The sequence below is a fragment of the Jatropha curcas genome, chromosome 6, assembly GCF_041381405.1.
Source record: "Jatropha curcas cultivar XTBG-Jc1 chromosome 6, XTBG_Jcur_1.0, whole genome shotgun sequence".
In the NCBI taxonomy this organism is placed as follows: Eukaryota; Viridiplantae; Streptophyta; class Magnoliopsida; order Malpighiales; family Euphorbiaceae; genus Jatropha; species Jatropha curcas.
Window position 1 is genome coordinate 823,821 of NC_143156.1, and position 72,089 is coordinate 895,909.

Sequence of the window (72,089 nt, forward strand, 5' to 3'; positions counted from 1 at the left end):
ATATATTTTCATTTTTCTTATATCTCTTTTAATTAAAATTTCTAAACTATAATCAAATAATAAATATAAAATTAAATTATTAGTTGTCCATTTAGAATCTTTTAAATTATAATGAAACAATAAAAAAGAGGGAAAGAAAAACAACCATCTCGTAGAAAGCTAATAAATAACGTGCTAGATAATATAAAATATAAACATAAATATAAATAAATTTGTAGTTGGCCATGTAGATCTCGCAATGTTCATTCATTATTTTCATTAATTGATAGATAATATAAATGTTTAAGCAGAGACAGGCGATTCTCTCTTATTTGACTCTGCCTATTTTATTAATGGCTACTTTTAAACATGTGACTGTACATAGACATGTGCTTTCACCTCTTGAACCGCTGAGCACATAAATTCATTTTTAAACATTGAAATTTTAAATTTACAGCACTTTAAATTTTGTGGATGATTAATCGTAAACTTGAATTTGTAAATTTTGGTAATATATTAATCGTCTTTCGACACTAATATCAATAATTTTTAGGCTTTTGACTTTTATCTGTAAAATATCGACTTAATATGTAGTTATTATAATTTTTAAAGTAATAATTTCATAAATTTCAACTTTTAATTGATTTAAGTTTGCAAGTTGAAGTTTTCAATAAAATAATTTTAAAAATTAAAGTGCTTAATAGTTATAGTCTCATAATGTTAAGTGTTTGATGGGTTAAAGTAAAAATTGAGGATATCACAAGGTTAAAGTAACAAAGTTTATGAGTGAATTTATGTATTTAGCTTCAACAACTGAATCGATGAAGTGCCGTGCATGGCTTGCTTTAATGGTTTACTCATTCTGTTTTCCAATACTTGTCACATTTGAGAAATATTATATTTCTAAATGCTTATCACATTTATGAATTGTAATTTAGACAAATTAAGGGCATTATAGTCAATTCACTTAACAATTTATCGTAACTTAGACAAATTAATAATTTTAGGTATGTGAAATATTTAAAAGTGATAAGTATTTGGAAACGGAGGAACTATAATTTATAAATACATATCAAAAATTCATATTTTCCGCAAATTGCTTTTTTTATTATTCATCATACTTCATGAATGGTATTTAGTATATTATTAAAATGTTTATTTTTCCGCAGATAGATTTATTAAATTGTCATGTTATAAAAATTATAATATCATTAATTAATTTTAAATAATTATAAATTCAATTAATTTTATCTAGCGTTAAGTTAAAGTCCCTTCTTTATTTTTTTTAAGATGAAGTGGCGCTCGTCCACAAGGAGGATTTATGAGATCTCTTCCCATGTTATAGATTTATGAGATTTATTTTATTGACAATGGCCAGAGATCGTCCTCTCAATAGGACAGAAAGAAAGAATCTTCCTAGGAAGAACCTAGACGGTTTCTGAAAGCACCCTTTACTTTGTTGTTCACAGTAGCAGCTTGCCAGGTGGGAGAATGAGGACCGTCGGATCGAGGGCATGAAGGCTATAACATAGAGTTGGAGGCCTCATTTCTGGGGCATCCAGAAAAGCCATCCCATTCAAGATGCCCCTACAACTATCCCTGCTCCCTTCTATCTTATCATAAATATTTCTACGAAGATAAAGCGTTACGATTCCAATAATTCAATATGTATAATATAATTATTATCACTAACTATTTATTTTACAAAACATAGTAAATAAAGAAGAAATTGAAAAATTTCTACACATAAATATATATTCATTAAAAATCTTATAGCACTCTCAAGTCTTAATTTGATCATTAAACACATATTAAATTCTTCAAATTACACAATCGTTCTACTAAAAGGTCCTACATGTCAATATGATCGATCAAATACTTAATGTGTAAGTAAAAATGAGAAAATTAATCAATATATTACTAGTAAATAAAGTCGAATATCCTAAAAATTATTGTTATTAATATGAAAAGATATGCAATATTAATAAAATTTGTATTTTAAGGTTTAATCATATTTGGGTATTACCAAATCCAGCTTTTAAGTTATTATTACTGTCATTATGGATGATTTTTCTTGAACGATGATGTATTTGTAATTTTACTTTGATTTTTTTTTTTTTTAAATTTAGAAATGTAGTTCTTCTTTGAAAAATATATTAATTTTAAAGAAGGAAACTGAAACTAGAACCAACTAATTCAAATCCAATTGAAAATTTCAAATATAAAACAAAACATTAAACTAAATAAACTAAGGAATATGCATAGCTTTGTGCTGTTAGGGAAATATGTCAAGTGCCACATGAAAGCATTAATTGCCTTTTATCTTATCACAATTATAATTAGTCAACATGGAAAATTAATGGCCGACATATTACTGATCCAATCTTAATATAATACTAACAGATTTTTAACGTTCACATCTGTAATTAATGTTTTTGTCTAAACTATAATAATTAACTATATCTCCATTGCTATCAAACATGTGAAATGAATAGGATAATAATAATAATAATAATATACCAATTAAGTACAAAAATTACAATTAAATCAGTTCAAGAAAGCATTATTATTAATTTAAATATCATCAATATATTTTCAGAACTAATTTCAAAACCTTGCTGTGCTATGTTTCATTATATTTTATTGTTCACATTACTGACTAATGTGATGGTCTGCCTGAAAAAATTAAATAATACCTCCATGCCGATCACTTAAACACAAATGCTACCAATAATATAACAATTTCCAACGTCACATTTCATTCCTAGATGCCTATAAAAGGAGGCAAACTTCTTTGATTAGCACATCAAGTGAGAGACACCATAATAGTTAACAAAAAAACCTTCTAAAGTTTCTCTGAGTGAAACAATGAACACCCAAGGAGGAAATTCTCAGGGCGGCGGATGGGGTAATACCCAGGGTGGAAACACTCAAGGTGGTGGATGGGGCAATACTCAGGGTGGAAATACCCAGGGTGGAGGATGGGGAAATACCCAGGGTGGGAACACCCAAGGTGGTGGATGGGGCAATACCCAGGGTGGAAATACCCAAGGTGGAGGATGGGGCAATACTCAGGGAGGAAACACTCAGGGTGGTGGATGGGGCAATACTCAGGGTGGAAACACTCAAGGTGGTGGATGGGGCAATACCCAGGGTGGAAATACCCAGGGTGGAGGATGGGGCAATACCCAGGGTGGAAACACTCAGGGTGGTGGATGGGGCAATACTCAGGGAGGGAACACTCAAGGTAGTGGAAGGGGGAATACCCAGGGTGGAAATACCCAAGGTGGAGGATGGGGAAATACCCAGGGTGGAAACACCCAAGGTGGTGGATGGGGCAATACTCAAGGTGGAAACACTCAGGGTGGTGGATGGGGTAATACCCAGGGAGGAAACACCCAAGGTGGTGGATGGGGCAATACCCAGGGTGGAAACACCCAAGGTGGTGGATGGGGTAATACTCAAGGAGGAAATACTCAAGGTGGTGGATGGGGAAATACCCAGGGTGGAAACACTCAAGGTGGTGGATGGGGTAATACCCAGGGAGGAAACACTCAAGGTGGCGGATGGGGTCCCCAGGGATGTTATGGCCCAGGTCCCCAAGGGTGTTACGGCCCAGGTCCCCAAGGATGTTACGGCCCAAGTGGTGGATGGGGCAATACCCAAGGTGGAAACACCCAAGGTGGTGGATGGGGTAATTCCCAGGGTGGAAACACCCAAGGTGGAGGATGGGGAAATACCCAAGGTGGAAACACCCAAGGTGGTGGATTTGGTAATACCCAGGGAGGCAACACTCAAGGTGGTGGATTTGGTAATACTCAGGGTGGAAACACTCAAGGTGGAGGATGGGGCAATACCCAAGGTGGAAACACTCAGGGTGGAGGATGGGGAAATACCCAGGGTGGAAACACACAAGGTGGAGGATGGGGTAATACACAAGGTGGAAACACTCAAGGTGGAGGAGTTGGTAATACACAAGGTGGAAATACTCAAGGTGGAGGAGTTGGTAATACCCAGGGTGGAAACACTCAAGGTGGAGGATTTGGAAATACCCAGGGTGGAAACACTCAAGGTGGTGGATTTGGTAATACACAGGGTGGAAACACTCAAGGCGGCGGATTTGGTAATACCCAAGGAGGAAACACTCAAGGCGGCGGGTTTGGTAATACCCAGGGTGGAAACACTCAAGGCGGCGGATTTGGTAATACTCAGGGAGGAAACACTCAAGGTGGTGGCAGTGGCAATACTCAGGGTGGAAATACTCAAGGTGGTGGTAGTGGTAATACTCAAGGGGGAAATACTCAAGGTTGAGAGGTAAGAAACACTCAAGGTAGTTGCATGAAAGTTTTTTATATTTTAGTTAATTCGATTGGATGGAATAAATGGTAGTGTAATTTTTGTATTAAATGTGAGTATAATTATGAGCACTATTGCTCCTAATGTAGGACTCCTAATGTGCGAGTCGCAAAATAATATGATTTGTAATGTTCTTTGTATACTTTGCAAAAGTGATCTTCAATTGCGATGTTATTTCCAATGAAACAAAGTTTATGTTTTTAGCACTCATCGAGTTTATATAATCAGTGTGATATTTATTATGGGCTGAATACATAAATTCAATCCTAAACCTTTCAACTTTAATCTTGTGGCACCCTAAACCTTGCAGATGTCCTATTATGCATCTGAATTTGTAAATTTTGATAATATTATATACCTTTCGACACTAATATAAATAATTTTTAGGTTTTTTTGGCTTTTATATGTAAAATATTGACTTAGTATGTAGTTAGCATGAAACAATAATTTTCATAAATTTTAACTTTTTAATAAGTACTCAATTGATCTAATTTTGCAAGTTAAAGTGTTTAATAAAATAATTTTAAAAATTAAAGTGTTTAATAAATGTAGTTTTATAAGTTAAGTATTTAATGGGTTAAAATAAAAGTTAAGCGTACTACAAGGTTAAATTGAGAAAGTTTCAAGGGTGAATTTATGTTTTCTGCCATTTATTATTATTTTACTGTTGCTAGTTTTTGAACATTACCTATGACATTTGTTTATCAAATATTTTTTTAACATATTTTTTCGTTTATGATATTACCTTGTTGAAATTGTAAAAAGGATGGTACTTAGATAAATAGAAGAGTAAATAAGCTTAGCTCGAGTTTGATGCAAAAATTTCAAAAACTCAAGCACTAGTTTGAGTTTTGCTTAGATTCAATTTGCAACAAAGCTTCTAAAAAAATTTGTAGTTCATTTACAAGCTCAAACTCGAGCTGGACCTCATTTATAAGTTTATTTTATAAGGTCATTTACTATATCAAACATGTTGATGAATCAGTTCGGGAGTCTCATTCCAAAGTTTAAGCTCATTAAATGTACTCAGTAAAAAAAAATTTGATAATTTAACTTGTTAAATTATCAAATGAGTTCAAATAGATTTTTCTTGAGTTGAATTACGAGCAATTCACAGTTAGTTTGGGTTATTTACAATGCTTTTATCTTGAATGCTATATTTATATAACTATGCTTTTATCTTGAATGGTGTGTTGAGAAGGCCTGATGGCCCGAGTTTAGATATTTTGCTCTGTTGAGTTTTTTTTTCAAATTTTAATAATAAAAGAAATTTTTTGCTGATAAAAAAGAAATTTTTTGCTGATAAAAAAAATTCAAGGGAAATTAATTAATGAAGATATCGGAATTTAAGGAAGCACAACTCAACGGCGATCCAAAGCAGAAATTAAATGTTTATTTGGCAATTAATGAATTTTTATTTTATAATACAAACAAGTAGATGTCAGTTATGTTTATATTACTGGAACTGCATAGCAATAAATAATGTCAGTTAGCTTCACTGCATGGAAGTCCATAAAGAAGCTTGAGAATTTTAGAAACGACTATATCTCGACTATATCTCGATTCTAAATTATGTTGCTAGTGCATTCCTAAATCTGTCTCCAAAGAACATTCCATTCCCGTAAATGTAGCAACGAAATTTTCATTCTAATTTCCGTTTCTAATTAGTTTCTGATCTGTTCCTAATTCGTTTGTAACTTCAATAGAATATTTTTTGATCAGTTCCATTTCTAACCTGTTGTTAATTAGAAATGGATCAATTCCTAAAACGCAATTTTGTTATATGTACAGTTGATAACTAAACCTAGAGCAAAAATATTAAGGAAATGGTTAATTAACGTCAATTCTATATTTTAAAAAAAATATAATTGGCTAAAAAAAACTTTTATTTATTATCAAAATAATTAGCGCTTATCTAATGGGCATATCCAAAGATAATTAAACTTTTAAAACCCTAAATAAAACTACATTTAAAAAAAAAAATTCTTATTTAAAACCCACAAACAATATAAATTTGAAAATATATTATTTATAAATATTCTTATATTTAATTTCTTTCAGTTCTTTTTATGAAAGAAAATAATCTAATTTCATGATAAAGTGGTGTCTATGAAAATATTTAATTATTTTTTTCTTATAGGGTCCAAAAAAAATTAGTTACCTAATATTTTTCTTTTTTCAACTTTATCATTATAGATAAAGAATATGTGATATTTGTTTCTTTTCTATACCCTTGGACATAATTGGATGATGGCAATAAAGGTGAAAAAAAAATTATAAAATAATAAAAATGATAAATATGTAATTGATCTAATAGTGTGAAATATAATATTTCTTTGTCTTCTTTTAAATATATTAATGAGAAATTTCTATAAATAAATATATACAGAGGAAGAAAAACAATATAAATAGCACGCATAAAGGAACTGAAGGATATGTACCTACATCGTCGCAATAGATGGGTGATCAAGAAGGCCAAGATTAGTGGTCTTCTTTGCACTTAATTAGCATTATCCAATATATTCAAAATAATATTATTATTAGATTAACTAATTAAACATTATATTAACTAATAGTCTAAAATCATTCGAAGAAAGAGGACCTGGAATGTTATATTTATTATTATATTATGTTATCTATTCTTCGGTAATTGCTATCAGATGGCTCAGGTATGATGTGCTTGTGCATCATCAATGACCATTCCCTCATCTGTTATGTATATAAAATGAAAATTTCCCATAAAATAATCATAGGTTTGTGCTGTTAGAGAAATATGTCAAGTGCCACATGAAAGCATTAATTGCCTTTTATCTTATCACAATTATAATTAGTCAACATGGAAAATTAATGGTCAACATATTACTGATCCAATCTTAATATAATACTAACAGATTTTTAACGTTCACATTTGTGATCAATGTTTTTGTCTAAACTATAATAATTAACTATATCTCCATTAATATCAAACATGTGAAATGAATAGGATAATAATAATAATAATAATAATAATAATAATAATTTACCAATTAAGTATAAAAATTACGATTAAATCAGTTCAAGAAAGCATTATTATTAATTTAGATATCATCAATATATTTTCAGAACTAATTTCAAAACCTTGTTGTACTATGTTTCATTATATTTTATTGTTCACATTGCTAACTAATGTGATGGTCTGCCTGAAATAATTAAATAATACCTCCATACCGGTCACTTAGTCACATATGCTAACAATTTCCAACGTCACATTTCATTCCTAGATGCCTATAAAAGGAGGGAAACTTCTTTGATTAGCACATCAAGTGAGAGACGCCAAAATAGTTAACAAGAAACCTTCTAAAGTTTCTCTGAGTGAAACAATGAACACCCAAGGAGGAAATTCTCAGGGTGGAGGTAGGCATGGCCGATTCTGGTTCACTGAACCACGGTTTAAATTTTTTAAAATGTTGAACCTCAACCGGCCCTTAAACCGCCGGTTCCGATTTTGTCCGGCTCCAACGCGGTTCCGATGAACCGACGATTTCGTTCACAGTTTCCGGTGATATATATTTTTTAAAAAAATCGGTTTTAATGTTATATTTTTCTTTAGTACATATTAATATGAGTTTAAAAAATATTGGTAAATTTTATTTTAAATAAATTTTAGAATGCTTACACTCATATAGGAATAAAATTATATAATTTTATAAAATAATCAAATAAATTATCACTTTATTTTGTTTAAATGTTATTAATTAAATAAATTATAAGAAAATTTTGAAAAATTCTTAAAAAGAATGTAATTTTAAACTTAGCAAACAATTTAAAAGGGTAAAAAAAAAGTTAAAAATAATATAAATTTAGATTAAATATTTCTCTCTTTTCTTAGATTTTTAACTTTTAAAGTAAAGTGTATTTAAAAAAAAAAAAATTCTTAAGTAAAGTATATCATGTAGTATAATATTATTGAGACTTTTAGAGATGTATAAAATAGGCTAAGTGATTATCATTTTGAAAATTAAAAAAAAAAATTTCAAGTTCAAATCGGACTGGACCCGCAGGTTCGGGATCGGTTTCGGTTCATATTTTAACATTCACATGAACCTTAACCGGCCCTTGACTGGCCGGTTCCGGTCTAAAATTTTGGACCGCCGGTTTCGATCTGATTCCAGTTCGTCTACAGTACGGTTCGATTTTGATTCAGTTTCGGTTCAAACCGAACAGGTAGCCATACCTAGGTGGAGGATGGGGTAATATCTAGGGTGGTAACACTCAAGGTGGTGAATGGGGAAATATCCAAGGAGGAAACACTCAAGGTGGAGGAGGAGGATGGGGAAATACCCAGGGTGGAAACACTTAGGGTGGTGGATGGGGCAATACCCAGGATGGAAACACTCAGGGTGGAGGATCAAGAAATACCCAGGGTGGTGGATCAAGAAATACCCAGGGTGGTGGATGGGGCAATACTCAAGGTGGAGGATGGGGAAACACCCAGGGTGGAAACACCCAAGGCGGTGGATGGGGTAATAACAAGGGTGGAAACACCCAAGGTGGTGGATGGGGTACTACTCAAGGAGGAAACACGCAAGGTGGTGGATGGGGTCCCCATGAATGTTACGGCCCAAGTGGTGGATGGGGAAATACTCATGGTGGATGGGGAAATACTCAAGGTGGAAACACTCAAGGTGGTGGATGGGGTAATACCTAGGGAGGAAACACTCAAGGTGGCGGATGGGGTCCCCAAGGACGTTATGGCCCGGGTCCCCAGGGATGTTACGACTTAAGTGGTGGATGGGGCAATACCCAGGGTGGAAATATGCAAGGCGGTGGATGGAGAAATGCCCAGGGAGGAAACACCCAAGGTGGTGGATGGGGCAATACCCAGGGTGGAAATATGCAAATTGGTGGATGGGGAAATGCCCAGGGAGGAAACACCCAAGGTGGTGGATGGGGAAATATTCAAGGTGAAAACACCCAAGGTAGAGGATGGGGAAATACCCAGGGTGAAAACACTCAAGGTGGTGGATTTGGTAATACTCAGAGAGGAAACACTTAAGGTGGTGGATTTGGTAATACTTAGGGTGGAAACACTCAAAGTGGAGGATGGAGCAATACCCAAGGTGGAAACACTCAGGGTGGAGGATTGGAAAATACCCAGGATGGAAACACATAAGGTGGAGGATAGGGCAATACACAAGGTGGAAATGCCCAAGGTGGAGGATTTAGTAATACCCTGGGTGGAAACACTCAAGGCAGCGGATTTGGAAGTACCGAGGGAGGAAGCAAATCAAGGTCGCAGATTTGGTAATACCCAAAGTGGAAATAATCAAGGCGGTGGATTTGGTAATATCCAGGGTGGAAACACTCAAGAAGGTGGATTTGGTAATACCCCCCAGGGTGGAAACACTCAAGGCGGCGGATTTGGTAATACCCAGGGAGGAAACACTCAAGGCGGCAGATTTAGAAATACCCAAAGAGAAAACACTCAAGGTGGTGGTAGTGGTAATACTCAGGGTGGAAATACTTAAGGTTGAGAGGTAAGAAACACTCAAGGTAGTTGCATGAAAGTTTTTTATATTTTAGTTAATTCAATTGGATGGAATAAATGGTGGTGTAACTTTTGTATTAACGGTGAGTGTAATTATGAGCGCTATTGCTCCTAATGTAGGACTCCTAATGTGCGAGTCGCAAAATAATATGATTTGTGATGTTCTTTGTATACTTTGCAAAAGTGATCTTCAATTGCGATGTCATTTCTAGTGAAAAAAGTTTATGTTTTTAGCACTCATCAAGTGTATATAACCAATGTGATATTTATTATTGGCTAAATACATAAATTCAATCCTAAACTTTTCAACTCTAATCTTGTGGCACCCTAAACTTTGCGGATGTCCTATTATGCATCTGAATTTGTAAATTTTGATAATATTATATACCTTTCGACACTAATATAAATATTTTTTAGGTTTTTTGGCTTTTATATGTAAAATATCGACTTAGTATGAAGTTAGTATGACTTTTGGAACAATAATTTTCATAAATTTCAACTTTTTAATGAGTACTTAATTGATCTAATTTTGCAAGTTAAAGTGTTTAATAAAATAATTGTAAAAATTAAAGTGTTTAATAAATGTAGTTTTATAAATTAAGTGTTTAATGGGTCAAAATAAAAGTTGAGTGTACCACAAGATTAAACTGAGAAAGTTTCAAGGGTGAATTTATGTATTCTGCCATTTATTATTATTTTACTGTTGCTAGTTTTTGAACATTACCTATGACATTTCTTTATCAAATATTTTTTTTAACATATTTTTTTGTTTATGATATTACCTTGTTGAAATTGTAAAAAGGATGGTAATTGGATAAATAGGAGAGTAAATAAGCTTAGCTTGAGTTTGATTCAAATTTCAAAACTCAAGCACTAGTTTGAGCTTTGCTTATATTCAATTTGCAACAAAACTTTTAAAAAATTTTGTATTTCATTTACAAGCTCAAAATCGAGCTGGAGCTCATTTATAAGTTTTTTTTATAAGGTCATTTACCATATCGAACTTGTCGATGAATTAGTTTGCGATCTCATTTTAAAGTTTAAGCTCATTAAGTGTACTCACTAAAAAATTTGAATTTAACTTGTTAATTATCAAATGAGTTCAAATTGATTTTTCTTGAGTTGAATTACGAGCAATTCACAGTTTGTTTGGCTTATTTACAATGCTTTTATCTTGAATGTATGTTTATATAACTTTGCTATGAAAGAAAATCGAGTAAGCATTAATTCAAGGGAAATTATCAAGTTTCTTTCACTTAATATTTCGAAGCTAGGAGTGATGTATTGGGAAGGTCTGATGCCAGATTTAGATATTTGGCTATGTGATGTTTGTCGGTTCCACCAAATTTAAATTACTGAATTTAACTGTAGAAGTGGTGAATTCAGGTCGAACCATAGAGACTGAAATCTTAATTTTTGTGTTAAAAAGAATGGGGGGTTTGTTTGTGAAAAATTCAACTTAACAGTTCAAAAAGAAAATTAATTAATTAAACTAAAGTAGTAATGCAAATTGATGAAAAACCAATTCAAGGTGATTTCTAATCCAATGCACAATTGATCACAGACAACTTATGATTTAATTACTCTTTGAATACTTAACTGAAATTTATCAAAAAGCATGACAAATTCCCAAAACTCCCCTATTTCATTAACTTGAGCCCAGCACCCTCATTAAGTCTAATTATTAAACGATCGGGTATTAAGCAATCCCTTTCAATTCAATAAAAGCATTAAGAATCAGGAAGTAGTTAAACTTAAACAACAATTTATAAAGCATAAACCATTTAATTCAACCCTATTGTCTCTATAGATTATTACTGAAAACCTGAAATATAATCAGTAATACCTAATTGCTACTAACATTCAAACTTTCATAACAATTACGGATTATGAAATCTGAAATAGCACTTAATCCTACCAAACAATTCACTAATAGGCCTTTTTAGCAAAGAATTCAATAGAATCAACTCAATAAGAATAAGAAACAACAGATATTCAAGAAGAAACTACTCATTTAAAACTCGAGTCTCACAAAAGTGCAAGGATGATAAATCCCTTGAATTGGTGTAAAGAAATTAGCCACTCATAATCATGGCTTCCAACCACCAAAACAAAGAATAAAGAACAAAAACCTAGATTAATAGATGAACTAAGAGAAGAAAAACATGCCTCATAGCTGCTGGAGAATCACTCCTTATATAACACCTCCAAAAGGAAAAAGAATCCCTAATCAATTGGGAAATTCAAAAGTAGTAAACAGAAAATATTTGCTGTTCTGATTTCTCCCCTGTTTTTCAGCATCTTCTGTTCTAAATCTGGCTCTGACTCTTTCAATGAATTTGAAAATCTCTCTCTCTGCTTTCTAACGAGCTAAGGCTCGCCCAAAACGGACATCTACAACAAGAATATGACCTAAAAAACGAAATCAGATTGACGCAGAAATTCTGCTCAAAACGTTAATCTTCTATGACGTTTTTGAAGACCAAAACTGACTTCATTTCATTTAATTGTCTTCACAACAACTGTAGGGCTGTCTTCTAAGAATTCAATGGGCCTGGGCTGAGTTAGTTTGGACACTTGGAACTCCAGATATGAAGTCCACAACAGAACAGGTTGTGCTCAGTTATACAGCACATAGCTTCAAAATTCAGAGCTGAATTTGATCAATGTTGAGACTGAATTAGCTTCTGATTCCTCTTTGACAATTGTAGAACTTTATTTCATCTTTCCAGCGCATCAAATGGAATCCAATTTGAAGGTCTACAACTCCAGATATCCCTGAAAAACCGAACAAGGGTTAAGATAAAAAAATGCTGGAATTTTACCAATTTAATCATATTACTCCAAATGCGACTAAAATAATGTCTAATTGGTAAAAATTGTCTAACAAAGTGAATTAAGCACATAAATAACCCAAAAATGCATACGAATATAGACAATAAAAGCACTTGATAATGCACTTATCAAACTTCCCCACACTTAATCCATGCTTGTCCTCAAGCATGACTTAAAACTCAACAAAACATAGCTCAAACATAAAGGGAAGAACTCTTCTCGACCCTAAACAATCCTTATGAGAACAATCGGAAAAATAAAGTCAATTACTAAGCAAAGTTAAATTGACTAAGTTTGAATGAAGTGCAAGCAAGACTAATAAGTTGAATTTAGACTCTCCTAAACATAAAATCCAAGGCTTGAATATATAAAATTAAGCACATGCAACAAAAAGTTGATAACCGTTCCTCAAAGAATTACTTGGTAACTCACCAAGGTACAAAAATTCATCGCGACCATACATGCAAAGACTAAATAAAAACAAAAGAAAACTCTTTATTCTTTCTTTTTTTTTGTTTTTTTTGTTTTTTTTTTTAATTAAAGAATCTTGAGCATTTATCGTGTGCTTGAGTTGTCATCAATGGTACCCGCTTACGGGTATATGAAGTCACGAGCTCAAGTGGCTACTAGCACTGCTCTTTACCCATTATTGGGCAGCGAAGCGATCCGACTGCTACAAGTCTTACACTTGTTGACTCATTTTGACTTTTCTCTTGACTCAAAAACACATACACATAAAAGGCTCATCTTTGCACCTAGGTATCCTACCAAGAATTCTAGAAGTAACGGTCAAAATTTAGCTCATACAATAAAAATTAAACTCAAGCCTCAAATTCTAGGTCTAAAAGAGTCACAAATTTAACAAATTATTCAAAAATGCACAAGAGTCAAAAACAGTCAAAGTGACTTAGTTAGACTAATTGAAATTGCTTTTTCAACCTAGTTCAAAGGACTATTCAAACCCAAGAATAAAATTCTTTGCAACTTTAGTTTTTCGTAAAAATTTAGAGTTTCAAGTCTTACTTAAAGGACACAATAAACCCTTGGAGTAATCCCAAAAATCAGCTCAAATCATTAATCAAACAAAAATTTTACTCAAAATTCATGGGATAAGTGCCTGACATCTAACTCAACCAATCATAATCAAATGGCAGCAGAAACAAATGAGCAAAATAAGTTGTATGGCAATAGCTATTTAACAAAAGAAAGCTCAAAATTTCAGCAATATGCCATCATAAATTCAGCAGCATTATTATACCATGAAGCATAAAAATCATCAAAAAAAAAAAAAAAAGAAAAGAAAAAAAACACCCCTAATAATAAAACCCTTCCCCACACTTACTTTACACATTGTCCTCAATGTGGACAAATCACAATTAAATCACAAGAGGAAGGTCTCAAGAGTAATAGAAAACTGCCCTGTTTCGCTGAAATTTACTCATCAAATAAATTGCAACCAAAAGCCAAGCTGTTGTCCGGTAAAGGGTACCTGCTACAGAATAAAATGCAAAACACAAGCTAGACAAACAAGCAAACAAGTGAATGGCTGGTCACTTTTTTGACCAAAATTATTAACAATATCAACCATATGCAACACTTGTTACCTGTCCAGCCCTGCACCTGAAAATCAGTTCATTTACAATGTTCAAATACTAACATCATTCAAAATTTAGGCACAAATTATCAACACAAGCTTAACCGTTTCCGAGTCAATAATTAACTCAAGGAAATAGCAGAGAACTAACAAATCAACTAATCTCTTAGGAACTTTAAATTCTGAGGAATCTGCACAAACCTATAAGACTGAATCTACTAACTCAACAAAAACTTGATCACAAATAAACCATTTAATCATTCACAAAACATTTATCCCAAATTCAGAATTTCCTTAAACCTGTATAATTTGCAACAGAACCAAAACAATCCGAAATGAATATCAGAAAACATACCTGGGTAGAGTAACTAAAAGAATCCAGATAATAAATATATAGCAAAATGAGGAGGATGACATTATTTATTTGCAAATAAATAAATAAATAAAATAAAGCAAAAATCTGGGTTGCCTCCCAAAAAGCGCCTTTTTTTATCGTCGTTAGCTCGACATGGTCACAACATCTTCTTCAATCTAAATAAATTGGATCACTCAATTTGATTTCTTCTAGTGAATGCTCTTGGAAGCCTTCATAAAATGGCTTGAGTCTATGGCCATTGACTTTGAACACCTTCTTAGTTCCTAAACTTTGAATCTCAACAGCACCATAAGAAAACATATTAGTAACAATAAACGGACCAATCCAACGAGAACGCAACTTGCCGGGCATTAACTTTAATCTAGAATTATACAATAAAACTTTTTGTCCAACCACAAACTCCTTTTTTAAAATTAGTTTATCATGAAATGCTTTTGTCTTTTCCTTATAAATCTTAGAATTTTCATAAGCATCAAGACGAATCTCCTCTAACTCCTGCAATTGTAACTTTCTTTCCACACCAGCAGCATCTAACTCAAAATTACAATTTCTAACAGCCCAAAAAGCCTTATGTTCTATCTCAACAGGAAGGTGACACATCTTACCAAAAACCAACTTGTAAGGGGACATACCTATGGGTGTCTTATAGGCTGTCCTGTAAGCCCACAAAGCATCATCAAGTCTAAGGCTCCAATCCCTTCTATTTGGCTTCACCATCTTCTCTAGGATAGACTTCACCTCTCTATTTGATACCTCAGCTTGCCCACTTGTTTGAGGATGATAGGCTGTAGAAACTCTATGAAAAACACCATATTTCTTTAATAATGCCTCCACAGCTCTATTGCAAAAATGAGTGCCTCTGTCACTGATCAAAGCTCTAGGAATTCCAAACCTGCTGAAAATATATGACTTGACAAAATCTACAACAACTTTAGAATCATCAGTTCTGGTGGCTTTAGCTTCCACCCATTTGGAAACATAATCAACAACAAGTAATATATAAGTAAAACCAAAAGAAGAAGGAAATGGACCCATAAAATCGATTCCCCACACATCAAAAATTTTACATACAAGTATTGGGGTCTGACTCATCTTATTCCTTCGAGATATACTTCCTGTTCTTTGACACTGTTCACAATTTTTACAGAAAATATATGCATCACGAAAAATGGTAGGCCAATAAAAACCACAATCCACTATCTTTCTACCTGTTCTCTTAGGTCCAAAATGACCACCACATGCAAATGAATGAAAAAAAAACAAGAATTGATTCAATCTCATTATCAGGGATACATCTCCTAATAATTTGATCAGAACAAAATTTCCACAAATATGGTTCATCCCATACATAATACTTAGATTCACTCTTCAATTTTTCTTTTTTAGCTCTACTTAAATCAGAAGGCATAGTCTTAGTAACCAAATAATTCACCAAATCAGCATACCAAGGGATCATACCTTGTAATTTAAACAATTGCTCATCAGGAAATAATTCTTGTAAAGGAATTGGATCCTCTTGTGTCACCAACCTGCTCAAATGATCAGCTACCAAATTCTCAGCACCTTTCTTATCCTTGATTTGTAGATCAAATTCTTATAAAAGAAGAATCCATCTAATTAGTCTTGGCTTTGCTTCCTTCTTTGCTAAGAGAAACTTTAAAGCTGCATGATCAGAAAAAACAATCACTTTAGAATTAAGCAAGTATGACCGAAATTTATCTAAAGTAAAAACAATAGCTAAGAACTCTTTTTCAGTTGTGGAGTAATTGCGCTGTGCAGAGTTCAATGTCCTGGATGCATAATAAATCACATGAAAAAGCTTTTCCTCACGCTGCCCTAAAACAGCCCCCACCGCATAATTACTTGCATCGCACATAATTTCAAATGGTACAGACCAATTAGGAGCTTGAATAATAGGAGTTGTCGTCAGTGCTGACTTTAACTTGTTAAAAGCCTCCATACATTCTTCACAAAACTCAAATTTAACATCCTGCTGCAATAGTCTAGATAAAGGTACTGCTATCTTGGAAAAATTCTTGATAAACCTTTGATAGAAACCTGCACGACCAAGGAAAGAACGCAATTCCCTCATAGTTATGGGGTATGGTAAATTCACAATTAAATCAACCTTTGACTTGTCTACCTCAATACCTCTATTAGAAACAACATGCCCTAAAACAATTCCTTGGTCTACCATAAAGTGGCACTTCTCATAATTCAAAACCAGATTTTTCTCAATGCATCGTTCAAGAACAGAATTTAAATTATGTAAACATGCATCAAATGAATCACCATACACTGTAAAATCATCCATGAAAACTTCAATGCAATTATCAATAAAATCTGAGAATATGCTGACCATACATCTCTGAAATGTTGCCGGTGCATTACAAAGTCCAAAAGGCATTCTTCTAAATGCAAAAGTTCCAAAAGGACAAGTGAAGGTAGTCTTCTCTTGATCCTCTGGTGCTATCACAACTCGATTATACCCCGAAAAACCATCAAGAAAGCAGAAATAAAACTTACCTGCTAACCGCTCAAGCATTTGATCAATGAATGGCAATGGGAAGTGGTCCTTTCTAGTTGAAAAGTTAACTTGTGGTAGTCTATGCACATACGCCATCCACTCTAAATCCGTGTTGGAACCAGCTCATTATCTTGATTTGCTACAACCGTAACTCCTGATTTCTTTGGCAAGACTTGAACTGGACTTAACCATTTACTGTCTGAAATTGGGTAAATCACCCCAGCATCTAATAGCTTCAAAATCTCCTTCTTCACAACTTCCATCATCAGTGGGTTCAGCCTCCTTTGAGCTTCTCTACTTGGCTTAGCATCATCTTCTAACAAAATCCTATGCATACACACCGATTGGCTTATACCTTTGATGTCACCCAATGTCCATCCAATTGCTTCCTTATGTATTCTTAGAACTCTTGTCAACCTTTCTTCTTCAATCTTAGTTAACTTACTTGAAATGATAACTGGAAGTGTATCATTATCTCCCAAGTAAATATACTTCAAATGCTCCTGTAATGGTTTGAGTTCAAGAATTGGTGCATCTATAATAGAAGGCAAAAATTTTGTATGATTAGGTAAATCAATCCTAGAAACCTTGTACCTTTTTGGAACTAATGGTAATGACTACAATTCCATTACTGCATCTTGAATTTCTGCACTTAGGGGCTGGTTTGTACTTTCTTCATAAATTCCTTGACTAATCACTACTTCTAACTTATCCTCCTTGCTCAACTCAACGACATTCTGCACACAAGAATCAATTACATCAAGAGAAAACACAGAATGCTCATCAACAGGATGTTTCATAGCATCAAAAATATTAAATTTAACTACTTCCCCATCAAATTCCATGGTTAAAGTGCCAGCATCCACATCAATTTTAGTCTTGGCAGTTTTTAAGAAAGGTCTACCAAATAAAATCAATGCAGAATTTGATGTGGAAACACTTTCCCCCATATCCAAAATATAAAAATATGTTGGAAAAATTAATTGCCTAACCTGCACCAAAACATCCTCAACTACACCCATCGGGTACGCATTAGAACGATCAACCAATTGAATAATAACACTAGTTTCCTTCAAAGCATTTAAATTCAAAGTTTGAAAAATAGAATGCGACATGACATTAATAGATGCTCCCAAATCTGCCATTGCTTTCTCAATTTTAGAATCACCTATTCTACATGGGATAGAAAACGAACCTGGATCCTTACACTTTGGAGGTAATTTTCTTTGAATGAATGCTGACACATTTTCCCCAACGGTAACTTTTTCATTACTTCTAAACTTTCGCTTTGTAGTACATAATTCCTTAAGGAATTTAGCATACCTGGGAATTTGCTTGATTGCATTAAGTAACGGTATATTAACCTCTACCTTCCTGAACATCTCCAAAATCTCTTTCTCTTGTTCTTCCTTCCTTGTCTTGGCCAACCTACTAGGAAATGGAGGAGGAACAACAAAATTATTAGCATCGTTAAGTTTAGAATTTACCTCATCTTCAGGAATATCAGAATCCTTTGAACCTTGCTTGTGCTTCTTTGTTGACTCTTTTACAACCTGATTATTAACTTCTCTCCCACTTCGCAAAAGTATAGCACTAGCATTTTCTTTAGGATTAATCACAGATTGCGATGGAAGCTTACCAGAATTTTGAGCTTCAAGTTTGCTCACAGATGAAGCTAACTGACCAATCTGCTTCTCTATATTATGAATACTAGTTCTAGTTTCCTGCTGAAACTGTTGTGTATTAGTGGCCAAAGCTTTAACAATATCATCAAGTGACATACCTTGATTTTGAGAGGAAGAAGATGGTTGATTCACTTGTGGTCTTTGCTGCTGGTAGCGATTTTGCATTGGCTGATTCCCATAACTCAAATTCGGATGGTCTCGCCATCCCGGATTGTAAGAATTAGAATAGGGATCATACCTGCGTTGTTGCTGCCCAAAATTTCCTACTGCATTGGCTTGCTGCACTAGTTCATCCTCTTGAAGTGTAGGACACATATCAGTAGCATGACCAGGAACCATGCAAATTTCACATGTTTTAACAGCTTGCATATTTCCTACAGCAATTTGTCTAACCAAAGAAGTTAAATCTGAAATTTGTTTCTCGAGATTAGACGTACTTACCTCATTAACCTTCTTAGACGTGTGATCCATTCTCATTCCAAACTGCTGGGAATTTGCTGCCATGTTAGCAATTAATCTTTTTGCATCTTCTGGTGTCTTGTCAACTAAAGCACCTCCACTAGCAGCATCTATCATATTTCGATCCATCGGCATAAGTCCCTCATAAAAATATTGGATCAACAGCTGCTCAGTAATTTGATGATGGGGACAGCTTGCACAAAGTTTCTTAAACCGCTCCCAATGCTCATATAAACTCTCTTCACTATGTTGCCGAATGCCACAAATGTCTTTCCTTATGTTGGCAGCCCAAGATGCAGGAAAATACTTCTCTAAAAATATTCGCTTCATCTCATTCCATGAATTAATTGATCCAGAAGGAAGGTAATACAACCAGTCCTTAGCTTTGTCTTCCAATGAGAAAGGGAAAGCTCGAAGCTTAATTTGCTCTTCTGAAACTCCTTGAGGCTTCATGCTAGAACACACCACATTGAATTCCTTCAAATGTTTATGCGGATCCTCACCTGAAAGTCCATGAAATTTAGGCAACAAATGGATTAGACTAGATTTTAATTCAAAAGCAACATCTAAAGTAGGAAATTGAATGCACAAATGTTGCTGATTTAGGTCAGGTGTAGCCAATTCTTTCAAGGTTCTGGCAGCCATAGTATCAATTTCAGATTCTGAATCTGAAATTGATTCCCTCGGAGAATTGTTTGAACTATCATTAATCGTCCGTTCAGATGAGGCTTGACTCAAAGTAGCTTGTTTAGCTTTTTTAGCTAATTTTCTCAAACATTTAGCTGTTTTTTCTACTTCAAGATCAAAAATAATTTCACCAGATTGAGAACTTCTTGTCATAAACCAAATGACTTCAATTCTCCTTCAATTCTACAAATTTTACCACAAACCTGAAACCACAACACTACACAAAGGTAAGAAAACTATTTTAACAAAATAAAAACACAAAATATAATAATCTTTCAGTCCCCGGCAACGGCGCCAAAAATTTGATGTTTGTCGGTTCCACCAAATTTAAATTACTGAATTTAACTGTAGAAGTGGTGAATTCAGGTCGAACCTTAGAGACTGAAATCTTAATTTTTGTGTTAAAAAGAATAGGGGGTTTGTTTGTGAAAAATTCAACTTAACAGTTCAAAAAGAAAATTAATTAATTAAACTAAAGTAGTAATGCAAATTGATGAAAAACCAATTCAAGGTGATTTCTAATCCAATGCACAATTGATCACAGACAACTTATGATTTAATTACTCTTTGAATACTTAACTGAAATTTATCAAAAAGCATGATAAATTCCCAAAACTCCCCTATTTCGTTAACTTGAGCCCAGCACCTTCATTAACTCTAATTATTAAATGATCGGGTATTAAGCAATCCCTTTCAATTTAATAAAAGCATTAAGAATCACGAAGTAGTTAAACTTGAACAACAATTTATAAAGCATAAACCATTTAATTCAACCCTATTGTCTCTATAGATTATTACTGAAAACCTAAAATATAATCAGTAATACCTAATTGCTACTAACATTCAAACTTTCATAACAATTACGGATTATGAAATCTGAAATAGCACTTAATCCTACCAAACAATTCACTAATAGGCCTTTTTAGCAAAGAATTCAATAGAATCAACTCAATAAGAATAAGAAACAACAGATATTCAAGAAGAAACTACTCATTTAAAACCCGAGTCTCACAAAAGTGCAAGGATGATAAATCCCTTGAATTGGTGTAAAGAAATTAGCCACTCATAATCATGGCTTCCAACCACCAAAACAAAGAATAAAGAACAAAAACCTAGATTAATAGATGAACTAAGAGAAGAAAAACATGCCTCATAGCTGCTGTAGAATCACTCCTTATATAACACCTCCAAAAGGAAAAAGAATCCCTAATCAATTGGGAAATTCAAAAGCAGTAAACAGAAAATATTTGCTGTTCTGATTTCTCCCCTGTTTTTCAGCATCTTCTGTTCCAAATCTGGCTCTGACTCTTCAATGAATTTGAAAATCTCTCTCTCTGCTTTCTAACGAGCTAAGGGTCGCCCAAAACGGACATCTACAACAAGAATATGACCTAAAAAACGAAATCAGATTGACGCAGAAATTCTGCTCAAAACGTTAATCTTCTATGACGTTTTTGAAGACCAAAACTGACTTCATTTCATTTAATTGTCTTCACAGCAACTGTAGGGCTGTCTTCTAAGAATTCAATGGGCCTGGGCTGAGTTAGTTTGGACACTTGGAACTCCAGATATGAAGTCCACAACAGAACAGGTTGTGCTCAGTTATACAGCACATAGCTTCAAAATTCAGAGCTGAATTTGATCAATATTGAGACTGAATTAGCTTCTGATTCCTCTTTGACAATTGTAGAACTTTATTTCATCTTTCCAGCGCATCAAATGGAATCCAATTTGAAGGTCTACAACTCCAGATATCCCTGAAAAACCGAACAAGGGTTAAGATAAAAAAATACTGGAATTTTACCAATTTAATCATATTACTCCAAATGCAACTAAAATAATGTCTAATTGGTAAAAATTGTCTAACAAAGTGAATTAAGCACATAAATAACCCAAAAATGCATACGAATATAGACAATAAAAGCACTTGATAATGCACTTATCACTATGTTAAGTTTTTTTCGAATTTTAATAATAAAAGAAATTTTTTACTGATAAAAAAAATTCAAGGGAAATTAATTAATGAAGATATCGGAATTTAAGGAAGCACAGGTCAAGACCAATCCAAAGTACAAATTAAATGTTCATTTGGCAATTATAATACAAACAAGTAGATGTCAGTTAGCTTTATATTACTGGAGCTGTATAGCAATAAATAATGTCAGTTAGTTTCTTTGCATGGAAGTCCATAAAGAAGCTTGAGAATTTTAGAAACGACTATATCTCGATTCTAAATTCGTTGCTAATACATTCCTAAATCTGACTCCAAAAAACATTCCATTCCCGTATATGTAGCAACGAAATTTTCATTCTAAATTCCATTTCTAATTCGTTTCTGATCTGTTCCTAATTCGTTCATTACTTAAGTGTGATATTTTGAGATCAGTTTCATTTCTAACCCGTTGTTAATTAGAAATGGATCAATTCCTAAAACGCAATTTTCTTATCGTTATAGTTGATAACTAAAAAGAAATTTTCTTATAGGTAGCAAAAGTATTAAGGAAATGGTTAGCTAACGTCAATTCTATATTAAAAAAAAAAAATTATAATTGGCTAAATTAAACTTTTATCTATTATCAAAATAATTAGCGCTTATCTAATGGGCATATCCAAAGATAATTAAACTTTTAAAACCCTAAATAAAACTAAATTAAAAAAATTCTTATTTAAAACCCAGACTATAAATTTGAAAATATATTATTTATAAATATTCTTATATTTAATTTCTTTCACCACAAAAAAAACGCCATTTTGCGACCGACAAATCGGTCGCAAAATGGCAAAAATCGGTCGCTATGTATACTTTGAGACCGATTTGCGACCGACAAACGTCGGTCGCAAAATCACTGGTCGCAAATGTTAATTGCGACCGATGAGAAAATCGGTCGCAAATTAGAGACCGATAAGTCGGTCGCAAAATTGAAAAAGCGGTCGCAAATTTTGGTCGTGGTTTAATTGGAAATTCAGTCGCAACTTTGGTCGCAGAAGATCGGTCGCAATTTTTTAAAATCGGTCGCAAATCGGTCTCAAATTATAAATTCAAAAAATTTTTTTTTGGTATCAAATCGGTCGCAAATCGGTCGCAAAAATGAAAAAGGAAATAAAAAAAATTAAATATTATTTTGAAACCAAAATTTTTCTACACCTGTGAAAGTTGACATAAATGCATATATACACACACGCAATTCAAGAACAGTATAAAAATGTAATTTTTATTGTTCTGAACAAATTAAAAAATGAAAATACAAATGAAAAAATAAAAGGTCGGAAATCAAATCTATATATGCTGCTGCTCATCTGCAGGATCCGATGTCGGACCGCCGGGAGGAGTACCTGCTGGATGTGATGTAGCGCCAGGAGGGGTGAGCAAGGTATCGCCTGCAGCATCGGGATCAGGAGCCGATAGTGGCTGCTGCTGAGACGTCGAAACATGTCGGTCTGTAGCAGGCGCAGGATCAGAGGAAGAAGTACCAGCACGGTCCTCACCGGACAGCCGCAGCACATGCGCTCTAAGCTCTGCAATCTGTCTCTGCTGATCAGCAAGCTGAGCCCGTATATCATCATCATAGTGCGAGCCAGTGTGCTCCGGCTGCGGTGCTGCGCTGGCTGTAGAAGCGTGAGCTGCTGAGCCAGTGTAAAACTGTGATGCCTGAGACCCGATGCCGTATACCTTCCTCTTCTTCTCGCCCCCTACAGCCTCGAGATAAAGCGCTACCTCGTCAATTCTTGACTCAGCTTCGGATTCATCGGTCTGAGAAGTAACAATACGCTCCCGAGCTGTAGTATAGTTCTCCTGAAAATAAAAAATTAATTAATCAATGCAATTGCAAGCTTTATTATATTGAACTTTGTACATCTTCGCAATGATTAGAGGGTAAATGTAAATATTATTCATTGTTACTTACATTGACGCTCAGCGCACGTCTGTCGACAAAGGTATTACGATCGTGGTCCTTCGTGTGAGTGTATGTAAACACCTCCATCGGTGTGGGCTCACGACCTAATTCTTTAGCCTGTAATAAATTTTTATTCATGATATATTAATATATATGATGTACTTTCATTAAACATCAGTGTATTGTAAATGGACTAGGTCACTTACTAATAATCGAGCTGTCTCTATAGCAGATATAGATCCGCCTGTGTGTCGCGAAGGTCCTGCTCCATCACCGCCAGTCTCACTGCGCCTGTTTTGTGCAAATATCTCCCGCTTTCTCTTGAATGCAGGATCCTCCCAAGCCTTTTGCCAGCTCTCCCATATCTCCTGAGACACGCACTGCTGCTTCTTACCGCTTTTTCTCATCCTATACGTGAAGTCAGCGTATCGATCGGCGCATATCTTCTCCCAGGCTACTTTCAACATAGCTGTAATGGCCTCGTCCCATATGAAATGTTTCTGCAAAAAAATGAAATATAGCGTTTAAACACTAAGGATTTATCTTGAATTGTAAACATTGAATGATGATATAACTTAAACCAAAGAGTACCTGGAACTCCTCCCAATAAAAGTCTCTCGCCTCTTGTGGTACGGCATCCCATGTGTATCCTTCTTTATGCAGCTGTAGCTTGATTATCTTCAAAATTTGCCTCGCTGCTCGAGAAGATGGATATATGCTGAAAAAAAAAACAGAAGTGAAATATAATTACACGAAAGCATCACAGAGATGAACAAGTACAAAATATAATTACAAAATATGCCTACAGAAAATCTGAATAAGTACTTACTGTCCCGCTACCAAACTGAGGGTGATACGTGGATCTGATGAAGCTGCAAAATAAATGACAAATGTTATACATTTCTAGATAATTAATATGTAATTAAAATGACAGTTATGACATTTATGATTACCTTGCACAGTGGGTGACTGTGCAGCTGCTGGAGTCTGTAATGGTCCAGAAATGGGGGTAGAAGAGGAAGGAGCAGAAGAGGAAGGAGCAGAAGGCTGTGATGGCGGCAGTACTGGACGCTGAGCAGAGGATGAAGCCCCAGACGTACCTGAAGAAGGATGTGATGGCGGCAGTACCGGTCGCTGAGCAGAGGATGAAGCCCCAGACGTACCTGAAGAAGGATGTGATGGCGGCAGTACCGGTCGCTGAGCAGATGACGAAGCCCCAGACGTACCTGACGAAGGACGAGGGATCGACCCTACTCGTCCACGGGCACTGCGTCCAGGTACACGACCTCCACGCGAACCACTGCCGGACGCGTCAGAATCAAACGCTCTGCCTCTAGCCATCTGTACTGCAGATATCAGAACCTAGATAAAATGAATTTATACAATTATATGAATTGTAGAACATGTGGTAAATACGAGTAAACAAAGTGAATACCATTGAAATTCTTCATTAATAATATTAATTGCATATACATTTATCAATTTCTAACAGTAAAATTGCTCTAAGTTTTAAGTGTCTTCAATATCATCTGCTTCCTCCTCCTCTTCATCAGCTTCCTCTTCTTCATATTCGTCTTCTGAGGTACCCATGATGATTTGATCTTCTTCCTCTTCATCATCTGATGCTCCTATTTCAACATAAGATCGGCTTTCATCATCCAACCTATCTGTTAAATCTTCAACAACTTGCATCGGTTGCGTTTCAACCCTAACTTCTTGAAATGCCTCCGATACTGCGAGTGAAGAAGACTGTTTCGTTTCAAGTGCATGAACAACTGATCTAGCCTTGATTTTACACACTGCCATCCAATCGCATCTATCTCGTTTAAACGATGGATATGGGACATAGTACACTTGTGCAGCTTGCATTGCCAAAACAAACGGTTCATACTTTGTATATCTTCTTCTTTGATTAATATCAACCAGATTATACTTAGGATGAACCTTCGTGCCAATGTTTGGCGTAGGATCAAACCATTCACATTTGAATAAGATTGTGCACTTCATTGGTAGGCTTGGATATTCTAACTCCAAAACCTCAACCAATTTCCCATAAAAATCGTTTGACACGTCACTGTAGTTTGATCCCTTTATGCACACACCGCTGTTCATTGTCTTTCTGCTTCTCCCATAACCCTCAGTGTGAAACTTGTAACCGTTTACAAAGTAGCCAGAGTAGGCATTAGCAACCGGTAATGGCCCCTTTGCCAGATCCGTAATAAATCTGTTACGAATATCGCTTCCCGAGCTTCGAGCCTATGGGAAATAGTAATGACATGAGTCAAATTTAATAAATGTACATTCCGTGTTGTGTACATTGAAAGTAACTTACATAATATTTGAACCATTCTGCAAATTCCGTGTCCAGCTTTGCATCAACTGCAGTATCAGTCAAATTGAGATTTTGAAGCCGCAGAAGATTGATATATTCCCTATTTATGAACGAACCATATTAGCATAAGTATACTTTAACAACGGCCAACATCAAGTCTAGAATGTTTACATTATTTATACTTACTGTACATATGGTGTGATCTCGTCGCAATTCAATAAAATATAGGTTTGAGCCGCTTGTATCTCTGCATCAGTCAATCGTCTTTTTTTTGATTTACCAATCGTACGCCCAGGGTAGGTGAAAATTTTTAGATTTCCTTCAAACTCAGATTGAACGCGATCTCCTCCGTCATCGTTACGTGGCACTCTCCGATGCTTGGTGAAAACATGTTGGTCAAAGTAGTGCGAACAGAATGTGGAAGCTTCTTCAACCAAATATGCATTGCAAATGGATCCCTCGACCTTTGCCTTATTGCGCACATTCTTTTTAATTTTCTGCAGGTGTCTGTGATTGTACAATGCCAATATGTAAGTATAAGTTCAAATAAATGATGTAATCATTAGAATGAGATGTTAGTGAATCACCTCTCAAATGGATACATCCATCGATATTGTACCGGTCCTGCTAAACGACATTCATAGGGCAAATGAACCGGCAGATGTTCCATAGAATCAAAGAAGCCGGGTGGAAAAATTCGCTCCAACTTGCACATCACAATTGGGATTTCTCGCGCTAATTGGTCCATATCATCGCATCGGATAACAGTCATCGTCAATTCCTTGAAAAACAGACTCAATTCTGTCATTGCTTCCCAAATTTTTCCTGGTAATAATTCTCGGAATGCCACAGGAATCAATCTTTGCATGAAAACATGGCAGTCATGGCTTTTCATGCCAAACAATCTGTACTTCCTCATGTCCACACATCTACCCATATTTGAACAGTAGCCATCTGGAAACCTTAATGATCGTAACCATTCGCACAATAATTGCCTTTGGGGTTTATCTAAACAATAACATGCCTTCGGAAACTTACCAGTAAGTACAGTTTGCTCGAGTTCTGGTCGACGACAAATTTCCTTCATGTCCGCTCTTGCTTTTGCATTATCCTTGGTTTTCCCTTCAATGTTCATGACAGTGTTGAACAGATTTTCAAACACATTTTTTTCTATGTGCATGACATCAAGGTTATGACGAATAAGAAGTGAACTCCAGTATGGCAAATCCCAGAAGATGCTTCGCTTTTTCCACCCGCTATTCCTGCCAATTATTTTATTTACCTCATCTGCACCCAACTCAGTAACTTTCATAAGCCCCAAATCTTCAATTTCTTGTAATATTTCTGCTCCAGACTTCACAGGTGGAGGGGGTTCAACAATAGTCGTGTTCTTTCTAAAGCATTGTCGATTTCTCCTCCAAAGGTGAGATTCTGGTAAGAATTTGCGATGACAATCAAACCAACATTGTTTACCTCCATTCTTTAGTGTAAATGCATTAGTGTTTTCCATGCAATGAGGACAAGCCAATTTGCCAGCGGTACTCCACCCAGATAACATTCCAAATGCTGGAAAATCACTGATGGTCCAAAGCAAAGCAGCTCGCATTATGAAATTCTGATTGGTCGAAATATCGAATGTTTGAACCCCATATTCCCATAAATAATTAAGTTCGGCCATCAAAGGCTGCAGAAACACATCAATTTTATGTTTTGGATTAGTAGGCCCAGGAACAATAACACACAAAAACATATATTCATCTTTCATACACATTGTCGGTGGTAGATTATATGGTGTGACAATGATAGGCCATGATGAATATTGTTGTCCTGATTGGCCAAATGGCTGAAACCCATCAGTACAAAGCCCCAATCTCACGTTTCTTATTTCAGCAGCAAACAGAGGATGAATGTTATCAAAATGTTTCCACGCTTCAGAGTCTGACGGATGAGTCATTATACCATCCTCATATTCATGCAAAGCATGCCATGTCATGTGTTCAGCTGTCGCCTTTGATGCATATAACCTTTGAAGGCGAGGAACAAGAGGGAAATAATACATCTTCTTGAAAGCCTTCTCCCTTTGTACTCTACCAGTCCCTTGACCGCGCCGTTGATATCTTGGAAGATTACAAAACTTGCATTCTCTGAATTCCGAGTCAACACCCCAGAATATCATACAATTATTACGGCAGCAATCAATCTTTTCTACCGGTAGTCCCAATCCCCGAACTAATTTTTTTGTCTGATAAAAATTATCAACCATTGAATGGCCTTCAGGCAACATTTCTTTTGCTAACTGAACAAAATCATCGTAACACCTTTCTGAAAAATGGTGCTCTGCTTTCATGTGTAGTAATCGTGCAACAACAGACAGAACTGAATGATTCTTGCATCCAGGCCACAGTTCAATGTTAGCTGCACTTAGCATGTCAAACAATTGTTGTGCTGCTACATTTGGCGATTCCTCCATATTATCCCAATCAAATTGTACTCTACTCGCATCGATTACCATATCATTGCATTGATTACCATACAGAAATTGATAAGGCTGAACTTCTAAACTTACCGGAATGGAGTGGCCTGACCCACTGGCAACTCGAGCTGCACCATGATGTATCCATTCGTAATAATTTTCCACGAACCCATTTTTGCACAAATGAAGTTTCACTGTATCGATGTCTAAGAAGGCTCGATTTCGACACTTCTTGTGATTACATGGACACCTCAACTTATTCCCATCCATAAAACTGGGATTACCAACTGCAAACTGTATAAACGCCTCCAATCCGTGCAGGAACTCTTGTCTTAATATCCCATTGACCTCGAACCTCCAGTACATCCAATCTCGATTATTTTGCATTTTTGTTACCTAATTAACAATGTGTTTATCAAGGGTAAATTATATGTAATTGCATTAGTCTGATCTAGCCTTAAAACATGCCACTAATGTAATGTTCAAGTTACACTTATAACTAACTAAGGTTATTTCTATAATAAGGGGGAACTATAGATAAATGTAAAATAACTAAGTTCATTTATTCAATACAAAGGTTATATATATATATATATATATATATATATATATATATATATATATATATATATATATATATATATATATATATAAAGGTAAGTGTACTATTCTACATATTGAATTTATTGAAAAAAATTCGGCAGCATTTCGGCACAACACTATGAAATCTCAAATAGAAAGACACTTCAATAAACACTTCTATAACATATCAACATTCTCCAAAGGCAAAATGGCCACTACTAGGCCTCCAATCCAAACTCATCATTAACAGGACTTGCTCAAACAACAATTATCACAACAAAGTTGCACGTTAGGATAAAAAACTGCAGCACTCATTACAATTATCACAACCCTGATTCAAATTCAATTTCAATTAACCTAAAACGCAAAATTCAATTCTAGTGAGGGTTTCTTTTTAATTTTAACTTAGGCAGTAGTGGAGCAAGTACATGTTGATAATTACTATAACTAAACAACGCGTATTTATAAAAGCCCATAATTCTTTGGGCCCTTTAAACCATCGCCTTATTAAATTGGGCCCCAATGAGCCCACCTCTATCTTTTCTTGTTAACTAGCCGTTTAACTTTTTCTTTTTTTATTTAACTTATAATGTTAAAATTATTTTATAAAATATTTTAATTGAAATATAATGAAAGCATTTTCAAACAAGTTGTCGTTATCCATTAGAAACGGTGGAAATTATTAAAAAATAAATTAACAAAACACCACTTTTGTCAATGCAACTGTAACAACAATGACAAGTAAGTTTATTATTGAGAATGACAAATAAATTATATATATATTTGTTGTGTTCAACGTATTTTTATCTTATATTTGACGTAAGATGGTTAGACTTGCGAAATAATTTCTGAAAGTGACATAATTATTAAATAAGAGTTGGTGCCACATTATTTCATAATTTAAGAATTATTAAAAATTAATAATAAAAAATATTTATCATATTGATGTAAATATGCTAATAGAATCCCCCAAAAATCAATACTTTCCTCATCCAGGTAACCAATTACGTTTGGGAATCTTTTGTTGTTTGTTTATTACTATAATTTTATATTTCTATAATTAATTAATTTTATTTAAATATTTTAAAGAATTCTTTTTTAATGTTATTTGGAATCTTTGTACGTATGATTTTTTACCAACTCCATCCCTCTATTATTGATGGTTTATTCTAATTTCATAGATAAATTATTCATGTATAATTATTGATATAATTATATATATATTTTTAATAAATTTAAATGAATGCCGATTTAAATTTGTATTTTTTAATTTAAATAATTTACTTATATGTTTTCATTAAATAACAAAAGATGATATTATATGATCATTACTTAAATATGATCATTTTTCTGCCAAATAAATTGAAATATTTATTATTGTAATTAAATTATTTTAATTCAACTGACATAATTATTTATTTTTTTTCATTTTGAAATTCTCATATATTCAATTCAAATCCTTATTAATTTTTTTTATAATTACAGGACATATATAAAGATTTAATGATAATGCAATTAATCTTAATGAAATGAAATTATATTATATTTTATTAGTTAATCTTATTATTATAAATCCATTATTTGATTAATGTTATTAATTATAATAAACAGTCACAGTAACAATAATAATAAATCGAAACAATAATAATAAATCGAAATAATAATATTAACAATAATAATAAATTGAAAAATAATAACAGTAACAACATTAACAATATTAACAATATTAATAATATTAACAATAATAACAGTAACAATAATAATAAATTGAAAAAAAACACAAAAATCGCAAAAAAAAAAATTTCGAAAAAAATAATAACAGTAACAACATTAACAATATTAACAATATTAATAATATTAACAGTAATAACAGTAACGATAATAATAAATTGAAAAAAACACAAAAATCGCAAAAAAAAAAAAAAAATTGGAAAAAAATAAAATGGTCACCGGCTTACCTCAAATGCTGTCCAAACGGTGGCGAACGCCGTAGAGGAGTGACTGGAGCGTCGGTGGCGGCGTCACAGTGGCTGGAGCGTTCTCAGGAGGGCTGGAGGCGCGCTGCGGACGGAGGAGAAGAGAGGAGAGGAGAAGGAGAAGAGAGAAAGAAGAAAAAAGGAAAAGAAGAGGGCGCGTTTAAAGCCCTAATATTTGCGACCGACTCATCGGTCGCAAATGTCATTTAAATCGGTCGCAAATTTTAATTGTCCGACGTCGTTTTAATATGCGCCAAAATTGCGACCGATCTGCGACTGAAATATGCGGTCGCAAAAAATCGGTCGCAATTTTATCTCATTTCGGTCTCAGATTGTGTCCTTTTTTTGACGCGCCCATTTTTGCGACAGAAACAAAGTTGGTCGCAAATCGGTCGCAAAATCGGTCGCAAATGCGCAGTAATTCAGTCGCAAACTGAAAGGTAATCCCGCGCGAGTTTTCCGCGCTAAAATCTGCGACTGTTTACCAATCAGTCGCAAATTGGTATCCATATTGCGACCGACTTTTGTCGGTCGCAAAAATCGGTCGCAATTTGAAGTTTTTTTTGTAGTGTTTCAGTTTTTTTTATGAAAGAAATAATCTAATTTCATGATAAAGTGGTGTCTATAAATATTAAATTATAAATATTAAATTAAATATTTTCATAGACACCACTTTATCATGAAATTAGATTATTTCTTTCATAAAAAAAACTGAAAGAAATTAAATATAAGAATATTTATAAATAATATATTTTCAAATTTATAGTCTGGGTTTTAAATAAGAATTTTTTTAATTTAGTTTTATTTAGGGTTTTAAAAGTTTAATTATCTTTGGATATGCCCATTAGATAAGCGCTAATTATTTTGATAATAGATAAAAGTTTAATTTAGCCAATTATAATTTTTTTTTTTTTAATATAGAATTGACGTTAGCTAACCATTTCCTTAATACTTTTGCTACCTATAAGAAAATTTCTTTTTAGTTATCAACTATAACGATAAGAAAATTGCGTTTTAGGAATTGATCCATTTCTAATTAACAACGGGTTAGAAATGAAACTGATCTCAAAATATCACACTTAAGTAATGAACGAATTAGGAACAGATCAGAAACGAATTAGAAATGGAATTTAGAATGAAAATTTCGTTGCTACATATACGGGAATGGAATGTTTTTTGGAGTCAGATTTAGGAATGTATTAGCAACGAATTTAGAATCGAGATATAGTCGTTTCTAAAATTCTCAAGCTTCTTTATGGACTTCCATGCAAAGAAACTAACTGACATTATTTATTGCTATACAGCTCCAGTAATATAAAGCTAACTGACATCTACTTGTTTGTATTATAATTGCCAAATGAACATTTAATTTGTACTTTGGATTGGTCTTGACCTGTGCTTCCTTAAATTCCGATATCTTCATTAATTAATTTCCCTTGAATTTTTTTTATCAGTAAAAAATTTCTTTTATTATTAAAATTCGAAAAAAACTTAACATAGTGATAAGTGCATTATCAAGTGCTTTTATTGTCTATATTCGTATGCATTTTTGGGTTATTTATGTGCTTAATTCACTTTGTTAGACAATTTTTACCAATTAGACATTATTTTAGTTGCATTTGGAGTAATATGATTAAATTGGTAAAATTCCAGTATTTTTTTATCTTAACCCTTGTTCGGTTTTTCAGGGATATCTGGAGTTGTAGACCTTCAAATTGGATTCCATTTGATGCGCTGGAAAGATGAAATAAAGTTCTACAATTGTCAAAGAGGAATCAGAAGCTAATTCAGTCTCAATATTGATCAAATTCAGCTCTGAATTTTGAAGCTATGTGCTGTATAACTGAGCACAACCTGTTCTGTTGTGGACTTCATATCTGGAGTTCCAAGTGTCCAAACTAACTCAGCCCAGGCCCATTGAATTCTTAGAAGACAGCCCTACAGTTGCTGTGAAGACAATTAAATGAAATGAAGTCAGTTTTGGTCTTCAAAAACGTCATAGAAGATTAACGTTTTGAGCAGAATTTCTGCGTCAATCTGATTTCGTTTTTTAGGTCATATTCTTGTTGTAGATGTCCGTTTTGGGCGACCCTTAGCTCGTTAGAAAGCAGAGAGAGAGATTTTCAAATTCATTGAAAGAGTCAGAGCCAGATTTGGAACAGAAGATGCTGAAAAACAGGGGAGAAATCAGAACAGCAAATATTTTCTGTTTACTGCTTTTGAATTTCCCAATTGATTAGGGATTCTTTTTCCTTTTGGAGGTGTTATATAAGGAGTGATTCTACAGCAGCTATGAGGCATGTTTTTCTTCTCTTAGTTCATCTATTAATCTAGGTTTTTGTTCTTTATTCTTTGTTTTGGTGGTTGGAAGCCATGATTATGAGTGGCTAATTTCTTTACACCAATTCAAGGGATTTATCATCCTTGCACTTTTGTGAGACTCGGGTTTTAAATGAGTAGTTTCTTCTTGAATATCTGTTGTTTCTTATTCTTATTGAGTTGATTCTATTGAATTCTTTGCTAAAAAGGCCTATTAGTGAATTGTTTGGTAGGATTAAGTGCTATTTCAGATTTCATAATCCGTAATTGTTATGAAAGTTTGAATGTTAGTAGCAATTAGGTATTACTGATTATATTTTAGGTTTTCAGTAATAATCTATAGAGACAATAGGGTTGAATTAAATGGTTTATGCTTTATAAATTGTTGTTCAAGTTTAACTACTTCGTGATTCTTAATGCTTTTATTAAATTGAAAGGGATTGCTTAATACCCGATCATTTAATAATTAGAGTTAATGAGGGTGCTGGGCTCAAGTTAACGAAATAGGGGAGTTTTGGGAATTTATCATGCTTTTTGATAAATTTCAGTTAAGTATTCAAAGAGTAATTAAATCATAAGTTGTCTGTGATCAATTGTGCATTGGATTAGAAATCACCTTGAATTGGTTTTTCATCAATTTGCATTACTACTTTAGTTTAATTAATTAATTTTCTTTTTGAACTGTTAAGTTGAATTTTTCACAAACAAACCCCCTATTCTTTTTAACACAAAAATTAAGATTTCAGTCTCTAAGGTTCGACCTGAATTCACCACTTCTACAGTTAAATTCAGTAATTTAAATTTGGTGGAACCAACAAACATCAAATTTTTGGCGCCGTTGCCGGGGACTGAAAGATTATTATATTTTGTGTTTTTATTTTGTTAAAATAGTTTTCTTACCTTTGTGTAGTGTTGTGGTTTCAGGTTTGTGGTAAAATTTGTAGAATTGAAGGAGAATTGAAGTCATTTGGTTTATGACAAGAAGTTCTCAATCTGGTGAAATTATTTTTGATCTTGAAGTAGAAAAAACAGCTAAATGTTTGAGAAAATTAGCTAAAAAAGCTAAACAAGCTACTTTGAGTCAAGCCTCATCTGAACGGACGATTAATGATAGTTCAAACAATTCTCCGAGGGAATCAATTTCAGATTCAGAATCTGAAATTGATACTATGGCTGCCAGAACCTTGAAAGAATTGGCTACACCTGACCTAAATCAGCAACATTTGTGCATTCAATTTCCTACTTTAGATGTTGCTTTTGAATTAAAATCTAGTCTAATCCATTTGTTGCCTAAATTTCATGGACTTTCAGGTGAGGATCCGCATAAACATTTGAAGGAATTCAATGTGGTGTGTTCTAGCATGAAGCCTCAAGGAGTTTCAGAAGAGCAAATTAAGCTTCGAGCTTTCCCTTTCTCATTGGAAGACAAAGCTAAGGACTGGTTGTATTACCTTCCTTCTGGATCAATTAATTCATGGAATGAGATGAAGCGAATATTTTTAGAGAAGTATTTTCCTGCATGATAAAGTGGTGTCTATGAAAATATTTAATTATTTTTTTCTTATAGGGTCCAAAAAAAATTAGTTACCTAATATATATTTTTTTTTTTTATGAAAGAAATAATCTAATTTCATGATAAAGTGGTATCTATGAAAATATTTAATTATTTTTTCTTTTCTCGTTCCTTTTCTTATAGACGATTGTCCAAAAAAAATTAGTTACCTAATATTTTTCTTTATTCATCTTTATCATTATAGAAAAGGAATATGTGATATTTGTTTCTTTTCTATACCCTTAGACATAATTGGATTATTGCAATAAAGGTAAAAAAAAAAAACTTATAGAATGATAAAAATGATAAATATGTAATTGACCTAATAGTGTGAAATATAATATTTCTTTGTCTTCTTTGAAATATATTTATGAGAAATTTCTATAAATAAATATATCTGTCCTTTTTAAACTTTTAATCCATTTACACATTGGATGACTAAGAATATACAGAGAAAGAGAAACAATATAAATAGCAAGCATAAACAAACTGTACAATAGGCCTACCTGGTCGAAATAGATGGATGATGAAGAAGGCCAAGATTAAAGGTCTTCCTTGCACTTAATTAGCATTATCCAATATATTCAAAATAATATTATTATTAGATTAACTAATTAAACATTATATTAACTAATTGTCTAAAATCATTCGAAGAAAGAGGACCTGGAATGTTATATTTATTATTATATTATATTATCTATTCTTCAGTCATTACTATCAGATGGCTAAGGTATGATGTGCTTGTGCATCATCAATCACCATTCCCTCATCTATGATGTATTCAAAATGAAAATTTCCCATGAAATAATCATAACATACGAAGGCCATCAAATGAATAAACAAGGCAACATACAGGGTTCCCTGTAAGGATTTTTCCAAGAATAAGGTTTCCATAATAAGGTGATAGCCAATTTTTTAAAGTGTATGAAATCATAACAAGTAATAAAGTATGATGAGTAGAACATTGTTTTCAAGAATTGTATATTTATTGTTCAAATATAACAAGGTAATCAAGTAATAGAATGATTGAGCAGGCCTTTCAGCCGGCGTCGAAAGAAATTTTAGCAACTCAAACAGACAAACAAAATGCTATTATTGCACAAGGTAGTGTTTGATGATTAGGACTATAGTGTTTTGGCCAAATTTGCCCAAAAATCTCACTAGTCCTGTCCACGTAAAGAATTTCAATAAATAATTGCACAATGAACTTATTTAGTCAACGAGTAGAATTAGATATGGAGGAAACTAAATAGTTATTTCAAGAAATAACAAATTGAAAACTTCAAGTTTTCGCTAAAATTTAAATACACCATAAATTATTTTATAATAAATAGTTTTACTATTTCATATAATAATGTTAAACTCTTATGATTTTGTGAGTCATACGTTAGGAGTAATAAGGCACATTAATTATCCTCACCTGTCACCAAAAGTTTAAAAAAAAAAAACTATTTTTTCCATCAAATTAACGAAAACATAGAAAACTTTCATGCAAGATAACATAAGAACAGCCTCATGTTAAACCCTCATTAGAAGTGTTTGAATTTGATAAAATTTTTTCTGATCTGAATGCATATTTCTACTTTGATTATTACTTGCTTGGAATTATCAGAAACTTCACCTTGCTTATTTCCTCCCTAGGCATTACCCTATGCTAACTTGAGTGTTTGCACTTGGAGTATTGCCTAATCCCCCACCCTCAGTGTTTTCACCCTAGGTATTACAGCCTCCTCCACATTGACGGTTTCCTCCATGAGTATTGCCTCATCCTCCACCCTGAATGTTTCCTTCCTGGGTATTCCCCCCTCCTTCACCTTAAGTATATCCTCCCTAGGTATAACCCTCACTCCCACCTTGAGTGTTTCCTCCCAGGGTATGACTACCACCTCCACCTTCAGTGTTTGTGCCATAAGTATTTGTCGATCCTCCACCGTGAGTGATTCCAAACAGAGTATTACTGCTACATCCACTTTGAGTATTTCAACCTTGGGTGTTACCACCTCTTCCAAGTTGCCTATTGCATCCTTGTGCATCTCAAACTCCTCCAACTTATGTATTTCATTTTTATGCATTATCGCCTCCTCCACCTTGAGTATTTCTTCCCTGAGTATTACCACCACCTCCACCTTGAGTATTACTGCCTCATTCCCCATGAATGTTCCATTACTGGGTATTATCCAACCTCTACCATGAGTATTTCTGCCCTGGGGATTCCACCATCCTCCGCCTTCAGTGTTTCCTCCTTGGGTATTGCCAGCTCCATTGCCTTGACTGTTTCCACCTATGGCATTGCCTCCATCTCCACCTTGAGTGTTTCCACCCTTGGTATTACCTCCATCTCCGCCTTCAGTGTTTCCACCTATGGTATTACCCCATCTTCCACCTTGAGTGTTTCCACCTATTGTTTTACCTCTATCTCCGCCTTGAGTGTTTCCACCTTGGGTATCACCTCCATCTCTGCCTTGAGTGTTTCCTCCTTGGGTATTGCCAGCTCCGTTGCCATGAGTGTTTCCACCTATGATATTGCCTCCATCTCCGCCTTGAGTGTTTCCACCTTGGGTATTACCTCCATTTTCGCCTTGAGTGTTTCCTCCTTGGGTATTGCCAGCTCCGCTGCCTTGAGGGTTTCCACCTATTGTATTGCCTCCATCTCCACCTTGAGTGTTTCCACCCTGTGTATTACCTCCATCTCCGCCTTGAGTGTTTCCACCTTGGGTATTACCTCCATCTTTGCCTTGAGTGTTTCCTCCTTGGCTATTGGCAGCTCCGCTGCCTTGAGTGTTTCCACCGATTGTATTGCCTCCATCTCCACCTTGAGTGTTTCCACCCTGGGTATTACCTCCATCTCCGCCTTGAGTGTTTCCACCCATTATATTACCCTTTCTTCCACCCTGAGTGTTTCCACCTATTGTATTACCTCCATCTCCACCTTGAGTGTTTCCACCTTGGGTGTTACCTCCATCTCTGCCTTGAGCGTTTCCTCCTTGGGTATTGCCAACTCCGCCGCCTTGAGTGTTTCCACCTATGGTATTACCTCCATCTCCGCCTTGAGTGTTTCCACCTATGGTATTGCCCCCTCTTCCACCTTGAGTATTTCCACCTATTGAATTACCTCCATCTCCGCCTTGAGTGTTTCCACCTTGGGTGTTACCTCCATCTCTCCCTTGAGCGTTTCCTCCTTGGGTATTGCCAACTCCGCCGCCTTGAGTGTTTCCACCTATGGTATTACCTCCATCTCCGCCTTGAGTGTTTCCACCTATGGTATTGCCCCCTCTTCCACCTTGAGTATTTCCACCTATTGAATTACCTCCATCTCCGCCTTGAGTGTTTCCACCTTGGATATGACCTCCATCTCCGCCTTGAGTGTTTCCTCCTTGGGTATTGCCAACTCTACTGCCTTGAGTGTTTCCACCTAGGGTATTACCTCCATCTCCGCCTTGAGTATTTCCACCTATGGTATTGCCCCCTCTTCCACCTTGAGTATTTCCACCTATTGAATTACCTCTATCTCCGCCTTGAGCGTTTCCACCTATGGTATTACCTCCATCTCCGCCTTTTATGTTTCCACCTATGGTGTTGCCCTTTCTTCCACCTTGAGTATTTCCACCTATTGAATTACCTCCATCTCCGCCTTGACTGTTTCCACCTTGGGTGTTACCTCCATCTCCGCCTTCAGTGTTTCCTCCTTGGGTATTGCTAACTCCGCCGCTTGAGTGTTTCCACCTATAGTATTACCTCCATCTCCACCTTGAGTGTTTCCACCTATGGTATTGCTCCCTCTTCCACCTTGAGTATTTCCACCTATTGAATTACCTCCATCTCTGCCTTGGGTGTTTCCACCTATGGTATTACCTCCATCTCCGCCTTCAGTGTTTCCACCTATGGTATTGCCTCCTCTTCCACCTCGAGTATTTCCACCTATTGAATTACCTCCATCTCCGCCTTGAGTGTTTCCACCTTGGGTGTTACCTCTATCTCTGCCTTGAGTGTTTCCTCCTTGGGTATCGCCAACTCCACTGCCTTGAGTGTTTCCACCTATGGTATTACCTCCATCTCCGCCTTGAGTGTTTCCACCTATAGTATTGCCCCCTCTTCCACCTTGAGTATTTCCACCTATTGAATTACCTACATCTCCGCCTTGAGTGTTTCCACCTATGGTATTGCCTCCATCTCCGCCTTGAGTGTTTCCACCTATGGTATTGCCTCCTCTTCCACCTCGAGTATTTCCACCTATTGAATTACCTCCATCTCCGCCTTGAGTGTTTCCTCCTTGGGTATTGCCAGCTCGGCGGCCTTGAGTGTTTCCACCTATTGTATTTCCTCCATCTCCACCTTGAGTGTTTCCATCCTGGGTATTACCTCCATCTCCGCCTTGAGTGTTTCCACCCATTGTATTACCCCCTCTTCCACCCTGAGTGTTTCCACCTATTGTATTTCCTCCATCTCCACCTTGAGTGTTTCCACCTTGGGTGTTACCTCCATCGACGCCTTGAGCGTTTCCTCCTTGGGTATTGCCAACTCCACCGCCTTGAGTGTTTCCACCTATGGTATTACCTCCATCTCCGCCTTGAGTGTTTCCACCTATGGTATTGCCCCCTCTTCCACCTTGAGTATTTCCACCTATTGAATTACCTCCATCTCCACCTTGAGTGTTTCCACCTTGGGTTTGACCTCCATCTCCGCCTTGAGTGTTTCCTCCTTGGGTATTGCCAACTCTGCCGCCTAGAGTTTTTCCACCTAGGGTATTACCTCCATCTCCGCCTTGAGTGTTTCCACCTATGGTATTGCCCCCTCTTCCACCTTGAGTATTTCCACCTTGAGTATTTCCACCTATTGAATTACCTTTATCTCCGTCTTGAGTGTTTCCACCTATGGTATTACCTCCATCTCCGCCTTTTGTGTTTCCACCTATGGTATTGCCCCCTCTTCCACCTTGAGTATTTTCACCTATTGAATTACCTCTATCTTCGCCTTGAGTGTTTCCACCTTGGGTGTTACCTTCATCTCCGCCTTGAGTGTTTCCTCCTTGGGTATTGCCAGCTCCGCTACTTTGAGTGTTTCCTCTGTGGGTATTAATGCCTTGTCCACCTTGCATATTTCCTTCCTGGTTAGCATCACCGCCTTGTCCATTCCATCGTTGAATGTTGCCACCTAGTGGATAAGTAACTCCATTGTGAATCCTAATGATAAGGTCATGATGTGGGCAATTTTGACACATGCATGACATTGCACTTCCTAATTGAGGTAATGTTGAATGGTTCACATGTGGACAATATCCACAATGAATGTTTGGCATTGGACAATAACCTATCGTTAAGATTCCGTTTTGAGGTCCGAATGGTGGTATGCTCCCATTCTGAAAGTTTACCGACCGACAGTTTTGGTTATTTTCTCTTTGGGTATTTCCAGATGGTTGATCCCCAAATCTCGATCCTTGTTGATTGTATATTTCTTGGGAATTACCTCCTTGAGTATTCATCAATTGGTTTTCTTGGACATCTCCTGCAGATTGATTCCCGCACTGTTGGTTCAAGCAACAAGGATGAGAAATGTATATTATCTGTAAACAAGGGTTCAGACTCATAGGACATGTTGGTTGTAAATTCAGCTGCTGTGTTTGGGTTGATTGGTTGTCCGCCATGGTTTCTCTGGGAGAGAACTTCGAATGTTTTTGTTAAATAGTTTGGTGTCTCTCATTTGATGTGCAAACCAAAGACTTCTGCGTCTTTATATAGACATCTAGGAGATGAAACGTGACTTGGAAAATTATTATCTTATTCGTTGCAAGTGGTTTGATGACAGGTAAACAAAATTAAAATAATTCTATTAACAATTCTATAAAAATGGAGGCCATTTGGTTTAAATTAAACAAAATTCAAACAATTCAGTCATTTCTCTGTCAAGTCGTGGCCATGCATATTCCTCAGTTGAAATATTTCTAACTTTTTATGGCAAAAGAAATTTTTATTCTAAAAAGATTTTTTTTTTTTTTAATCCAAACTTATAACTTTTTATTTCAAATCCTACGGTACATGCCATCCGTATATCATTATGTTGGAAAATTTTCTTGCCTACGAGTTGAAGAGGAAAAAAAAAGAAAAATCTTGTATTGAACTCACATATTTTCAATATGGACAAATGCATAAATTATTATCTAAACATTATAAGAAAAGTTTAGTAGTTATTGATGTATTCAATCCTTAAATTTGTAAAACTATAATTATTGGATATTTTAACTTAGAATTAAAGTTGCACTGATTGAGTACTCAATTTTTTTTTTTTTAAATATACTTACTGAGCATGTGTGAGATGTAAAAAATATAAAAACTATTATTCAATAATTTATAGCAAAAGATTCATGAAATTTCATATATACTTCAGGAATATATATATATATATATATATATATATATATATATATATATATATATATATATATATATATATATATATCAAATAATTAATAAGTTGTGTAAAATTAATTAATTTATTAGATACAATTTTATAAATTGAAATATAGTTTTAATAATTTAAAAGTTTAATGGATTAACTTAAAATTTGAGGATACTAATATGTTTTTCTTATTCTTATAAATTTAAATGTCAATTTATATTTTTTTTTATTTTTTTTAAGTATTAGAAAGAGAGATTTAAACTTAAATCTATTGTCAGACCGTATATTTATTACTATGCAGTGATGTGGATTTCTTTGATATATATACTCACAAAGTCTTGAGTCAATTAGAGATCTATCAGCCTATATACACACAAAGTCTTGAGTCAATGAGAGAGTCAGCAGCCTATAAATATATGATCTATGAATGAATAAAAATAAGTTGACGAAGACTTTCAGAATTTTTTTTTTTTTTTTTTTTTTGAAAAAGACTTTGAGAATTGTTGAATACTAGATCTAGAAGGGTAAAATAAAATATGTATAAGACATTGAAAAATATATATAAATTTTAAAAATATATATATTATATACCATAATACATAAAAACAAATATAACCTTAATGATTATTTTACATTTTAAGAGCAATTGCTATTTTGCAAAACACCATTTATTTATAAATTAACCACCACAAGTCACCAGCCACCAGCTGTCAGCAATCACTATCAGCTAGTATGAATATTAATTATGCATAGACCTAATAAAAATATAATTAATTTAGTCAATAATAATTTATTCAATCACCATAAGAATAATTTGCTTATTTTACAATTTGAAAAATCATTTAAATCTTATATTAAACTTGCATATTTTCAATATGGATAAATGCATAAATTGCCACTTAAATATTATAAGAAAAGTTTAATGGCATCCTAAATTTTATATTAAGCTAATTCATCCTTAAATTTGTAAAATTACAGTTATTGAATATTTTAACTTATAATTAAAATTGTGAGCACTTAAATGAATAATTATACTTACCAAACATTTAATGATCAAAAAATGTGAAATTATTATTCAATAATTTATATCAAAAGATGCATGAAAATTTTCGTACTTATGAAAAATATATTAAACAATTAAATTCTCTGTAAAATTAATTCAATAGATGTGGTTTTGCAAACTAAACTATTTAAAAAGCTGTAATTTTAATAGTATTTAAGATGAACTTAAAATTTGATGGTACTAATATACTTTTTTTATAAATTCAAGTGATTGAAATCTCATTTTTTGTAATTAAGATCATAAAATCTCATTATACTTGTGAAAGATTATTTTAAAAGTAACCAATATTTATATAATAATCTGAAAAAAAAAAAATTATTCTGCAAAGAGTTAGATACATGTTTCTTAAATTATCTCAAATTATATATATACACACACACACGAACAAAGGCTGAGTCAATGAGAGAGCCATTAGCCCATAAATATATATTATCTACAAATAAATAAAAATATGTAGACAAAGACTTTGAGAATATTTTTTCTTTCAGAATTATCTGCAAATGACAACACCATATTTATCTCCATATTTTTATTAATAATATTGTGAATTCTTAGAAAATAATGGTGTATTGTTTTAAAACTACTTAGAGATATTTTGATTTTATTTTTAAAGTTATTTTAAAATTTATCTTATTGATTATTTATTATATTTTATCTACAAATAACTACATCAATTTGCTTAATAATACAATAATACAATAACTATATCAAACACTAATTAAGTTTCATTGAAAAATTTAAATAAATTAATATGATAAAATAAATAACATATTCATATTCCATTTTCTCTCTTTTTTTTAGTCTTTTTAGTCCTTTGCTACCAAAAAAATGTCAATCCAACTTTCTATAAATTAAAAAATTATAAAAGCTCTCTACCCGATAGATTAAAAATAATAAATATAAATATATATTTTTTGCATATTGAGTGAATCTATAAAGCTATAATCGAAAATCATATTATTTCCTTATTTTTATACTTATATATAGTATAAGTATATAAATATATTTTTATATTTGCTGTTTTCTCTATGATTTAATGCTTACTCGACCTTCCTCCATAGCCAGACTTACCTAACATTGACATATATATATATTATATTAAGTCCTTTATTTTTTATTTATTGTTAAGGTTTAAAAGTTCATTAACAAATATCTACCTAATGTCTATTTGTTTGTATTATAAGGCTTGTTTCCGTAAAATGACTTGCAGAAAAATATTTTTCACAATTTTTTTTTTGTTTTTGGCATTCAGAAAAATAAGTCAATGGAAAATATTTTTCTGGTCAAAGGAAAATTAACTCATTTCTTAAGGAAAATAACATCCCATTCTTGAGATAGTAAATATTTTCCGGATATTGAAAAACTTTATAGATCCATAGTTTTTTAATTTATCAATCATCATAGTCACTATCACCAATCATTATTTACCACCGACCAACACCACTAGCTATCACTACCAGTCACCACCACCATCCACTGATGGTCACTACTACCGGCGACTTTCATAATTTATATATATATATTGCATTCTTCTCATATTTAACAATGAAATTTGTAAGTATAAAATTTCTATTATTATTAATATTTTTTATAGTCTTATGAGTTAAAAACTTTAATATTTTTAACTAATTATCAATATTACAACCAAACAAAGGAAAATAAGGCTTTTAGAAAATTATTTTCAAGGAAAATGTTCTCTATGGAAAATATTTTTCAGCAAGTTATTTTCCTGCAAGTTGTTTTACGGAAACAAATGGAGCATAAGAGAATAAATTATCTAAACTCGATTTACTGGCTCTTCTATGAACTGAATGAATAATTTTTTTTTTTTTTGGCAAATGACTTTTGAATTAAAAGAGATAAAATGAGAAAAAAAAATCTTTACTTTATTGATTTGGTTCATGGATGAATCCATACAGCGAATCTGTACAAATTTAATCCATATTAAAAAATAAGAATTCATTAACGCGGAATCATTATTTTTATATAAATTTATCTGTCAATTTGACTTACCGTCAATTAACATGTATACACGCAAGTGTTGTTTGAGATAATTATATAAAAATTAAACAAATCAAATTAATAATGGTCGTGATTCACATCATGTGTTGGTTTGCCATGACCATGACCAAGACCAAGACCAAGACCAATTTTGAAGAATTAATTAGTTTATATAATATTATCCTTCAATTATTTAATAATTTACATATCACTGTGTCCTTTATCTCTGGCCGTGTTTTCTTAATTTTCATATTATTCCAAGTATAGAAGGTATAGTTAATTATTTAAGATAGACCAAGATCATAGAATGTCAACATTAAAATATAAATGAAAAGACTAAAATAGAATTTTTTGGGGAATTTGGGGAATTTATATTTAATGTAAGTAATCACTTTGGTCGTTAGCCATTAATAAAATAGGCAGTCAATGAAGACAAAAAACAGAAAAAAATAAAAATAAAAAAAGACTTAGAAGAAGACTATATATTTTTAATGTGTTATCCTGAATGCCATGTGTTATACACAAGTAAAACGAGTTGTGTTATAATTCATTACATAAACAAAATAAATAAATAAATAAATAAATAAAAGACTTGGATTGCACTCCTTGGTGTTAAGATAGGGATGTTTGTAATTCACATGTGTTTAGTCAATCTGAATTACATAAATTATGGAAGAAGTAATTCTTTATTTTCTTTTGTCAAGACGTAATGATAAGGGGATTAATAAATAAATAAAAGACTTGGATTGCACTCCTTGGTGTTAAGATAGGGATGTTTGTAATTCACATGTGTTTAGTCAATCTGAATTACATAAATTATGGAAGAAGTAATTCTTTATTTTCTTTTGTCAAGACGTAATGATAAGGGGATTAATGAATTTTTTATATTTATTGTGAATTTATAGGTATTATTTTTATAGTATTTTTAATATAACTCTAGCCTGTGCCACTTGCACGAACCCGCATGAGATACTTTTCTGATGTGCCAATCAAATTTAAATCATATTTAGATGCTGGGAGAGTTCTAATTGTGAAGAAATACAAAGCCTAAACAGTTTCCTATCTCCAAAAGATTTCTTACGAGATTCACTTTCCTAAACGAACACAAAGATATTTCAAAAAGTCTATATAAAGAGAGAGACTAGCCATGAAAAAGGGTTAAATCCATTCATTGTATATTCCATCTTTTATTCTATTATATTCTACATAGTTTTCTCTCTTCAAGAATTCAAGTGTTCAAGATTGGTGTCAAAATTCAAGGAAGTCGTTCAACGCTATCGTTGATTAGTTGTTATTTCTAAACTCTCTTTTTTGTTTAATGAATTTTTTATATTTATTGTGAATTGAATATTTTATCTTACCTAATTTTATTAGGTTCACATAGCTCATCACATCCTTTTATTGAATGATAATCATGACTTAATTAAAAGTCATATTGTAATGATATATTGGTCAAACTTTTATTTTATAATTCATGTCTTTTCTGAGTTAGTTGTATGAAATTATTGGGATTATTTTAAGAAAGTTAATAGTAAAAAGAAAAAAGAAAAAAAACCTGAAAATTGTTGTTCCATATCGTTTTCTCTCTTGTTGTTTTTCTTTTCTTATCTAAATTTATCAAATAGGTGTTGTAAATTGAACACTCTTAAAATATTTAAGGTGCTGAATTGGTAAGAAAAATGATTTTTAAGGTATGAGTCGGCAAGAAAATTAATTTTTAAAATTTTGATTATCAATATAATTTTTAATGTAATTCCAAGAAATGCAATTCAAGTCTTTTTTTTCTTAGTTTTATTTTGTAAATCTTTTTTTTTTTTTTTTAGTTTTATTTTGTTTTTGAATAGACCATAATACAATTCGTGTTACATGTCTGTCTCCATTCTTTCTTTAGTTTTTTTACTAATTGTCTCCACCCACGCTTATATTGAAATTTTAATATGACTTTTAATTAGGTCATGACAAACATAAATCGTCATTCAATAAAAAAATGTGATGTGATGAATTAGATAAAATAAATATTAAATTCACAATAAATATAAAAAAAAATTCATTATTGTCACGACCCATTTCCGTGGGCCGGACCGGCACTAGGGCCCAGGTAAGCTTAAGGCCCCCGAGGCCCGTAGTAAGCCTAAATTATTCAATCTGTCTACATGATTCTCCTAATTTCAACAAAACAGTAAGCCCATATGACTTAAGATATAAGTTGTATAAAATTTTCAAACATCTGGCCCAATATCAAATAATACATAAAATTTAACCAGGGCCTATTCACAATAACTCATAATTACAATAAGGGCTTACTAGTTTACCTACAGTTAATTGCACAATAATTAATTTATAGCGTAGTGCTAACAATAAGGCCCAATTTAAATACACAGCCCTATAACTGCGGAGTCCAAAAAAAATCTGATAAAAGAATAATTTATACATTCAAAATTAAATATCAAGAATATAAAGTTTACATTTATAACTCTGCGGAGAAGATTGCAGAGCTTCAGTCGGATCAACTGCTTCCTAGTACCTGGGAGGTTTGGAGAGAAGGGGGTGAGTTTTGCAACTCAGTGAATAATAATAAATAATACACACCACATACAGTCAAGCAAAATGCACCCTACTATACTGAATGAACACACAACAGTCAACCATATGACATTACATCAGCACCCACAAACAATATCACCTTCAAATAATCACATCACGTGGAAATTAGTCAGTGGCGTCACCTAAACCCCCGACGAGCCGTCCTCTCAAACAGCCCATCCTCTCAAACATGTGCACCCGGGGAGCCAATCCCCCATATCTGGCCGACCGGTCTAATCCTCACTTGACCAGTCCTCTCAATATTTTATTTTACATTCTCTCTTTTCTTTTCCATATCATCAACATCATTTCATCAATTCATCAGGTGCACACGGGGGCGCCGATCTCCCATTTACCCGGCCGACGGTCCAATTTCATCAGTTCATCAGGATCCATATTTATCGACCGTCCTCACAAACCCAGGGTGACCCACTTCATCCCAACTCCACACAAACAGAGCACAGTATATACACAACACAAATAATCAAACAATTCATTTATCATAATACACCAATTTCATCCAAATGCACAATTATGCATAAGTATAATTATAGTGATCATAACATAATATTTTTGAGAAAATACAATATGTAAATATATAAAAATGTAATGTTATGCAAATGCAGTGTTGACATGCATTATTTATTATTACTCACAGTGATGGAGAGCGAAGTTCTAGCTTTGATTCTGTCCTGGAGGAGCACTAGATGGACCCGGGCGATCTAAGAAATTTAAGAATGACACAAAACAAAAGTAACTACATCAGATAAAGCATTTCTTTACCACTCTTAGAATTTTATTTTAAACTCTTAATTTTTCTACGTAATTTAATCTCGATATTAATTTCTTTTCTATAATAAATTTTATTTCTCTACCGAACTCTATTTTATTTATTTCTTCTGAAATCTATTTTATTTTCTTTTATTTTCTACTCTCTATAAATAATTAAATTTCTATAATGAATTTTATTTGCTACCGAAATTCATTTTATTTCTACCGAAATTTCGGCAGCATCTCCCCTAAAAATTGGATTTTCCACCTGTTAAAATATCAACAATTTATCTAATAACTCCAAATCACACAGCCCATCCATCGGGCAATCAATCAATCAATTCAATTTTCTCATCCTCCATCCGAAAATCCATATCAACATTACCTTTAATTCTCAATTCTTCATTTCATTCCATTCATGATATTATCATCAAAATTCCTCAATAAATTAATCAAAGGATTTTAAGTGAATCAACATTTATATTATAAATCAATACTGAAAATTAAATTAACTTAATTTAACTACTCACAATTACTAAATTAAATTAACTAAATTAATTAACTACAATAATAAAATTAATTTAAGTAACTAAAATTAGTAGCATTAATTTTATTACCCCAAAATATAATCTTTTGTCGAATTTCGCTAGATCGGGGATTTTCACGCGTGCCGGATCGGAGAGCAGTGGCTGTCGGTGGTCGGAGGCACGCTGGAGCGGCGGCAGAGGCGCGATCTGTTGTGGCGGAGCAGCAGGGCACGGTGGTGGCGCGACAAGGTGGAGACTGTGCTGCTGTTGTGCGCTGCGCAATCTGGCAGAGGGCGGAGCTACTGGCAGTGGCGCGCGAAGGAGCAGTGAGGCGGTGCGACTGGCGGCGTGGAGTGGCGGCGAGGTGGCCCGCGAGGGCTGGGTGGCGCGCGATAGATCTGCTGTCTCTCGCCAGTCACACGCAGACAGACGCAGGGAAGAAGAAAGAAAAGAAAAGAAAGAAAGAAAGAAAGAAAGAAAGAAAGAAGAAGAAGAAGAAGAAGAAGGGAGGAGGAGGCGCAGTGGCTGTGTCGGTGGAGTGGAGTTGAGGCGCTGGTGAGGGTGACGAGTAGAGGTGCAGCGCTGGAGATAAAAAAAAAAAAAATGGAATTTTCTAGATGGTTTGGGTCGAACCGGTTCGATTCGGTTCGATTCGACCCATATCTTTGGTTTTCATTTGGTTTTCGGCTTTTTCAGTCGGTTTTCGGTTCGGTTTCTCACAGTGTTCGCATTAAAATATTGAAATAAATTTCCAGGCTATCGGTTTATTAAATTTAATTGGAAAATCTTTGAAAATAAAAAATTCGGGTTGTTTCAGTCTTCCCCCCTTATAAAAATTCGTCCTCGAATTTTGAAAATAATAAGAAACTAGGATGCAACAGTTGTTTACTACATTGGTGGTTGTGCTTCTCACATAATGATGCAACTGTTAAAAGTTATCACCATAGTTAATTTAAACTTGAGTTGTACTATATCTACAAGTCAAGTCGAGTAAAACATTCATAACCCAAGGCACAGATTCGACTCTAGTATTCACTGTTAAGCGTAAGAATTTAAGTTCTTCATAACCTCTGCTCAAGTAAGGGTTATAACTCTCATTAGCTATATATCATGTGACCTATATTGATGTATCGCCTCATTTATCTCTCACTAGCTATTATAGGCAACGATCATTTCTCAATAAGATACTCATACACAAACCAAGCATTAAATCTTCTGATACTCGCATCCACATATCCAAATTTACTACTATTCCAATTTAGGATCCTTATTATTATTATTATCAAGTTCTACCATTAAGTACCATTCGATCCTTTCCAATTAAAGAGAACAAATTCATTGCACTACCACAAGCTTATTTCAACAGAATCATGACATTTCTCTAACTAATTGCTATCAACTGATAGGAGATCTTGACTTCTATCCCAATCTCATCACATATTTATCAACTTAACCATTTTCCAACGAAGATAGATATACAATCTCATTTCAAATCCTACTAATGAGAATTCATACTATACCATTTCTTAACTAATTATGACAAGAACTTATGCAACTAGTCAAGTTAGCTGTTGACATGCCAAATATTCTTAATGTATTTTCTAAAATATGCACACACCATTCTATTACACTCAACTCCATAAAGAAGTCTAGCCAACATTTTTTTTTTTTTTTTTTTTTTTATCTTGCTCAAGATGTAAAATTCTCCAAACCGTATTTTATATCCAATTTACCTAGGTCTACGTATCCAGATATCCTAAACAAGTAGTGCCTTTTGCTCTAGCTAAGTATGAGATTAAGGATATTAAACCTATAATCCAACTCCTGATTAAACTATGTCCTTTGTTTTATGTTTCTTCTTACCCATGAATACCTAAGAATATTCAGATAATAATATCATTGGGTTATTCTTTCTCTCCAAGTTTGTCTATCACCTCCAAATTCGTAAAATTTATACCTAATACAATCTAGGAATATCCTCAACCATAATTATGTTCTCTCTATATTCTTTACTCCAAACAAGGTTAATTCCTCATTGAATCCTTCAACATCAGAGTTGCAATGTACCATTCCTCGAATGGACCTAACTAATTAAGTATTCTCTTAAACCATAAGATCTGTCACAAACTGCCATTTATAACACAATTCTATTCATTCAATCATAATTTCCACCAATTGCTAAGAAATTCAGAATAGCTTTACATCGACTCCAAATCATATATGAATGACTCTCATCCTAATTGATATCTCAATCATTCCATGAGCAAATTTTAAATTAATAAATTACCATATTAACACACTTAAGTTGGTCTTCAAGTATAGTGAAGATGTAATCTTAGACCATCTTGTTAACACATCCGATAATCTTATAATTCATGTTTTCAGTTTTTGAATACTTGTGTGTATTCTTCTCCCTAAAATTATCCCAAATTCACTTGTTTATTCTTACACAAATCTCAATATTCCAAATGAACAGTAAATTAAAACCCAGTTAGTTCATTGATATATAAAATACTCCAGATACCCTTCTGTTCCCTAGAGGCGTAATTATATCTCCCTTTCTCCATCCAATAAACTAAGTAACTTACAAAAATGCACTAAGTAATAGGAATTTCTTATTCTAACTACTTTGCATCAAGACATTACATTTATTCATATTCATCGTCATCTCAAGCTGAATCTCATGATTCTTCATCAACTCTTATTTCAAGTTATTAGTATTAATAACACTTATCACTTGTACATAATACATTTATAAGCTCAATATATGGATTCAATTAATATAACTCATAAAACTATTTTCTAACTACATATTCTAAACTAATTATTCTAAAGCATCTTTTAATTTTCTAAATTTTCATAAATCTTAAATTTATTTACCGCATCAAATTACTATTCATGATCATTTAAATTCTTAATATCCACCTTATCTCTATTCTCCATGAGATATAACAAGAAACTTTTCAATTATACAAATATTATTCTCCTCTATTCTTTATATTCAAATTATGTTCAAATTATATTCAACCTATAATTTTCCTAATATAATTATCACCCCAATATAATAGCGTTTTAATCCCAAAACCACTAATTGCCTTTGTTATCTTTTACTTTTATTTTATTATACTTGGTCCATAGACTTAGTCTGACTTATTAAACATCCTACATGTACTAGGATCTAAATTATATCCTGTCTAATACACTCACTACATACTAAACTTTCACTGTATTAATTCCTAGATTATACTAACTATCCTTTAATTATATATACCACCCTCGTAATTCTATAAACGATCAACCTCATCGCCCCACTTATCATTTTTCTACCAGACATTCCTTTATATTCCTGAATGTCCTTAAGATTAGGTCCATAACTCTTTCATTACTTGTAAATACTCCTATTAACTATTAGTCAATCTTTTTATCAATTCTTGATCAATTTGTCTTAAAATTTATTCTCGTATAAGCATAGTGAGATCAACGCGAACCACAATTTTTCCTACACTCGTGAAATCCCAAAATATAAAAATCTTTATCTTAGATCCTCTGATGTATCATTATTCCTATTTGCATCAAATTTTCTAACAATTATCCTTAATTTGTCAAACCTCTAATTACTAGCTATCCTCATTTAAATCACATTAATTCATATTCCTCACCTTTATGTATTTGATTCTTTTCTTAATATTCATTCAGTAACAGGACTAGATCCATTCTTACTTATCTACTTCATTGGTATAACATCAATTCAATAATTGGATAATTACCTCTCCAGGTCTGATGTCATTCATCAATACACTTAATCATCATGCCCCACTATTTACATAACATAATTACCTTGATTCCCTTATAGAATTGTTCCTCGGATCATAGAATCCCCCATTGAATAAAAATCATTGTTTGTACTTTACATACCATCGAGTGTGCAACAATTATTTTAAACATCAAATTTTAAACATCAAAAGACTAAATACCATTAGATAAACCATAAGATTCCACAAGCCACACAATATCCACCACTAAGTACATAAAGATTAGAGTAATTTATCTCTTACTGAAAATCGCGATTTACTTTTCTTTTAACCACAATAATTTATATTATTCCCTATATTCACACCCTAAAAAAAATAGTTGATGAATACAACAATACACTTTGCTCTACCAAGCAGGGATTATTCATAAATAAAACTTACTTCATATAATAATTCCACCAATATTATTCTTTATGAAAAATACTCATCACCATTATCATATCAAATCACACCAAATCCTTCAATATTCAGACCTTATAAAAATCATGTATATCCATTCCATCCAGAAAAATATTTATCTCAATAATTATAATAAATTCCACCAACCAACATCATGTAAATATCACCAAATACATATATTAATTCAAGGCACCACTTAAATAGATTCTAATGTCCTTAAATCCGAACCATTTAGTTCTCTTAATAAATAATTAGCAACTCATTCTCAATTCCACAGGCACACATATACACACATTCCTGCATTTTTATATATGTATTCCATATTCAACACGTATTAAATAAAAATAGCACACTTTCATCATCTAACTTCAACTTATTAATCCTATATAACTTATCTTCTTACCTACTTAAATTATATATGAATATTATTTATTCCATAGAAGGATTCTAGTTTACGTTTAAACCATCCCCTTAGCATCATTACCTAAATCACATCTCTAGAGGACAAGGATACAAATTTTAATTATTAAACAACTTGACTTTAACCTGACTGCGAACAACGCTGAAGAGGAAAGCAAGAAAGACTATGTCAAGACATGACAGGAATTACTCCGCAGTTACATCTAGACTTATGAACTTTTGCTCTGATACCACCTTTGTCACGACCCATTTCCGTGGGCCGGACCGGCACTAGGGCCCAGGTAAGCTTAAGGCCCCCGAGGCCCGTAGTAAGCCTAAATTATTCAATCTGTCTACATGATTCTCCTAATTTCAACAAAACAGTAAGCCCATATGACTTAAGATATAAGTTTTATAAAATTTTCAAACATCTGGCCCAATATCAAATAATACATAAAATTTAACCAGGGCCTATTCACAATAACTCATAATTACAATAAGGGCTTACTAGTTTACCTACAGTTAATTGCACAATAATTAATTTATAGCGTAGTGCTAACAATAAGGCCCAATTTAAATACACAGCCCTATAACTGCGGAGTCCAAAAAAAATCTGATAAAAGAATAATTTATACATTCAAAATTAAATATCAAGAATATAAAGTTTACATTTATAACTCTGCGGAGAAGATTGCAGAGCTTCAGTCGGATCAACTGCTTCCTAGTACCTGGGAGGTTTGGAGAGAAGGGGGTGAGTTTTGCAACTCAGTGAATAATAATAAATAATACACACCACATACAGTCAAGCAAAATGCACCCTACTATACTGAATGAACACACAACAGTCAACCATATGACATTACATCAGCACCCACAAACAATATCACCTTCAAATAATCACATCACGTGGAAATTAGTCAGTGGCGTCACCTAAACCCCCGACGAGCCGTCCTCTCAAACAGCCCATCCTCTCAAACATGTGCACCCGGGGAGCCAATCCCCCATATCTGGCCGACCGGTCTAATCCTCACTTGACCAGTCCTCTCAATATTTTATTTTACATTCTCTCTTTTCTTTTCCATATCATCAACATCATTTCATCAATTCATCAAGTGCACACGGGGGCGCCGATCTCCCATTTACCCGGCCGACGGTCCAATTTCATCAGTTCATCAGGATCCATATTTATCGACCGTCCTCACAAACCCAGGGTGACCCACTTCATCCCAACTCCACACAAACAGAGCACAGTATATACACAACACAAATAATCAAACAATTCATTTATCATAATACACCAATTTCATCCAAATGCACAATTATGCATAAGTATAATTATAGTGATCATAACATAATATTTTTGAGAAAATACAATATGTAAATATATAAAAATGTAATGTTATGCAAATGCAGTGTTGACATGCATTATTTATTATTACTCACAGTGATGGAGAGCGAAGTTCTAGCTTTGATTCTGTCCTGGAGGAGCACTAGATGGACCCGGGCGATCTAAGAAATTTAAGAATGACACAAAACAAAAGTAACTACATCAGATAAAGCATTTCTTTACCACTCTTAGAATTTTATTTTAAACTCTTAATTTTTCTACGTAATTTAATCTCGATATTAATTTCTTTTCTATAATAAATTTTATTTCTCTACCGAACTCTATTTTATTTATTTCTTCTGAAATCTATTTTATTTTCTTTTATTTTCTACTCTCTATAAATAATTAAATTTCTATAATGAATTTTATTTGCTACCGAAATTCATTTTATTTCTACCGAAATTTCGGCAGCATCTCCCCTAAAAATTGGATTTTCCACCTGTTAAAATATCAACAATTTATCTAATAACTCCAAATCACACAGCCCATCCATCGGGCAATCAATCAATCAATTCAATTTTCTCATCCTCCATCCGAAAATCCATATCAACATTACCTTTAATTCTCAATTCTTCATTTCATTCCATTCATGATATTATCATCAAAATTCCTCAATAAATTAATCAAAGGATTTTAAGTGAATCAACATTTATATTATAAATCAATACTGAAAATTAAATTAACTTAATTTAACTACTCACAATTACTAAATTAAATTAACTAAATTAATTAACTACAATAATAAAATTAATTTAAGTAACTAAAATTAGTAGCATTAATTTTATTACCCCAAAATATAATCTTTTGTCGAATTTCGCTAGATCGGGGATTTTCACGCGTGCCGGATCGGAGAGCAGTGGCTGTCGGTGGTCGGAGGCACGCTGGAGCGGCGGCAGAGGCGCGATCTGTTGTGGCAGAGCAGCAGGGCACGGTGGTGGCGCGACAAGGTGGAGACTGTGCTGCTGTTGTGCGCTGCGCAATCTGGCAGAGGGCGGAGCTACTGGCAGTGGCGCGCGAAGGAGCAGTGAGGCGGTGCGACTGGCGGCGTGGAGTGGCGGCGAGGTGGCCCGCGAGGGCTGGGTGGCGCGCGATAGATCTGCTGTCTCTCGCCAGTCACACGCAGACAGACGCAGGGAAGAAGAAAGAAAAGAAAAGAAAGAAAGAAAGAAAGAAAGAAAGAAAGAAGAAGAAGAAGAAGAAGAAGGGAGGAGGAGGCGCAGTGGCTGTGTCGGTGGAGTGGAGTTGAGGCGCTGGTGAGGGTGACGAGTAGAGGTGCAGCGCTGGAGATTAAAAAAAAAAAAAATGGAATTTTCTAGATGGTTTGGGTCGAACCGGTTCGATTCGGTTCGATTCGACCCATATCTTTGGTTTTCATTTGGTTTTCGGCTTTTTCAGTCGGTTTTCGGTTCGGTTTCTCACAGTGTTCGCATTAAAATATTGAAATAAATTTTCAGGCTGTCGGTTTATTAAATTTAATTGGAAAATCTTTGAAAATAAAAAATTCGGGTTGTTTCAATTATTCTCTTCTCATTCCGTCTTGATAAAAAAGAAAATAAAGAATGACTTCTTCCATCGTTTATATAAGTCCAAGCAATGCAATTCAATCCTTTTTTTATTATTATTTTGGTTATATAATGGTTCATAACACAACTCGTTTACTTAATAGACGTTATGTAATGGTTATGTAATATAGAATAGAATGTGTGAATAATAAAGTTGCCCAATCTCTATTTAACAGACGTTAAATTTTAGAAATCTTTATCCAATACACTATTTTCATATCCTTTTCCATTCTCTTTTTTCTTTTCTTTTTTTAATCCACAATTTAACATAATAGAGCAATAAATACCCAAATTATTTAAGAGACCCTTTAGAAATAAAAGGTAAGGCAGACGATGTCAATTTATTTTTTTGACACTTCAACTTCACATAGCAATTATATAAGAATACTACACATTAGCATTAGAGATGCCTTAAGGATATTATCGAAAATCATATTATTTCTTTATTCTCACATTTGTATGTAGTATAAATAAATAGATTACTAAGGTTTAAAAGTCACTTAATACCTTTTTTCTTTGAGTAGGAAAATGTAAATCGAACTTGGATATATTGCTAAATCGTATATGCAATTACTATTAGACTATATCTTAAAGTGCAGTCAACTATCTGAGCCTTTTCTCGTACCAATTTCTATATCCAGACATTAGACTCAAAAATGAATTTTCTCAACTAAATCAATTTTAAAAGATTTAAAACATAAAATTCAGGGTATATATACATATTTGCCATAACTATGAATCAGTATTGATATCTTTAAAAAATTGCCTCAGTTATAAAAAGTTTTTTATTTTCTATTTGAAATTACCAATATAGGTATCGTTGAAACTAATAGCAATAAATAATTACAAATAATCGATGAGTAATAGAAACTTGAAATTTCTTCATTAGAAATAGTATTGCATAAATTGAAGATCAATTATGCAAAATACACATAATTAACACTCTTATTATTGTGAGTTGTACATTATGAGCAATAAGACTCATAATTAACCTTACCTTTCACACATAAGAGAAAAAAAAAAAAAAAAACAACACCATTTATTTCATCCAATTGAAATTACTTAAACATAGAAAATATGCATATTTCAACCCTGAGAATTACCACCTTGGGTATTGCCACCACCTCCGCCTTGAGTGTTCCCTCCCTGAGTATTGCCACCACCTCCGCCTTGAGTGTTTCCTCCTTGGGTATTACCCCATCCTCCACCCTGAGTATTACCACCTTGGGTATTACCACCACCTCTACCTTGAGTGTTTCCTCCCTGAGTATTACCCCATCCTCCTTGAGTGTTTCCTCCTTGAGTCGACATTGTTTCGTTCGGAGAGATCTTGAAACTTGGTTAGAATGTTTTGGTGAAATATGTTTTGTGTCTTGGAAGTGAAGCGTGATTAACCAAAGAATTGTGAATCCTTTTATAGGCATATAGGAAATGAAAATTGTTCTATTATTCCTTGCTGATGAGATGACAAGTATAGAAGGTATAGTTAATTATTTAAGATAGACCAAGAACATAGAATGTCAACATTAAAATATAAATGAAAAGAAGTAGATCGGGAATTTGGGAAATACATATTTAATATAAGTAATCACTTTGGTCGGTAGCCGTTAATAAAATAGGCAGTCAATGAAGACAAAAAACAAGAAGGAAAAAAAAAAAAAAAGACTGAGAAAAAGACTATATATTTTTAATGTGTTATCCACAAGTAAAACAAGTTGTGCTATAATTCATTACATAAACAAAATAAATAAATAAAAAAAGACATGAATTGCACTCCTTGGTGTTGGGATAGATATGTTTGTAATTCAAATGTGTTTAGTCAATCTGAATTACATAAATAATGGAAGAAGTCATTCATCAAGTCGTAATGAGAATGGAATTAATGAATTTTTTATATTTATTGTGAATTTAATATTTTATCTTATCTAATTTTATTAAGTTTACAAAGCTCGTCATATCCTTTTATTGAATGATATTTTATTTTTATCATGACCTAATTAAAAGTCATATTGTAATGATATATTGGTCAAACTTTTATAATTTATGTCTTTTCTGAGTTAGTTGTATGAAATTATTGGGATTATTTTAAGAAAGTTAATAGAAAAAAAAAAAAAGAAAAAAAAAACCTGAAAGTTGTTGTTCCATATCGTTTTCTTTCTTGTTGTTTTTCTTTTCTTATCTAAATTTATCAAATAGGTGTTGTAAGTTGAACACTCCTAAAATATTTAAGGTGCTGAATTGGTAAGAAAAATGATTTTTAAGGTATGAGTCGGCAAGAAATTTGTTTTTTAAAATTTTGATTATCAATATAATTTTTAATGTAATTCCATTAAATTAATTATGTTATTTAATAAAGAAGTTAAAAACTACAATGGGTTAACTAATGGAATTAAAATATGACTTAAATTCATTACAATTTATTGATGTCGAATTATATCTTTTTATACTCTTGAAGTACTAAAAATTATGACATTAATAACCATTACAACTAAATATACGAGAATTTGAAAAGACTAAATAAATAATTATATTTGTTCAATTAAGATAATTTAATATTATAATAATATATTTTATATAAATTATTTAATTACAATAATTTCTTATGCTAATAAAATTTTCAGTTCATTACATGAAATCAATCAGTTAGTTCTTAAAGTTGTCATAACATAGGAGTCTAAATGATATTGTATGAGACTATCATTTTATATTATTACATAATAATAGAGTAATAAAATTATTATTTTATCTTAATAATATCATATAATATATATAAAACTTAATTTTTTTTATATTTTTACTGTTTAACATTATTTCAAAAGAGAAAGCTGGTCATTTTTTATAGAGAAGACCGCATAATTCTTGCTCGCATTTAAAGGATGTGGAAATTTATTATTAATAAATAGTGGTATGTGATAAAATTGGAAATTAAATGCAGAAAATTTTAATCTTTTCATATTCATTGTAACGCTCCGCTTTCATTAACATTCACCATATTAGTAATAACTCTGTGGTAGAGAGGACTCGAACTCATGAAAACGTTTATAAAATATTTCTTATTACTGACCTAATTAAGAGGTTTATAAATTATTTGACAAACAAATTTAACATGCAGTGTCAAAACTAGTAAGAGTTAATAGTATAAATATTTGATGAGTAATAGAAACTTGAAATTTCTTCATTAGAAATACTATTGGATAAATTGAATATCAATTATGCAAAGTATACACGAAACTCTTATTATTCTTTGAGTCGCACATTATGAGCAATAAAGTTCATAATAACGCTCACCTTTCACACATAATAAAAAAAAAAAAAAAAAAAAAAAAAAAAAAAAAAACAACACTTATTTCTTCCAACGAAATTACTTAAACATAGGAAATATGCATATTTCAACATTGAATATTTCTTCACTAGGTATTGTCTCTAACACCTTCGGGGATAACAATAGTATTGGGGATAATAACAATAATATACTCCACCTTGAGTGTTTGCTCTTTGGGGATAACTCCATCCTCCGCCTTGAACTGCTTTAAGCCCGAATTTATTGAGAATTGCTTAAGTCCGAATTTATTGAGGGCTGCTTAAGTATGAGTTGTTGGACTGTTTAAGTCCGAGTTGATGGACTGTTTAAGTCCGAACTGATGGATTGTTTATAGACCGCTTAAGTACAAACTGGAGAATTAGTTATGTTCGATTTGATGGACTATTTATGGACCGCTTAAGTCCGGACTGGAGAATTGGCTGTGTCCGAACTGATGGACCGTTTATGGATCGCTTAAGTCCAAACTAGAGAATTGGTTGTATCCGAACTGATGGACCGTTCATAGACCGCTTAAGTCTGAATTGAAGAATTGATTATGTCCAATCTGATGGACTGTTTATGGACCGCTTAAGTCCAAACTGAAGAATTTAATTATGTCCGAACTGACGGACTGTTTACGGATCGCTTAAGTCCGAATTTATTGACCTCCATTTGATCGTACTACCTGCAGCCATTAGCGGAAGTGATGTTAATTTGTCCACCAATGGAAGCCTTGCAAATTGAGTATGATACAAGGTTGCCAAGAGTGTAGGCAGTTGAAGCTGATCTCGCAATACTGGAAATTCAACCTGTAATTGCATCAGCTCATCGACCATTTAATCCGCACCCCAGTGGTAATCGAGGTCCACGACACAATGCTTTTCTCATGAATGCTATGTTTATATAACTTTGCTATGAAAGAAAATCGAGTAAGCATTGATTCAAGGAAAATTAACGGGTTTTTTTTCATTTAGCATTTCCGCTAGAAATGGTGTATTGGAAAAGCCTGACGGCCCGAGTTTAGATACTTGGCTATGTTAAGTTTTTCTCTAATTTTTATAATAAAAGAAATTTTTTACTGATAAAAAAAAATCAAGGGAAATTAATTAATGAAGATATCGGAATTTAAAGAAGCACAGCTCAAGACCGATCCAAAGTACAAATTAAATGTTCATTTGCCAATTATAATACAAACAAATAGATGTCAATTAGCTTTATAAATAATGTCAGTTAGCTTCTTTGCATTGAAGTCCATAAAGAAGCTTGAGAATTTTAGAAACAAATATGTCCCGCTTCTTAATTCCGTTGCTAATACATTCCTAAATCTGTCTCCAAAAAATATTCCATTCCCGTAAATGTAGCAACGAAATTTTCATTCTAATTTAAGCAATTTTCTTACAGGTAGAGTTGATAACTAAACTCACTTTCAGTGCAACCACAGATGGAAAGTGAGTGAGAGGCGCACCGCACGTTCTATTCTAACCTTTTAGTATTTGTTTTTATTTCTATTTTTAACCCAATGTCCCATTGCACCTTTTTTAGGTACAACAATTTGTCTTTACACTTAAAGCCTCATAATTTTCTTTTTTTTTTTTTTTTTTAAAAAAAGAAGTATTTTCATGATTACAAATTCATAATTAGTTAATCTGTACAACCTATTTGAAATAAATGAATAATGGTTGTAGAATGCAGTTATAAATGAATTCTAAGTAGAATTCATTTGCAAATGAATTTATCATAATTAGTTTGTTATCATTTAAAATAAGAAATTCAATTAAATTCTATAAAATTATGTTTGTAATAAATTCTCAAATGAAATTTATTATCTTTATTTCTCATAACACCCTTGTCATAATAATTTTACAAAAATAAATAACAAATACCAATTATATTTATTATGTACAATATAATAATTTGTCATTTTTTTACTAAAATATATTAAAATTATATTAAAATGATGGTCATGTAGAAGAGTGTAGTGGATTTAAAATTAGGTATCGGATCTGATGAAATGAGAGTAAAATGATGTCAAAGTCAAACCACTCATTGACCCTTCTCTTACCTTTCGCCATATGGTAAGGGGTAGTTGAAAGACATAAGTAATTGTAAAACGGAATTTCCCTGCTAGTTGTTGAGCAGGAACGATTAAACAAATTAAGAAAGGATAAATCTTTACCTTCCCTGGAGTCGTTTAATGGTTTTAGTCAGGCAGTCAGTCCTCTTCCTCTGCCCAATTCAAGGGCAGTCTGTCCCCTCCATAAGACACTTACTTTGTCCTTTTCTTCGAACATGGAGACCTCTCAAACAAAATCTAGCAAATCTAACATTTTTTTATCAATGATTATTCTTATAAATAATTGCTAAGATATACATGTTCTTATATATATATATATTTTTTATCAATGATTATTCTTATAAATAATTGCTAAGATTTTAAAGTCCACTACTATCTAACATTGCTAAGGTTTGTATTATAAAACGTGAATTTATTACTTACCAAATAAAGACCAAATAAATATTTCTTTAGAAATATTTGCTGTTTTCTCTGTGATTTAATGCTTACTCGACCTTCCTCCATAGCCAGACTTACCTAACATTTACATATATATATATTATATTAAGTCCTTTATTTTTTATTTATTGTTAAGGTTTAAAAGTTCATTAACAAATATCTACCTAATGTCTATTTGTTTGTATTATAAGGCTTGTTTCCGTAAAATGACTTGCAGGAAAATATTTTTCACAATTTTTTTTGTTTTTGGCATTCAGAAAAATAAGTCAATGGAAAATATTTTTCTGGTCAAAGGAAAATTAACTCATTTCTTAAGGAAAATAACATCTCATTCTTGCGATAGTAAATATTTTCCGGACATTGAAAAACTTTATAGATCCATAGTTTTTTAATTTATCAATCATCATAGTCACTATCACCAATCATTATTTACCACCGACCAATACCACTAGCTATCACTACCGGTCACCACCACCATCCACTGATGGTCACTACTACCAGCGACTTTCATAATTTATATATATATATTGCATTCTTCTCATATTTAACAGTGAAATTTGTAAGTATAAAATTTCTATTATTATTAATATTTTTTATAGTCTTATGAAATAAAAACTTTAATATTTTTAACTAATTATCAATATTATAACTAAACAATGGAAAATAAGTCATTTAGAAAATTATTTTCAAGGAAAATGTTCTTCATGGAAAATATTTTTCAGCAAGTTATTTTCCTGCAAGTTGTTTTATGGAAACAAATGGAGCATAAGAGAATGAATTATCTAAACTCGATTTACTGGCTCTTCTATGAACTGAATCAATAATTTTTTTTTTTTTTGGCAAATGAAGGAGCTTTTGACTTTTCAATTAAAAGAGATAAAATGAGAGAAAAAAATCTTTACTTTATTGACTTGGTTCATGGATGAATCCATACATCGAATCTGTACAAATTTAATCATTAACATAAATTTATATAAATGAGAGAAAAATAAGAATTCGTTAAGGCGGAATCATTTTTTTTATATATAAATTTATCTGTCAATTTGACTTACCGTCAATTAAGTCAAATTACCATCATGTGTATACACGCGAGTGATTCACATCATGTGTTGGTTTGCCATATGACCAAGACCAAGACCAAGACCAATTTTGAAGAATTAATTAGTTTATATAATATTATCGTTCAATTATTTAATAATTTACATATCACTGTGTCCTTTATCTCTGGCCGTGTTTTCACACTTGGACCAAAATAGTGTCTAAATAAAACTCTCACAATAATTAATAGATTCTCCATTTTTCTTAATTTACATATTATTCCTTGCTGATGAGATGACAAGTATAGAAGGTATAGTTAATTATTTAAGATAGACCAAGATCATAGAATGTCAACATTAAAATATAAATGAAAAGACTAAAAACAGAATTTTTTGGGGAATTTGGGGAATTTATATTTAATGTAAGTAATCACTTTGGTCGTTAGCCATTAATAAAATAGGCAGTCAATGAAGACCAAAAACAGAAAAAAAATAAAAATAAAAAAAGACTTAGAAGAAGACTATATATTTTTAATGTGTTATCCTGAATGCCATGTGTTATACACAAGTAAAACGAGTTGTGTTATAATTCATTACATAAACAAAATAAATAAATAAATAAATAAAAGACTTGAATTGCACTCCTTCGTGTTAAGATAGGGATGTTTGTAATTCACATGTGTTTAGTCAATCTGAATTACATAAATTATGGAAGAAGTAATTCTTTATTTTCTTTTGTCAAGACGTAATGATAAGGGGATTAATGAATTTTTTATATTTATTGTGAATTTATAGGTATTATTTTTGTAGTATTTTTAATATAGTTTTTATTAGGATTTTTAGTATTTTTAATTACTTTAATTTGTTTTTGTTTAGTTTTATTTATGTTTTTATTTAAAACTTCCTTAAATCATATTTCACTAGATCTTAAAGAATTTTGTTGCATTTTTATAGAAAATCAGCCAAAATACAGAAAAGAGTATTCCTAAGCAGAGGCTAGCATGCCCAAGCCATGCCTTATATTATTTTATTAATGGCTACCTACTAGAGATATAATTTTGATTATCAATATAATTTTTAATGTAATTCCATTAAATTAATTATGTTATTTAATAAAGAAGTTAAAAACTACAGTGGATTAATGATAATGTTATTTTTATAGTATTTTCAATATAGTTTTATTAGGAATTTTTAGCATTTTTAATTACTTTATCTAGTTTTTATTTTAGTTTTATTTATGTTTTTCATATAAAAGCTTTCTTGAATCATAATTCACTTGGTTTTAAGAAAATCTGTAGGGTTTTGGCATAGAAAAGAGAAAAATAAAGCAAAAACACCTCAGGCTCTGGCACGCACAAGCCGTGCATATCAGCACGCCCGTGCTGGAATCAAGGAAAATCAAGTGGAGACTCAGATTATAGCACGGCCAAGCCGTGCTATCTGGCACGCTCGTGCCAAAAGAAGACGTCAATCGAAAGGCGTGCTCGCTGAAGCATGGCTTGTGCTACATTGCATCCTGGAAACTCAGAGTCTAGCACTCCCTAGCCATGCTATTTAGCATGCCCGTGCCATAAGTCCTTATCCAAGCGTGCCTCTGAGCACGGCCCGTGCTGAACCCTCCATAGAATCAAGTCTTGGCATGCTAAGACCGTGTCTCCCAGCACGCCCATGCTAAATACCAACCGCTGATTTGAGTCAAAAACACCAACTAATCCCTGTCATTTTCTTGAGCTCACCTTGAATACTTTCTTGACATGCAAATCAAGTTCTAATCTATGCACATGGAAGAGTCATGATTGAGAGAAATTCAAGGGCTAATGAGAACTTTATTCCCTAAACAAGGTGAAATTTATTCCGTAAACAATGTGGAAGTTCTCTCCCAAGAAGTCTATATAAAAAGATGGGAATTCATTGTAAAATATATCTCTCATTCTATTAATCTTGTACATAGTTTTCTCTCTTTAAGATTTCAAGTGCTCAAGAGTTGTGCCAAGATTCAAGGAAGCTATCCAGAGCCAATTGTTAACTAGTTCTTATTTCTAAACTCTTAATCTTGTTTATTTCTTTCATTCTTCTGATTGATTATGGAATTTTTATCAAGTATTATTGAGTTTTATTTAAGTACTATGTCTAACTAAACTCTCGTACTAGGGATTTGATATAGCTTAATTTTTTTTCCAATTTATAATATTAGATTTGTTTTTCTTTGTTCAAGATATGATTTATTGATAAACTTAATGCTTCCAGGCAGAGTTTCTCCCCTGGATTGAATTATTTTATTAATCATTATCGGAAGGAGGGTTTTTGATATGGAAAAGTTAATACATCACATGAGAATAATAACTTGATGCGGAAGCTATATGGCTTCACTCATGGGGGATTTTCATGGATTAACAACCTTAGTTTATGAATTCATAAACAAACCATAACACTTAATGATTTAATTCATGTTTGATTGCGCGATTGGAAGATAGGTAATTAGATTGGATTAAAATAGCTAACAATACATCGGGAGAGCTTGTTAGTGATTTTAGAGTTATTTCCCCTACTCAAACAATTAAAATTAATTAATGAACTAATAAAATAAATTGGATAGAATTAAGTGAAATCAAAATCCCTGGTAGTTTTAAATCATTGATTTCTTTTAATCAATAATTGCTTGCTTGATTTCTTCTTATCTTTATTTGTTGAATTTAAATTCTTCAAACAATTTCCTAAACTACCGTTTAAATAATAGTAGGATAATATAATTTTGGTACTTGAAATACAATCCTCGTATGAACGATACTCTACTCATCATATATCACTTGTAGCGATTTCGTACACTTGTAAAAAATACTGTCAGAAGAAAAATGATTATAGAAAATATCTAAGGAAATGTACTTTTTGTTGTTTGGGAAAAGAAGGAAAATATCATGGAAGTAACCCTTGACCTAGTTTCCACCCAAGCCCACGTGTTTTGAATCTTTCAAATTTAGACAGAAAATAATGAAGGAATGTGAAAATTTCATTTATTTTTTTATTAAATTATCTAAAAACCAAAATTAATTAACAAACTTTAACCATTTCTTAAAAACCCCAACATCCAGATGAGGCATAATAATCAATTTTCAATAATAATATTTTATTTCCTTTAAAATTTTTCCCTTTCCAAATAAAGAAAATTTTATTTATTTTCTTTTCTTCATTATATCCAAACACAAAAATGTAAAATGGATACAAAAAAAGATGGGCAATTCTTTATTATTGTGCTACTATCTCCATTATTTTCCTTCCTCTCCTTTTAAAACAAAGGCTATACTTTATGGGAATTTTTTTCTATTAGGCTAATATTAACTAATACATACACATCAATTTTGAAAATAAAATGTACATATCAATTAAACACTTTAAATTAGGGATTAGACTTGCCTAAACCGGGTCTATATTAAACATACCAATTAAAATAGAAATTTTTTTAAATAATGTTATGACTTTGTTTTTCTTTTTTTTTTCTTTCAATTAATGTCAGAAAGAGTCTTTTTTCAATAAACAATTATTTTATCTTTGATCTGCACAGACCAGTTCTAACAAGTCGATTATACAAATTCATCTCATCAATAATTTGTTCTAAGGTCCATCACTGTATATGAGAGTGTTATGAAAAACATATAAATATATTTTAAAAAAGAAATGAAATTATTATTTAGGACACTAAAAAAAGAACGATAATGAAAAAAGAAATATTATTACAATATTTGATATTTTATGTAGACGAGATGTAGTACATAAAATATAAAAAGACTTGGATTGCATTCCATGCCAATTAATGCTATGAGAAGTCATTCTTTATTTATTTGCTTCTATCAAGAAGGAAATTAATTAATGGGTTGGAATAATTAAGTATTAGACAAAATTAATTAAATTAATAGATCACATGGGTAGATGGGGTGATCCTATTTTTTACTTACTGGGATTTGCTATTTTAGCAAATTAATTAATATTCATGTAATTCGATTATTTCATAATCAAACTAGATCTATGAAATAATATAAATGCAGAAAAGTTGAAAATTTGGGCTAAAATAACGTAGTTGTCATTTTGGCCAAAATAATTATTAAATGATATATAGCAATCTAAATGATATTGTATGAGATTATTATAGAAGCATGATCAACTATAAATTATTGCGAAACTCATATTTAATTTTATTCTTACATATGATTAATGGTTAAATAGTTTTGCCTAAAATTTCTTATTATTGACCTAATTAAGAGGTTTATAAAATATTTGACAAACCAATTTCACATGCAGTGTCAAAACTAGTAACAGTTAATAGTACACATGCAGTGTCAAGCAGGAGATACCCCAAGTAAGAATCTACAGGGTGACAATGCCCAAGAAGGAATTTTGAGACAAATTTTATCACTTCTCAGATCAATATCAAGACTTTGCGGTTGTCTTCCATCCGTGTTTTAGCAATTTCAATTAGATGCAATTAATGATGTTTTTTTTTTTTATTTTGATACGGATCGAATCAAAAGATGAGATGTAAGTTCGCCTCTATGGCACCCCTCGTTTATAATGAAACGGAAACACCAATAATCGAGATTAAATGCTCTATGGCACCCCACGTTTATAAGGAAACGGTAACACCAATAATCAAGCAAAGAACAAGATAAACGCCACAAACGAATTGATAAGTTTACCTTAAATTCTCGGTGCAATTAGAGGAAGCAATCTCTCATTGTCACTCTAAGCAAATGGAACAAGCAAAGCTTGAACAAATGAAGTTTTTCAATTTTTATCAAAAATTCCGTCCTTACATGGAAGACAAGTTATTTATACTAAATAAGGAATCTAGGTTTAACAGAGCATAAAACACACAAAACACGCCTAAGTCACTCCAAGCCTTCAAGTCGATGTCACTGTAGCGAGTCAAATTTACTGTAGCAAGTCAAGCTAATTGGCGCGGGCACTGTAGTAGGCGTGCTTCCCTCCACTGTAGCAGTCAAGCTAATTTATTGGAGTGCTTCAACTTCACGGGCCACCAACAACATTAGAAGCCTAGGAATGCCTTCAAGTTCCTCACAACACTTGTTGAATGCGACATCATGAAGTTCTTGTGTTATTTGGGCTTGAACAAATAATGATATGGCTGCCCCATATCGCTTGGCACGGCTCCTTGTAATCGGTCCAATAGGAAGCACCAATGGATCTCCTTCGTCGTTCACCATGCCTCCTTGCGATCCAGTGACGAGTGATGATGGATCCGTATCATATTTTATGTATGCGAAACGTGAGGATAATTTGGATTTTTTTTTTGTAAATCACCGACATCTGAACTTTATTACAAGGAGCTGACTAATTCGGCTCAAAACTTAGTCAGTTCAAACTCTTCGTCCTTCTTTGCAGGTGTGTCCAGTGGAGATCGAACCTAAAAGCTATTCTCACATACCCAGCTTGCGTTGTCAACTGAACCGCAACTGGTAAGTTAGGAGTTTTATTATTAATAATGTGCAACTCACAAAATAATAAGAGTTTTAATGTAATTTGTATACTTTGCTTTAGTGATTATCAATTTATGCAATACTATTTCTAGTGAAAAATTTTTTTTGAGCTTTTATTACTCACCAAGTATATATATCCAGTATTATTTTACCGCAACTAGTTTTTCAACATTAGCTATGACATTGGCTTAATGAATATTTTATAAACCTTGTAATTATGTCAATAACAAGAAAATTTAATTTGAAACTATTTACCCCGAGCCAATAGGCCCCCGCATACATCCAACATAATTCGGATATCTTAAGTAAAAAAATTGGGACAAAACATCAATATTCATCAACAACAGTACAACAAAAAATCAAAGATGCTAATCAACTTCCCATAATAAAAAAAAATTATATTTTGGTTCCTCTTCTCCTTTTTATTCGATGTGGGACTTGGGAGGATATCCCAACATTATGAGCAATAAGACTCATAATTAACCTAATCTTTCACACATAAAAAAAAAATACCATTTATTCCATCCAATTGAAATTACTTAAATAAAACACCTTGAGTGTTTCCTCGAGTACTGCCACCATTTATTTCAAAATAAATAACACCTTGAGGGCTTGCTTCCGGAGTATTGCCACCACCTCCGCCTTGAGTGTTCCCTCTTTGGGTATTGCCCCATCCTCCACCTTGACTATTACCACCTTGGGTATTGCCCCATCTTCCACCCTGAGTATTACCACCATAGGTATCCCATCCTCCACCCTGAGTATTACCACCTTGGGTATTGCCCCATCTTCCACCCTGAGTATTACCACCTTGAGTATTACCACCACCTCCACCTTGAGTGTTTCCTCCCTGTCCGCCTTGAGTGTTCACTCCTTGGGTATTGCCCCATCCTCCACCCTGAGTATTACCTCCTTGGGTATTGACCCATCCTCCACCCTGAGTATTACCACCTTGGGTATTACCACCACCTCCACCTTGAGTGTTTCCTCCCTAAGTATTGCCACCACCTCTGCCTTGAGTGTTTCCTCGTTGGGTATTGCCCCATCCTCCACCCTGAGTATTACCACCTTGGGTATTACCACCACCTTCACCTTGAGTGTTTCCTCCTTGAGTATTGCCACCACCTCCGCCTTAAGTGTTCCCTCCTTGATTCGACATTGTTTCGGTCAGAGAAATTTAAAACTTGGTTAGAATGTTTTGGTGAAATATTTTTTGTCTTGGAAGTGAAGTGTGATTAACCAAAGAATTGTGAATCCTTATATAGGCATATAGGAAATGAAAATTGTTATATTATTCATTGCTGATGAGATGACAAGTATAGAAGGTATAGTTAATTATTTAAGATAGACCAAGACCATAGGATGTCAACATTAAAATATAAATGAAAAGAAGTAGATCGGGAATTTGGAAATAGGGGAAAAAAAAAAAAAAAAGACTGAGAAAAAGACTATATATTTTTAATGTGTTATCCACAATGCCATGTTGGCCAAATTGGTCTCTGATAACATTTAATAACATTTTCAATTGTTGTGAGTGTTTTAATTTAATAACATTTCAATACAAGAGTGGGCTGAGAAATAAACAAAATAAATAAATAAATAAAGACTTGAATTGCACCCCTTGGTGTTAGGATAGATATGTTTGTAATTCAAATGTGTTTAGTCAATCTGAATTACATAAATAATGGAATAAGTCATTCTTTATTTCCTTTTATCAAGACGCAATGAGAAGGGGATTAATGAATTTTTTATATTTATTGTGAATTTAATATTTTATCTTATCTAATTTTATTACGTTCACATAGCTGGTGGCATCCTTTTATTGAATGATAAATTATTTTTATCATGACCTAATTAAAAGTCATATTGTAATGTATTCCATTAAATTAATTGATTTTTTAGGTATGAATCGGCAAGAAAATTATTTTTTAAAATTTTGATTATCAATATAATTTTTAATGTAATTCCATTAAATTAATTATGTTATTTAATAAAGAAGTTAAAAACTACAATGGGTTAACTAATGGAATTAAAATATAACTTAAATTCATTAAAATTTATTGATGTCGAATTATATCTTTTTACACTCTTAAATTATAAAAAATTATGACATTAATAACCATTACAACTAAATATATGAGAATTTGAAAAGACTAAAAAAATAAATATATTTGTTCAATTAAGATAATTTAATATTATAATAATATATTTTTATATAAATTATTTAATTACAGTAATTTCTTATGCTAATAAAATTTTCAGTTTATTCCATGAAATCAATCAGTTAGTTCTTAAAGTTGTCATAACATAGGAGTCTAAATGATATTGTATGAGGCTATCATTTTATATTATTACATAACAATAGATCAATAAAATTATTATTTTATCTTAATAATATCATATAATATATATAAAAACTTAATTTTTTTATATTTTTACTGATTAACATTATTTCAAAAGAGAAAGCTGGTCATTTTTTATAGAGAAGAGTGCATAATTCTTGCTCGCATTTAAATGATGTGGAAATTTATTATTTAATAAATAGTGGTATGTGATAAAATTAGAAATTAAATGCAGAGAATTTTAATCTTTTCATATTCATTGTCACGCTCCCCTTGAGTAACATTCACCATATTAGTAATAATTTTGTGATTGAGAGGACTCGAACTCTTGAAAACATTTATAAAATATTTCTTATTATTGACCTAATTAAGAGGTTTATAAAATATTTGACAAACCAATTTCACATGCAGTGTCAAAACTAGTAACAGTTAATAGTATAAATATTTGATGAGTAATAGAAACTTGAAATTTCTTCATTAGAAATACTATTGGATAAATTGAAGATCAATTATGCAAAGTATACACGAAATTCTTATTATTCTGTGAGTCGTACATTATGAGCAATAAAGTTCATAATTACCATCACCTTTCACACGTAATAAAAAAAAAAAAAAAAAAACAACACTTATTTCATCCAACGAAATTACTTAAACATAGGTATTTTCTCTAACACCTTCGGGGATAACAATTATATTGGGGATAATAACAATAATATCCTCCACCTCGAGTGTTTGCTCTTTGGGGATAACTCCATCCTCCGCCTTGAATTGCTTTAAACCCGAATTTATTTAGGACTGCTTAAGCCCAAATTTATTGAGAACTGCTTAAGTTTGAATTTGTTGAGGACTGCTTAAGTCCATTGTGTTGATGACTTCTTAAGTATGAGCTGTTGGACTGCTTAAGTCCGAGTTGATGGACTGTTTATGTCTAAATTGATGGACTGTTTATGGACCGCTTAAGTACGAACTAGAGAATTAGTTATGTTCGATCTGATGGACTGTTTATGGACCGCTTAAATTCGAACTGGATAATTGGCTGTGTCCGAACTGATCGACTGTTTATGGATCGCTTAAGTCCGAACAAGAGAATGGGTTGTGTCTGAACTGATGGACCGTTTATGACTGCTTAAGTCCGAAAAAAAAAAAAAAACGAGTTATAACGAGTTTCAAAAAAAAAAAAAAAAACACAAAGTTCAAGATAATATTGCAAAAAGTTTATTTTTTCATCTTATTTGAAAATGGATAAATTTTTATCGAGATGATTAACTTATTGTGTCAAAAACACCTTCAGACAAAAAATTTTAATTTTTTATATTTATATTTTTTATTCCTATGGAAATATTATAATATAGTCGA

At 32.8% G+C, this 72,089-nt stretch overlaps 1 long non-coding RNA gene and 1 other non-coding gene across 3 annotated transcripts; one reads left to right on the plus strand and one right to left on the minus strand.

Annotated features, from left to right (window-relative positions):
• The first annotated feature begins 19,513 nt into the window (after positions 1-19,513).
• LOC119370427 (small nucleolar RNA R71) lies at positions 19,514-19,620 on the plus strand. The gene has a single exon (XR_005177956.2). It is a non-coding gene; the product is annotated as a small nucleolar RNA R71 (small nucleolar RNA).
• Positions 19,621-46,850: 27,230 nt separating this feature from the next.
• On the minus strand, positions 46,851-55,948 carry LOC149495194 (uncharacterized). 2 transcript variants are annotated; one of them, XR_016321329.1, is made up of 5 exons: positions 55,279-55,948; positions 54,547-54,612; positions 53,773-53,831; positions 47,852-47,917; positions 46,851-47,136 (listed from the first exon to the last, which is right to left on the minus strand). It is a non-coding gene; the product is annotated as an uncharacterized LOC149495194 (long non-coding RNA). The 2 variants fall into 2 exon arrangements; XR_016321328.1 differs by lacking the exons at positions 53,773-53,831; positions 54,547-54,612; positions 55,279-55,948 and adding an exon at positions 48,584-49,847.
• Between the last annotated feature and the right edge of the window lie 16,141 nt (positions 55,949-72,089).